Source organism: Nicotiana tomentosiformis, chromosome 9 (assembly GCF_000390325.3).
Source record: "Nicotiana tomentosiformis chromosome 9, ASM39032v3, whole genome shotgun sequence".
Taxonomy (NCBI): Eukaryota; Viridiplantae; Streptophyta; class Magnoliopsida; order Solanales; family Solanaceae; genus Nicotiana; species Nicotiana tomentosiformis.
Window position 1 is genome coordinate 73218908 of NC_090820.1, and position 72089 is coordinate 73290996.

Below are 72089 nucleotides of genomic sequence, written 5' to 3' on the forward strand. Positions count from 1 at the left end.
ATATTTGGAGCATAAGTTACATATTTTGTGCTACGAAGACTTTATCGGAAAAAAATCCGAAAACCTGAAAAAAATCGAAAACCCCAAGAAAAATCGAGATTGAAAAACCCGACTTAGTTGGTTTGGTTTGATTTATAGATTTAAAAATCTGACACCATTAGTTTGGTTTGGTAATTAAAAAATTTGAACCAACCCGACCTATGTACAACCCTACGAACGACATAATAATAAGTTGGCTTTTGCCTCACCAATTTAGTGGGAGAAATTAGTATCTCTATTATTCTCTGAACATAGTAGCATCAACAAAATCACATAATTAAACAAAGGGAAAAAGATTTAAGGGTGTGACATATATGGCAAATGCCACGTTTATAACACTGTTCCTAGGACGTTGTCTTGACAGTTGTAGTTATATATCATTCAATAGAGACTGTCTCTCTAATTCAATAACACTAGTTTAATTGTCCATTTCCAGTGACAGACTCATGATTTTATATAAGTGGATTCAGTCAAAAATTACGGTAGTCAACTGTGCAAGCATACAATAATCAATTATATAAATGAGTCGTTTGGTAGGATGCATTAGAGAAAATAATGCATGCATTAACTTTTGGTATTACTAACTCCTTGTTTGGTACACTTTTTTAACTTATGTATTACTAATGCAAGTATTTATACAACCTATTTAGTATTATCCTATGTATAACTAATACATAGCAAACCATGAGATTAGCAATATCAAGGTTATTAATGCATGCATTAGCATCGTTAAAGATAAAATTGTCCTTAAAGTCCCTTAAAGCTAAAGAATGTGGCGGGTATTTTCGTAAACAACTAATTTTCTTAAAAATTATGCGATGCATTTCAATTTTTAATATATCACACCAAACAGTGGATAAGAAATGCATAACTAATGCTTGCATTACTAACCCATGCATTACTAATACACCTTATTCATTATTATTATTATATACCCTACCAAACGAACCATTAAGTGTACTGGTAAACAGAATTTACGCACGACTCTCTTTTATTCATCATAAAACCTAAAAATGATTTCATTTAATATTTTCTTAAAAAGTTGGGGGGGGGGGGGAATCAAAGAAAAAAAGTCTATTTACTTTTATTTAAAAAAAAATTCTTTCTATAAATTAGCAAATTCAACAAGTTAGCAATTTTAACAAAATATATTAACCAACTTAAAAATCTTATGGTAACTCTAAGAAATTTGACCGACAAAGTTGCTACAAACAAGATACTGAAAAAAGAGAGTATATTAGCTAAACTAATTAATACAAATAATTATACAACAAGCTAAAATTTTCAGTATACAAATTAACAATTTCAACAGTGCAGTTCTCGAATTCATGACTACAGAAAAGCAATATCTGCTGGAGGGTGTAGCAAGTGAGCCACAACCTCATTGAACTAACAAATAAATAGTTTTGTCAAAATATATACTTGATAAATAAAATTACCATCAACTCAAATGCTGAGTCTCAGAAGTGAGCTTCATTGTATCAAAATCGTGTTATTGTATTTGAAATCTGAAACTAAAATATTTGCATCGAAATATCGCTAGGCATAAGGAATTATAAGCTTCAATAGATAAAATATTTGACAAAATAGCCAATGCCAAAAGGCAAATATAATCTACCAAACGACTATTATCAATGTTGAAAATCAATTACTTTATTTCTTGAGGGTGAGTATTTTCTAAAATGTCTTCTATGAGGATCTATGATTTTTACCATCTTGCTTTTCTCACCATTAAAAAATTCCATCTCTAGATCTCCAACAGGGAAGTGCCTAAAGAATGTAGTTTGAAAAACAATTTAAAAAGCTAAGTATAACATCTTTGTCACGACCCAATCTCCCCTATAGGTCGTGATGACGCCCAACGTCGTCGTTAGGCAAACTAACGGTGAACTAGCCAATCATTTATTCTTTTGAATAATTTTTTTATTTATTAAGTAAATGAGAAGTGGAAAATTTAATAAAGTAAAGCGTAAACTAATAAAAGAGCAAATACGATGAAATAAATACTCAAAAGCCATAAAGTGTCTACTATCATGTTTCCAAGACACGGTGTCACAAGTGTATGAGCAACTAGTAAAATATACAAAACACCTATGCTACTGTCTGAAATAGGATAGACAGAAAATAAATACAAAAGAGAGACTACAAGTGCTGCAGAACGGGCTCAGAGAGACTATTCCTCAAGATAACGGGGTGCGCGCCTGAATGGACACCAGATGCACCTGCCTCAGATCCTGCATGATTATTGCAGAAGTATAGCGTGAGTACATAAAAAATATGTACCTAGTAAGTATCTAGTCTAACCTCGAAGAAGTAGTGACGGGGGGTCGACATCGACACTTACTATGGGCCAGCAAATAAAATACAGAAATTCTAAATAGGCATGGAATATGTGAATAATAATAATAACACAATAACAAACAATGAATAAATGATTCTTTAACCGTTAGTAAATTCCAAAGTCTCCAATTAACACTTACTAGTTCCAAATCAATTTCGGTAATTAAATAAATTACAACTTCTCAAGCCATAAAATAATATCAAGTGTAATCGGGCTTCCAGTATTATCACGCATGATTTATGCCGAGGTCGTACGACTCGATCTAAAATACTGTGTGCACTGTCGATGGTCGAACGGCCCGAACCATAGATGCATCTATCATACTACCGAGGCGAACGGCCTGCTCCTATGAGAGTAGAGAAGTTTACCTCGCTCGCGGAAGTACTTGCGACGCGAGAGGACATGAATTTCTCAGAGTTATTATGTATTCCTCAATTCTTCCCCAAAATAAGAAATCTAATTTGAAAATTTACAACTTTAAAATCCCTAGTCTCAGCTCTATTCAAGACAATTAATATGCATAATAAACACAACCGTACAATTAAAGTATTATGTGGATCTAAGACTACTCGAACATCTCATGGAATATAGTTATGCACGGACTCTCGTTACCTAGTGCGTACGTAGCTCTCCACACAAGTAATACACAACAAGATACATATAAGGGGATGAGTTCCCTCTTACAAGATTATGCAAGAGACTTACCTCATTTTCAAGTTCACTTTCGGTCCACAAATCCGCTCTAAATCCTCAACTTGGTGCCAAACAACCCGAAACTAGTCAAATATTATATAAATTATTCAATATACACTCACAAGTTCATAATTTAATAATTTATTGAATAGTGCGAGGCCTAGAGAAGGTTGTCCATCGTAGGTGCGAACGCACAAGAACTGGGGCACCAACACTTCCGAATTTCAAAGTTCCAAATCCGTTTTCGATCCGAATTCCACCCGAGGCCCCCCGAACCCCGTCCGATCATACCAACAAGTTTGTAAACATAATACGGACCTGCTCGAACTCTCGAAACATGAAAAACAAAATCAAAACAAAGAAGAAAACCAAATCGAATCAACTTATGAACTTCAAGTTCTTCCAACTCACTCCGAACGTGCCGAATCATACTTAAACTACTCGGAATGACACCAACTTTTGCGTGCAAGTGATAAATCACCATACAAAACTATTCCCAGGCTCGAAATTCTAATCGGACCTCGATAACACCAAATCCCACTTCAAACCAAATTTAAAGAACTTGAAAACCTTCAATGCGCCAACTTCCAATATTAAGCGCTGAAACGCTCCCGGGTCGTCCGAAACCCGATTCGAACATACGTCCAAGTCCAAATTTATCATACGAACCTATTGGGACCGTCAAATCCCGATTTCGAGATCGTTTACTCAAAACCTTGACTCAAGTCAAATTTAACCAATTTAAGCTAATATTAAGGAATTAAGTGTTTCGATTTCAACCCGAACCCTACCAAACCCGGACTAACCATCCCTGTATGTCATAAAACAGTAAAAGCACATACAGAGAGTCTTAATTATGGGAACAGGGATCTAGAAAGCAAAACGACCGGTCAGATCGTTACATCCTCCACCTCCTAAACAAACGTTCGTCCTCGAACGGGTCTAGAATCGTACCTGGAGTGCCGAATAAGTGTGGATATCTGCTCCGCATATCCTCCTATGTCTCCCAAGTCGCCCCTTCGACTGGTTGACCCCTCCACTGAACCTTTACCGCAGAAATCATTTTGAACCTCAACTGCGAACCTGCATGTCAACAATGGCAACTGGCTCCCCCTCATAACCCAGACTCTCATCTAGCTGAACTGTGCTGTAGTCTAACACATGCGACCTGTCGGCTTGATACTTTCGGAGCATAGACACATGGAAAATCGGATGAACTCTCGATAGACTGGGAGGGAAAGAAAGCTCATAAGAAACCTCCCCAACTTGCCTCAACACCTCAAATGGACCTATAAACCTTGGGCTCAATTTTCCCTTGTTCCCGAACCTCATGATTCCCTTTATCGGCGAGACTTTCAAGAGAACCTTCTCGCCCACCATTAATGATAAATCACGCGCCTTCTGATCCGCGTAACTCTTCTGTCTGGACTGTGCTGTGCGAAGTCGCTCCTAAATCAACTTCACCTTCTCCAAGGCATCCTTCACCAAATCAGTACCATATAACCTAGCCTCGCCGGGGTCGAACCATCCGATGGGCGAACGATATCGCCGACCATACAAAGCCTCAAATGGAGCCATCTCAATGCTGGACTGATAACTGTTGTTATAAGAAAACTCGGCCAAAGGCAAGAATCGATCCCACTACCCTCTGAAGTCAATCACACATGCTCTGAGCATATCCTCCAAGATCTGAACCGTCCGCTCCGACTGCTCGTCGGTGTGCGGATGAAAGGCTGTGTTGAGCTCTACTCGGGTCCCCAACTCACTCTGTAATGCCCTCCAGAAATGCGAAGTAAACTGAGGGCCTCTATTTGATATGATGGAAACATGCACACCATGCAACCGAACAATCTCTTGAATGTAAATTTGGACCAATCTCTCTGAAGAGTACGTAGTCACAACCGGAATGAAGTGTGCTGACTTGATCAACCTATCGACAATGACCCAAACTGCATCAAACTTCCTTAAGGTCTGAGGCAACCCAACAACGAAGTCCATAGTAATGCGCTCCCATTTCCACTCAGGTATAACCATCTGCTGGAGTAGGCCACCTGGCCTCTGATGCTCATACTTAACCTGCTGGCAATTTAGGCACCTCGCTACATACTCAACTATGTCATTCTTCATCTGCCACCACTAATAATGCTGCCTCAGGTCGCGATACATCTTCGTAGCACCTGGATGAATAGAATATCGAGAACTATGTGCCTCCTCTAGAATCTTCTCCCTCAACCCATCAACATTAGGGACACATAGACGACCCTGGAGTTGCAGGACACCATCCTCACCGATAGCAACCTCCTTGGCACCACCCTGTAGTAACGTCTCTCTGAGAACCAATAAGTGCAGATCATCGTACTGACGAGCCTTGATCTTCTCGAACAATGAAGACTGAGCGACGACGCATGCAAGAACTTGGCTAGGCTCTGAAATATCCAACCTCACAAGTCTGTTAGCCAAGGACCGAATGTCCAAAGCTAATGGCCTCTCCTCTGCTGAAATGAATGCCAAACTCCCCATACACTCTGCCTTTCTGCTCAAGGCATCCGCAACCACATTCGCCTTGCCCGGATGATAAAGATGGTAATATCATAATTTTTTAGTAACTCAAGCCACCTACACTGTCTCAAATTGATATCCTTCTGCTTGAACAAATGCTGCAAGCTGCGATGATTGGTGTAAACCTCATAGGACACCCCATAAAGATAATGCCTCCAGATCTTGAGAGCATGAACTATCGCGGCCAACTACAAATCGTGCACATGGTATTTCTTCTCATGTGGCTTTAGCTGACGCGAAGCATATGCAATAACTTGCCCCTCCTGCATCAACACACAACCTAGGCCAACACATGAAGTATCGCAATACACAGTATACATCCTCGAACCGGAAGGCAACACTAGAACTGGTGTCATAGTCAAAGCTGTATTGAGCTTCTGAAAGCTTGCCTCGCAATCATCGGACCACCGGAATGGAGCACCCTTCTGGGTCAATCTAGTCAAAGGTGCTGCAATAGATGATAAGCCCTCCACAAATCGGCGATAATAACCTGCTAACCCCAATAATCTCCTGATCTCGGTTGCTGTGGTAGGACGAGGCCAACTCTGAACTGCCTCGATCTTCCTGGGATCTACCTTAATACCCTCGCCTGATACAACATGCCCCAAGAATGACACAGAATCTAACCAGAACTCAAATGTTGCTCGTGCTCCTCCATGCTACGCGAGTAGATAAAAAAGTCATCAATGAAGACAATGACAAACAAGTCAATATATGGCTTGAACACCCAGTTCATCAAATTTAAATGTCGCTGGGGAGTTAATTAAGCCGAAGGACATCACTAGAAACTCATAGTGGCCATATCTAGTCCGAAAAGTCATCTTCGAAACATCTGAATGGTAACTTTATTCAACTGGAGGTAATCGATGCATATCCGCATAGTCCCATCTTTTTTCTTCACGAACAACACCGGTGCACCCCAAGGCGACACACTTGGTCTGACGAACCCCTTTGCTAGCAACTCCTCAAGCTTTTTCTCCAACTCCTTCAACTCTTTCCGAGCCATGTTGTACGATGGAATAGAGATAAGCTAGGTACCTGGAGCCAAATGAATACAAAAATCGATATCACGATCTGGTGGCATGCCTGGTAGATCAGAAGGAAACATATCGGAGAACTCCCAGACCATGGGCACTGAATCAATCGCTGGAGTCTCTGTAATAGTATCCCGAACATAGCCTAGATAATCCAAACAACCCTTCTCGACCATGTGTCGAGCCTTCAGGAAAGAGATAACCCGACTAGATGCACTAGCAGATAAACCCTTCCACTCCAATCTAGGCAACTCTGGCATCACCAAGGTAACAGTCTTGGCATGGCAATCAAGGACGGCGTGATATGGAGACAACTAGTCCATGCCCAAGATGACCTCAAAGTCGGTCATATCAAGTAACATAAGATCCTCTGTAGTCTCATAACCATAGAAAGTCACGATACAAGACCGACAGATCCGATCCATAATAACAGAATCGCCCACTAGTGTGGACACATATACAAGAGTAACCAAGGACTCGCGATGAACACCTAGAAAGTGAGCAAACAGAGATGAAACATGTGAATATGTAGACCCTGGATCAAATAGTACCGAAGCATCCCTACCGTAGACGGAAATAATACTTGTGATCACGGCATCTGAGGCTACTGCATCTGGTCTGCTGGAAAAGCATAGAACCTAGCTAGAGCGCCACCTGACTGGCCTCCACCTCTAGGAGGACCCCTACCCTACTGCTCTCCACCTCTAGGTGGCCGGACGGCTGGTGCGACAATTGGTGTTGTAATCATAGGCTAATGACCTTGTTGTACTGCCTTGCCTCAAAGTTTGGGACAAAACCTCTTCGTGTGGCCAAGATCCCAGCACTCAAAACAACCCCTCGGAACGGTGGACTGCCAACCTGAAGTCTGACCCTGATGTCATGAATACCCACTGGAGGAACCCTGAATAGCTAGTGGACAGTAAGAGCTCTTTGAAATGACGCTGAAATAGGGCCGCACTAGAGCACCCCAAGAAGGCGACGATGATAGATATGTGGTCCTACTAGACTGACCCCTCACAAACTGACCTCTGCCCCCAGATGGAGCACCACTGAACCCTCCAGAATATCAAAACCATTTGTCCCTCGGCACCTGCTCTCGGATCCGTTGACGAACAACCTTGATCCTCCGAGCTATCTCCACAACCAGCTCGTAAGAAGTCTCCATCTCAACCTCTCGGGCCATAGTGTCATGGATACCGGAGTTCAAACCCGCAACAAACCTTCGCTCTCTCTCTGCATCGGTGGGAAGTATCATAAGTGTATGGCGAGACAACTCAGAGAATTTTGCCTCATAATCGGTTACTGACATCTGCCCCTGCTGAAGTTGCTCGAACTAAAATTGCAACTCTTCCCCGTGAAAGGGTGGAATATATCTATCCACAAAGAGACATGTGAACTGGTCCCAAGTCAAGGGAGGAGAACCCGTTGCCCTGCTGAGAAGATAGGACTGCCACCATCTACGGGCCCTGCCCTCCAGCTGAAAGGTGGTAAAGTCCACCCCGTGGGACTCCAATATCTTCATGTTGTGTAGTTTGTCCCTGCAACGATCAATAAAGTCATGGGGGTCCTCATGTCTCTCACCTCCAAAGACAAGAGGATGTAGCTTGGTCCATCTATCCAATAGCTTCTGCGGCTCACCGCCCGCAGCCGGTTTGGGCTCAGGTATAACTGCACCAACTGACTGAGCTCTGCCCACGGGTAGTGCGCACGGGGTATGATATACGGTAGCTGCATGCCCTGGAGCCTGAGCAGTAGGGGTCTGTGCTCCCCCTTCCGCCTGAGATGTGGTTGGGTCTGCTGGAAATAAACCAGCCTGAGTCATAGAATCCATGAACCATAGCATACAGCCCATGAACTCCTGGAATCCTGACGCGGACATGAAATCTACTAAGGCCGGCTCCGCTGCAGGCATCTCGCCCTGCTCCTCAATAACATGATCCTCCACTAGATCCACTGGTGGCATAACTCGAGCAAATCTAGGACTCCCTCATCCTCTTCCATGAGCTGGAGCCCTCCCTCGGCCTCTAGCAACAAGGTAAGCAACTCCTCCATGGCCGGGTACATCCGTCGCGCGCGTTCTCACCATCTGTGAAGAATAAGAGAAAGATACTTAGCACAACATCAACTGAACGATATGAGATGAAGAAAGAGAAGTTTTCTAATACCCTATAGCCTCTCGAAGATAAGTACGGGTTTTTGCACACCGGTCCGTAAGACTCTATTAGGCATGCTTATAACTTGTGAGACCTACATGAACCTAGTGCTCTGATACCATGTTGTCACGACCCAATCTATCTTATAGGCCGTGATGGCACCCAACGTCGTCGCTAGGCAAGCCAACGGTGAACTAGCCAAGCATTTATTCTTTTGAATGATTTTTTTTACTTATTAAGTAAATGAGAAGTGGAAAATTTAATAAAGTAAAGCGTAAACTAATAAAAGAGCAAATACGATGAAATAAATACTCAAAAGCCATAAAGTGTCTACTAACATGTTCCCAAGACCTGGTGTCACAAGTGTATGAGCAACTAGTAGAATATACAAAACACCTATGCTACTACCTGAAATAAGATAGGCAGAAAATAAATACAAAAGAGAAACTACAGGTGCTGCAGAACGGGCTCAGAGAGCAGCTCACCACTATTCCTCAGGATAATGGGGTGCGCGCCTGAATGGACACCAGATGCACCTGCCTCGGATCCTGTATGATTATTGCAGAAGTGTAGCGTGAGTACATAAAAAATATGTACCTAGTAAGTATCTAGTTTAACCTCGAAGAAGTAGTGACGAGGGGTCGGCATCGATACTTACTATGGGCTAGCAAATAAAATACAAAAATTCTAAATAGGCATGGAATATGTGAATAATAATAATAACACAATAACAAGCAATGAATAAATGATTCTTTAACTGATAGTAAATTCCAATGTCTCCAACTAACACTTACTAGTTCCAAATCAATTTCGGTCATTAAATAAATTATAACTTCTCAAGACATAAAATAATATCAAGTGTAATCGGGCTTCGAGTATTACCACGCATGATTTATGCCGAGGTCGTACGGCCCGATCCAAAATACTGTGTGCACTGCCGATGGTCGAATGGCCCGAACCATAGATGCATCTATCATACTGCCGAGGCGAACGACCCACTCCCATGAGAGTAGAGAAGTTTACCTCGCTCGCGGAAGTACTTGCGATGCGAGAGGACATGGATTTCTCATAGTTATTATGTATTCCTCAATTCTTCCCCAAAATAAGAAATCTGATTTGAAAATTTGCAACTTTAAAATCCCTAGTCTCAGCTCTATTCAAGACAATTAATATGCATAATAAACACAACAGTATAAATAAAGCATTATGTGGATCTAAGACTACCCGAACATCTCATGGAATATAGTTACGCACGGACTCTCATCACCTAGTGCGTACATAGCTCCCCACACAAGTAATACACAACAAGATACACCTAAGGGGATGAGCTCCCTCTTACAAAATTAGACAAGAGACTTACCTCATTTTCAAGCTCACTTCCGACCCACAAATCCGCTCTAAATCCTCAACTTGGTGCCAAACAACCCGAAACTAGCCAAATATTATATACATTATTCAATATACACTCACAAGTTCATAATTTAACTATTAGAGTAATTATCCAACCCAAATTGGAAGATTCCTAAAATTCATCCCTGGGCCCACGTGCCCGGATTCCGGATGTTTTAGAAGATAAATGTTACCCATAACCTCACGAACTCAAATATATAATTTTCACCCAATCCCAATCATTTTCGAGGTTAAATCTTATTTTTATCAAAATCTAGGTTTTTCAACTAAACCCATAATTTCTCCAATTTATATGTTACGAATCTACCCAAAAGTACATGTATTAAACTCATATTGTTTAGAAATTATTTACCTCAAAGTGCTAGGTGAAAACCACTCTTCAAAGAGCTCTAAAATCGCCCAACAAGTGAATGAAAATGAGCCAAAAAGCCTAAGTCCCGACATTAAATGAACCTCACTACCCAACGATTTTCGCTTCTATGGACAATGGGGCGCACCTGCGGCGCCGCACCTGCGGAAAACTCCATCGCAGGTGCGGTCCTCGCCCAGTTTGGCCAAGTCTACTTCTGCAGAGAAGAATGCGCTCCTGCGCTTTCGCTTCTGCAGAGCTGGTCTGCATCTGCGCACACGCGCCTGCAGGATGTCGCCCGCACCTGCGAATCGAGACCTCATTGGCCTAGCCCGCACCTGCGACCATTTTCCTCGCACTTGTGAGCTCGCAGGTGCAGTAAGGTCTCCGCTTCTGTGACCACTGGACAACCTAATCTAGGCTGCTTCTGCGGTCGATCGGCCGCTTCTGTGAGGTCGCACCTGTGGACAAAACCTCGCAAGTGCAAACGCACCCGAACTAGGGCACAAGCACTTCCCAATTTCAAAGTTCCAAATCTATTTTCGATCCGAATTCCACCCGAGGCCCCCCGGAACCCCGTCCGATCATACCAACAAGTTTGTAAACAAATTACGGACCTGCTCGAACTCTCGTAACACGAAAAACAACATCAAAACTAAGACTCACATCCCAAAACCAAATCCAATCAACTTATGAACTTCAAGTTCTTCCAACTTACTCCGAATGTGCCGAATCATACTTAAACCACTCGGAATGACACTAAATTTTGTGTGCAAGTCAAAAATCACCATACAAAACTATTCCGAGGCTCAGAATCCCAATCGGACCTAGATAACACTAAATCCTACTTCAAACCAAATTTAAAGAACTTGAAAACCTTCAATGCGCCAACTTCCAATATTAAGCGCCTAAACACTCTCGAGTCGTCCGAAACCCGATCCGAACATACGCCCAAGGTCCTAAATCATCATACGAACCTATTGGGACCGTCAAATCCCGATTTCAAGGTCGTTTACTCAAAATGTTGACTCAAGTCAAACTTAACCAATTTAAGCCAATATTAAGGAACAAAGTGTTCTGATTTCAAAAAACCTCAGTTGCCGAAAAATGCTCTCTACATAGGCGACTAACAAGAATAGTAACTAAACAGACAAAAATGGTAGCATCTCCTTCATATGGTGGTGAAAAGCCACCGGACCACACCCAACAAACGCATAACAACACTACGCATAAACCCCAGGTAGGCTCCCCTATTATTTCTTCCCCATCTGCTGAAGAAACCAACAATGGCGGAAATGGATGCTCACCAAAAACTCGCCAGGAGATAGCAGAGATACACTGCAATGTCACTGGGTCAAAATTACTGATTGAAAGCCATGGATATTACTCAACACATCATTTACAATCAACCCACAAAGTCTCAGACCACATCACAATAGGAAACTTCGATTCAGAACATGGGAACAATGACGACAAACAACGGCTGGTCTCGAATGAAGCTACAAATGTCCAAGTTAGTCAAAACCAATGCCAATCTGCTATAATTAATCTGAATATTGATCCCAATCCCTCAAACAACAACCACGATGAGCAATTCGTTACAAAATGGTAGAACCCAGTATACGTAGAATCGCATATTCCATCTATTCGACGAAATACCAAGGTCAGTTTTGATATCAATTTTAATGAACAGATGAATGGTTATGCTTCACAAAGTCATGTTGAGCTTAGTCATCATGACTATTCAATAGAACAAACACAAAAATAGGCTGACAAAAAATTGACACCTACAACAGCAACCACATTGCCATCACAGGTTGCCCCTGCTAATACTGATGTGCAAGCTATGATTGAATTGGATGGAAAGGATTCAATGTCAGTTGGTGGAAGTCATCGAAATGTTCAATTTCAATCACATGTTGAGAACCTGATGTTGTGATGTTAAATGACTGTAATGTTCCTGCCTCTTCAATTGGACAAGGATCACTTGAGCAGTCTCCTGATAACAAAGACAAAGCTGTCAAATCAACTCCTACTGATCAGCTACACCAACCTCTTCTTCAACAACATTAATTCATTCATGTAATGTCTCTGCAGCTCATCTGACCAACAGAAACCAGTCTTTCACGGCAAATAGAGCTACTCAAGCACACCCTAAACTTGCTCAGATAACACCTCCATCAACCTTTCCTAAAATATCTACTAACTTTGACAAACTTCCATCTACTCATAACCAAATGTTAGCTACAAGCCAGCACTACAACACCAACAAACCTAACTACCCTTCAAGACAAATCACAAAATCAAGCAATCTCTACAACACCTGCATACAAACACAAGGAAATCAACCAATTTAACTCAACTAAAACACCCTAACACCTATAAACTACCAGCAGCTTTTAACCAAAATACCCAACCTCACCACATTATAACATATTCCAAGCCCAAGCTTATAGCTACAACTGCCTAGCAAAATAAAACTAGTAACTACCGTGCTCTTCCACCACCTACTATCACTCAATCTCTAGCTACAAAGTTAAGAGCTAGGCAAGTTTTAGAGATAACACCAATAGAGTTCACACCTCCCAGAATCACTACCAAACAGGTCCAACCAACTGTTATTTTCACCAGGACAGATTATATGGTCATATTGGCTAACATATGCCAATACACAATTATGGGCAAATTCCTTAACACTATGCCTAGAATGGAACAAATAAGGAGAAGCTTCATAGCACAAACAGAACTCAGAGGAGGAGTTAAAATAGCTCATTTCAATGCAAGAACAGTCTATATTGACTTAGACAATGAGTATGATCACGCTACTGTTTGGACAAAATCATTCATGTTCATCCAAAGTCAAAGAATGGAATTACAAGCTTGGACACCCAATTTCAATCCAAATGAGGATAATCATATTATCCCTGTTTGGATAGTCATTCCAAAACTTCTATGGCATTTCTACTATAGGGAAGTACTGTCAGTACTTTTATCACCTATTGGTAAAGTACTCTATCTAGACTTAGCTTCAATGCAAAAAACAAGGGGAAGTGTTGCAAAAGTCAAGATGTAGGTTGATTTGACTAAGGAAAGGCCTCATCATGTTTGGCTGGGATTTGATGAAGATCAGGATGTGAATGGGGATGGCCAGTGGCTGGAAGTAGTATATGGAGATCTACCATATTACTGCTTACACTGTAGACACTTGGGTCATGAAGAGTACAACTGTACTATTAAAAAAGGGAAGAACAAGAGATGAAGAACGCAGCAGCAACAACAGTAACAACTCACAGTACTAACAATCACCTTACAAATAAGCTAGAGGGAGCAACTATAACACCACAGGAGCAAATGGTACAGGGACAACCAAATGATCAGACTTCCAACCAAAAAATTAAGGAACAATGCAAAATTGAGGAGCAACAAGGAAGAATAAATCACAAAGTGACTGCGCAACAACCAAAAAAGGATAAGCATTCCAACGGTCAATGGCAATCTCAAAAAAAGAAGAATGTCAAGGGAATAAACTAGAAAAACAAGCAACAGAAACAGAAACAGCCACAACAACAAGCTCTTGAGACACAGTTATCCAGACCCTCCCAGCCCTTAGGGGTAATAAACAAATCACAATGTCCTCCACCAAAGCCCCTGGAGATTGTACCAGAAGTCATTCATAATACTGCTGATAGTGTTGATGCTTGTAATAGAGGACAAATGAGTGCACATGAACCACCTAATGAGACATGGCACTTTATTGGAATAGCAACTCCTCAGATAGTTCATGAGACTGCTCAGGTAGGTGGTAACACCAGCATGGAAAACCTACCATCCACTGCTGCAAATTAGGCAAACACATAGAAAAATGAGGATGCTGGAATTGTCAATAATGTGACTTCTGAATCTGATAGTGAAGGCAGGGACAAGCTCAAAGAACAACAACAGAAGCATCAAATTTTGGAATATCCAAATAACCAACATCTAAGAACTGCTGAAAAATCATGGAACTCCTACATACAGGTACAGTAGGAGTAGTAACAAAGTTAGTAACTATACCATTATCATTTTTGGTCTTTATTGATTGATCACTATCAATCCCGACCACATCTTCTTTGAAGATCATATCTCTGCTTCTGATGATCTTTTTTCTTTCTGGGTCCCACAATCTGTAGCCAAACTCTTCATCTCTATAACCTATGAAAATGCAGGGAATAGCTTTGTCATCCAGCTTCGTTCTCTGCTCCTTCGGCACATGTGCAAAAGCTTTACATCCAGACACTTTTAGATGGGAGTAGGACACCTCTTTGTTGGTCCATACTTTCTTTGGGATGTCAAACTCCAATAGAACTGATGGACTTCTGTTAATCAAGTAACAGGCTGTGCGAGCTGCTTCACCCCAAAATGACTTAGGTAGTTTTGCCATTTTGAGCATACTTCTCACTTTTTCGACAATGGTGTGATTCATCCTTTCAGCTACACCATTCTGTTGTGGGGTTCTAGGAGTTGTCTTCTCATGTCTGATTCCATGGCTTGAGCAGTAGTATTCAAACTCCTTTGAAATATACTCTCCTCCATTGTCTGTCCTGAGACACTTTAATTTTTGACCTGTCTCCCTTTCCACCAGAGCATGGAATTTCTGAAATACTTGAAATACTTGGTCTTTGGTTCTCAAGAAATAAACCCATAATTTTTGTGAAGCATCATCAATAAATGTGAGAAAATATTTGTTACCTCCCATTAATTCTACATCCATTGGACCACAAACATCAGAATATACTAAATCAAGTATATTCGATTTTCTTCCATGAGTTGCTTGAAATGATACCCTGTATTGTTTTCCAAATAAACAACAATCACAAGAATTCATAGTTATACCTTTTGTAAATGAGATGAGTGACTTTTTGGATAGGATCTGCAGTCCCTTCTCACTCATATAGCCCAATCTCCGGTGCCATAAATCTGTAGGCGTATCATCTACAGCCGCATGTAATCCATCTTCACATATTTCAACGATTGTCTTGTACAATGTGTAGAGAGCAACTCTTTTAGCAATCACCAATGTTCCGTTGGTGAGTCTCCACTTCCTATTGGCGAAGTGATTCTCGTACCCGTCTCGATTTAGAGCGATCCCTGAAATCAAATTCATTTGAAGATTTGGTACGTGTCGCACATCTTTTAAAACTAATGTGCATCCGATATTTGTCTTGATACAAATGTCGCCAATCCCCATAATCTTTGAGTGGCTGGTATTTCCCATCTTAACCATTCCAAAGTTTCCTGCTTTGTACCTACAGAAGAATTTTCTTACCAGTGTGGCATGGTAGGATACTGCTGTATCAACCACTCATTCTGACTCTTGGCTTTCTAAGTGCATGCATTCCTCCTTCTCGTGAACAAAGAGAACCACCGAATTATCGTTATGCACTGCAACAGTTGTGTTGTCATCATTCTTATGGCCACTACTCTCGCCTTGACCTTTCTTTGGGCAATCACTTTTGAAGTGACCGGGTTTACCGCAACTGTAGCAATTTATACCCTTTGATCGGTTCCTGGACTTTCCACGAGCTTTGAATTTATCACGGCTACTCGATACTCTATAAAAACTTCTTCCTCAGTTTTCCATGATAAGAGCATGCCCCTGATTTTCGGGCTTCTTCCTCATATTATCATTGAGTAAGATGGCTGATGTGACCTCCTTTAAATCGATGGTATCTCTACCATGCAGGATGGTTGTTGCCAAATTATCATAGGAAGATGGCAACGAGTTTAGAAGCATGATAGCCTTATCTACTTCAGTGATTGTTTCTCCAAGGTTTGTCATCTGCGTGATTAATCCATTGAACATATTTAAATGGGACAAGAAATTTGTACCTTCACTCATATGGATGGCATAAAGTTTCTTTCTCAAAAATAACTTGTTTGTTAAGGATTTGGATATGTATAGACTTTCTAGTCTTTTCCAAATACCACATGCACTATTTTCATCCCCGACATTATTGAGTACTTCATCGGACAGGTGCAGTCTGATTGCACTAGCCGCCTTCTTATCCATGTCTGCCCATTCCTCGTCTTTCATGGTTTCCGGCTTTGCCTCTTTTCCATCTAGTGCAATGTCCAATCCTTGTTGGATGAGCAGGTCATTCATCCTTCTTTGCCATATGGAGAAATCGTCATTACCGTTGAATCTTGTTACTTCATACTTTACTCCTGACATTTTTTTTGTCACAGAGTAAAATTGACTGTAAATAATATTTCTGTGAATGAGAAGAACATGTACACATGCTACTAGGGAATGTCGTACCCTATGTTTGCAACAAAAAATGCAACCAGGGGATGTAGTACCATGTGTTGGCAATAAGGTGAGGCTCTTGGCACTGTGGGATGCTACTAGGGAATGTCGTACCCTATGTTTGCAATAAAAAATACAACCAGGGGATGTAGTACCCGGTGTTGGCAATAATATGAGCCTTGTGGCACTCTAGGATGCTACTAGGGAATGTCGTATCCTATTTTGGCAGAAAGTAATGCAACCAGGGGATGTAGTACCATGTGTTAAAGATAGGGTATTGATTCCCTATAATGAAACTAAAAATAAAATGATTACATGTATATTGGAAGAAAATTAAGGATTTGAGAACTTCACTTGGTGGGGTTTGTCTTTTCATGAACTGTTTCCTAAAATTGTTATGTTCCTATTTTGAACAAAGAAAGATTCGTTAGTTTTAAAATGGTGGTCAGTTTGTGGCCTTGATTTCTTGGGCGACTTGACCTTGCGTCCATTACACTTGTTGGAAAAACTGACTCCGTCGATGATTGTACAAATTGCCGGGAGATTCTGTCTTTTCTTTCTGGAGATCTTCTTTCTCAACATCAAAACCTAACAATTTTACGCCTATCACCATTTGTGTTCATGGTGCAAACAACCTTGCTCCCAAAACAACTTTTAACTGAGTAACTTTTGTTGACCCTTGAAACATTGTTTAGTCTTTCAAGCCTTTTGTTCGTAAGGAAAAATCATAGGTTGCTTTATGCCTTTGCCCATACGGTTTATGCCCAGCAATATTTACTTTATATAATGGGGAAATTGTAACCAATTTTGCGGCATTTTCTTTGCTTTGCTTTGACAAAAGTATGCTGAGAAGGACTCAAAAAAGTAATGCGAAAGAAAATAAGAAGGTGAACTAATATGGAATACAACTTAATCAAGAAGTGTCCCTTTAAGAGGAAAGAATAGGAAAGGACTTATCTGGAGGAAATATGCTGACTTCAATTAACATGACATGTTCTTTGGACTGGATGCCCAATCCGTTTGAACCATCTAATTCTCAAAATCTGTTGTAAACTTAACTTTGAAACTGAGTTCTTTGTCTTGACCATGGTTGTGTCAGGATGTACGAAGCCTTAAATCGATCAATGATGCCCTTTGTGGATTTTCACCAATTGACCTCTCTCATTTGTCTTTCTCTCAACTCACCGTTGCCTTATAGTGCCCATGAAAGTTTTCACTAATAAGTTTCTCTCATTTATTTTTTCTCTCTTCAATGGTTGTGGCATTACCCGTAGTATACTGACTTAGCATTCTCGAAAGTTGATCAAAAGGTTTTATAAAATAAAACCATGCCCCAGTTTCTTTGAATACTGGGAAAATGTGGATTTTTGTTATGGTGTGTCCGAACTCCAGAGTGAGGCTGCCTACGTATCCTTTCGGAATAAGGTCGGACATAGTTCAATTAACATGAACTTGTTTTGATGATAATTTTTTTTTGATCAAGTACATTGGTTCCAAAAGAGGAGAAAACAAAAAAATATAAACAAGGCTTCAAAGGGCTAACTAGGGTTGACCAGTGTTTGGGTAGCGAGAATGATAGCCTTTCATCTTCCCAACCTGAGAATGCTAAGTATAAAAATGCCCCAACAGAGGCATGTCAGGCATAGTATCTCTTGATCGCATCTGCATTGACGGATATATCAGTCACCTTTCCTTCTATATCTGCCAAGTGTAGAGCTCCTTTTGACAATACTTTCTTGATGAGGTAAGGACCTTGCCAATTCGGGGCGAACTTTCCTTTTGCTTCTTCCTGGTGTGGAAAGATACGTTTCAAAACAAGTTGTCCTACCTCGAATTGTCTTGGGCGCACTTTCTTATTGTAAGCACGTGGTATAACTGACCAAAACAAACTGCCGCCAAATGCTTTTCATCAATCAAACTCAACTGTTCCAATCGGGACTTCACCCATTCAATGTCCTCAATCCCTGCTTCAACAATGATTCAGAGAGAGGGAATCTCAACTTCAGCATATATGACAGCTTTAGTTCCATAAACTAATAAGTAGGGTGTTGCGCCAACTAATGTACGGACATTTGTCCGGTATCCCAAAAGAGCAAAAGGCAGTTTCTCATGCCATTGTCTAGACCCTTGGATCATCTTCCTAAGAATCTTCTTGATGTTCTTATTCGCAGCTTCAACAAATCCATTAGCCTTGGGACGGTAAGGAGTAGAATTGCGATGCTCAATTTTAAATTGTTCACATACCTCCTTCATCAGATGACTATTCAAATTAGCAGCATTATCTGTGATAATGGTTTTTGGAATACCGAAACGACATATGATGTTGGAGTGAACAAAGTCTACTACTGCTTTCTTGGTAACTACTTTCAATGTAATAGCTTCCACCCATTTGGTGAAATAATCAATTGCAACCAAGATGAAGTTATGCCCATTTGAATATTTTGGCTCATATGGCCCAATGACATCCATTCCCCAAGCAACAAAAGGCCAAGGAGCCGACATATGATACAACTCAAAATGAGGCAAGTGAATCAAGTCACTGTGAATCTGACACTGGTGGCACTTGCGAACAAAATGAAAGCAATCTTGCTCCATAGTAAGCCAATAATATCCTGCCCGAAGGATTTTCTTTGCTAGAACATATCCAATCATGTGCGGACCACAAACTCTCGAATGCATCTCATTCATAATCATTTCAGCTTCTTTGGCATCCACACATCTCAACAAATTCAAATACGGAGTTCTTTTGTATAGGATTTCCCCACTCAAAAAGAAACCATTAGAGAGTCGCCTAATAGTTCTCTTTTGATCCCTATCAGCATGTTCCAGATATTCTCTTATTTTCAAAAACTGTTTAATATCACGGTACCATGGTTCACCATCTGGTTCTGCTTCAATTGTATTGCAATAACCATGTTGATCCTGAATTTGAATTTCTAATGGGTCAATGTGAGTACTACCCGGATATGGAAGCATTGAGGCCAGGGTCGCCAAGGCATCAACTAATTCATTGTGAAACCTAGGAATGTACCTGAACTCGATGGACTTGAACCTTTTGCTAAGATCCTCCACACATTGTCTATATGGAATGAGCTTGATGTCTCGAGTCTCCCAATCACCTTGAGCCTACCGAATAAGTAAATCTGAATCTCACATCACCAACAATTCATGCACATTTAGGTTTATTGCCATGTTCAGACCCATGATGCAAGCTTCATATTCTGCCGTGTTGTTTGTACAGAAAAAACTGTGGCAGGGTAATGTTGCCCAGTAGGTGATACAAGAATTGCCCCAATCCCTACGCCTTTGATGTTGACAGCCCCATCAAAGTATAGTTTCTAAATTTGACTGTCATCTTGGACTACTTCTTCAACTAAATTAACCTCTTCATCTGGGAAATATGTGTTCAAAGATTCATACTCATCATCAACCGGGTTTTCTGCCAGATGATTAGCCAAAGCTTGTGTCTTCATGGCAGTGCAAGTGACATAAACAATATCAAACTCTGTGAGCAAGATTTGCCACTTTGCCAATCTGCCAGTTGGCATCGGCTTCTGAAAGATATACTTCAGGGTATCCATTCGGGATATGAGGTAAGTTGTATAGGCCAAAAGATAATGCCTAAGCTTCTGGGCGACCCAGGTTAAGGCGCAACATGTCCTTTCTAAAAGAGTGTATTCGGCCTCATAAGTGGTGAACTTTTTGCTCAAATAATATATTGCTTGTTCCTTTTTGCATGTGGCATCATGTTGACCCAGAACACAACCAAAAGAACTATCCATTACTGACAGATATAAAAACAGAGGCCTACCAGGTTCCGAAGGGACCAAAACAGGGGGATTTGACAAATATTCCTTGATCGGAACTCATCTGTCCACTTGATAGCGGCATTCTTTTTCAACAAATTGAAAATGGGCTCACATGTGGTTGTAAGTTGCGCGATGAACCTGCTGATGTAGTTCAACCTCCCGAGTAAACTCATAACTCCTATTTTGTTCTTCGGGGGAGGCAACTCTCGAATGATCTTTATCTTGGAGGGATCTAACTCAATGCCTCTTCGACTAACTATAAAACCCAAAAGCTTCCCAGAAGGAACTCCAAATGTGCATTTGGCTGGATTGAGTTTGATATTGTACCTTTGTAGCCTTTCAAAGAACTTTTTCAAGTCTTGCACATGGTCAACTTGTGTTCTGGACTTAATGATCACATCATCAACATATACTTCAATCTCTTTGTGCATCAGGTCATGGAATATGGTAGTCATGACCCTCATGTAAGTTTCCTCTGCGTTCTTCAAACCAAATGGCATGACTCTATAACAATAAGTTCCCCATGGAGTGGTGAAGGTGATCTTTTCTGCATCTTCTTCATCCATCAGAATTTGGTGATACCCAGCATAACAATCCATAAAAGATTGGATCTCATGTTTAGCACAATTATCAACAAGGATATGAATGTTGGGTAAGGGAAAGTTGTCCTTTGGACTTGCTTTGTTTAAATCCCTATAGTCAACACAAACTCTGATTTTCCCATCCTTCTTTGGAACCGGCACAACATTTGCTAACCATGTAGTATATCGGACGACCATGATCACATTTGCACTTAGTTGCTTCGTGATTTCTTCTTTAATCTTATCACTCATGTTTGTCTTAAACTTTCTTTGTTTTTGTTGGATTGGTGGAAAATTAGGGTATGTGGGAAGCTTATGAACCACTAAATCGGCACCCAAACCCGGCATGTCATCATACGACCAAGCAAATACATCTTTGTACTCGAACAAAACTTGAATTATGGCATCTCTAGTCTTTTGTTCAGTATGAATGCTTATTTTTGTTTCTCTGGTTTCTTCAGAACTTCCCAAGTTAATTGCCTCAGTTTCATTTAAGTTAGGCTTAGGCTTATTCTCAAATTGATCCAATTCCCTTTTTTATTTCCTTAAGAGCCTCATCTTCATCATACTCAACTTCTTGATTCATTATTTCAAGATTAGACAGCTTTTTAAGATCTGGGCATGAATTCCGCGTGCATGTCATATTTTAAAACCAACATTAACGAAACTGAAAATGATAAGAAATTAACAAAAATTAGGGAAATGAAAAGACAGAATTTTACTATGAAACTGGAACTTCATTTCAATCGAATTAGAAAAGATAGAAGGGTTAACATCAAAGCAAAGCAATTAAACTAAAATATCTGGATTACAACCCTTAAAATAATTCAAATACAGAAAAAGCAACAAAATAGACTACCAAGACTCCTTCCTGATAGGAAGAGGAGTTGCTTCCCAGTTGTTGAGAGAGGTATCTGGACCAATCAACTGAACACTTGCACGGCTAGGGCCCTCACCAACTTGAGCCATATTGATCTCATAGAACATCTCCTTGAGACCCTGGCAAACTTCATCAATGTCATCCTGAGTAACAGGATTTTGGACTTCTTCAAATTGTGGCTTGGCAAAAGAGTAGGCAATGTGAGGGATTGGTTTGGACAAATTCCAACCATTCTTTTTGCGGGCCTTGGCTTTGTCTATGTCAGCTGATGTTGGTTTAAAACTCAAGCCAAAGGTATCTTTCTTCGGAAAAGGAGAAATAGGGTTCATAATTCCCTGCAGAGAGGATCCTAATCCTTTTCCTGGTTCATAGCCGTTCCTCAACATCAGCGCAACTACCATCATGGATGTGGCTGAAAGACGGGGATGCATAATTGGTTTTCCTTCTTCCACTTGGTCAACCTCAATCACCTCAAAATCTTGATATATGATGGATTCACACCTTTCCTTGGCCTCGATACATGGAAGGGACATGTCTTTATAGACGGGCGAGTCGTCCTCCCCATGAACAATAACTTCTTGCCTATCATACTCGCATTTGACCATTTGATGTAGGGTGGATGGTACAGCTCTGGCCATATGGATCCACGACCTTCCCAGAAGAAAATTATAGGAAGTCTCCATATCCAACACTTGAAACACAATGTTAAAATCAACCGGCCCTATTGTCATGGTGAGTTCGATTTCCCCATCAAAAGCTCTGATGCTGACATTACTAGTCCGAATTCTGTTAGTGTCAATGTTCAGCTGTTGTAAAGTAGAAAAAGGGCATACATCTACACTTGAGCCTCCGTCAATCATGACTCGTTTTACGTAGTGCCCTTCACATTTCACCATAAGATGCAAAGCTCTATTGTGCCCAGCCCCTTCCTCAGGCAAATCATCATCGCTGAAAGTAATTCTATTTACTTCAAAGAATCTTTCACCCATTTTTTCTAACTGATTCACCGTTGTCTTTTCTGAGACATATGCCTCGTTCAGAGTTTTGATCAACACATGGCGATGCTCTTCCGAGTGCAAAAGCAGAGATAACAAAGATATCTGAGCAGGGGTTTTTCTTAGTTGGTCAATGATTGAGTAGTCTTGCATTTTCATCTTCTTAAGGAATTCCTCCGTTTCTTTTTATGCAACGGGTTCTTTCACTGGTAAGTGATTTTCCCTGGCTTGCTTAGATTTTCTCAATTCCTCTGGTGAATAGCACCTTCCAGAGCGGGTCAAGCCCCCCATTTCATCTGTTTCTTCAACTATCTCTTTTCCTTTGTATGTCATGACAGTCTTGTTATAATTCCAGGGAATAGCTTTTGTGTTTGTCACTGGGACTTGTGCAACAAGTCGGATCACAACTGGCTCTGTTATATTTCTCAAACTATTATTCGGAATGATATTTTGAATGCCCCCAGGGATGTAAAGTTTTGACCCACCCAATTGAACCTCAACCTTTTTTATGCTTCGAGGGACATAGAGAATCGTTTTTTCAGAACCTGCCAAGTTCAAACTAGAACTCACACCTTTCACAATCAATGGTGCCAATTGCGGTGGGCTCACTATCACTTTTGGTTCTTGTCCTATGGTTCCAACATCCATCTCTGTCTTTCCAGACTGCTTATAATCCCGATCATCACAAATCATCCCAATAAAATGTGTATTATCATGAGCTGGGAGAAAATTGTTTGTGATATTAGGAGTATCCTCATTGTTTTTTTTACCATAATTTCCTTTGCTTCAATCAAATTTTCAATGGCTTTCTTTAATGTCCAACAATTTTCGGTACTATGACCTTGGGTGTTAGAGTGATACTCACATCTTGCGTTGGAGTCAAAACCTTTTGAATTTGGATTCACATAACGCGGCATGATAGGTTCAATCAACTTCAACTGCATCAACTTTCGAAATAGGCTTGTATACGATTCCCCAATTGGGGTGAACTCTTTCTTTGGCTCCTGTTCTCTCACATATTCCTGTCGGGGACGAGGATTATATGGCACCTGAAAATTCGGCCGGAGTTAACGGGAGCCTTGTGAAATCGATGCCCGCCATTGCTGGTGATTGGGAGGCCTAGCATAAGCCTGAGCATTAAACACCGTGTATTGTTGTGGGGGAACTGAGTACCGGGGACCCTGAGGTGGATAGTAATGTTGAGGAGAATTGGATTGTCCTTGTTGGAATTGCACATAAGAAGGAACTATTCCTCTTTGAACTCCCCCGAACCCAGATGCCATCATGGATCCTTCCTCTTTCTTTTTTCGATTTCCGAAACTGCATGACTCGCTTTGAATTGCTTGCGTGGTCGCCTTAAGGGCTGCCTGAGTCACAATTTTGCCCGACTTCATGCCATTCTCAACTATTTCACCAATCTTAATCACCTCAGCGAAAGATTTACCAATGGCAGCCAACATGTAATGGAGGTAATCAGGATCCTGAGCTTGGAGAAAATAGTCAATCATTTCTGCCTCTTTCATTAGTGGTTTGACCCTAGCAGCATGCTCTCTCCACTTGATTGCATATTCTCTGAAGCTTTCTGTTGGTTTTTTCTTTATGTTGACGAGAGAGGAGTGGTCTGAAACTATATCAATATTGTACTGAAACTGTTGGACAAAATCTTGAGCCATGTCGTTCCAAACGTGCCAGTGAGATATGTCTTGATCTATGAACCACTCTAAAGCAATTCCTGTCAAACTTTTCCCAAAATAAGCCATGAGTAATTCTTCTTTGCCTCTTTCTCCCCTTAATTGGTTACAATACCTCTTCAAATGGGCAACGGGATCACCATGCCTATCATACTTGTCAAACTTAGGGGTCTTGAAGCCGGGTGGCAAATGAACATGGGGGAATATGCATAGATCGTTAAACGAAACACTCTTGTGGCCTCCCAAACCCTGTATGTTTCTCATGGTTTGTTCCAAGCTTTTCATTTTTTTGGTCATTTCCTTTTGTTCCATATTCTTGTCAGGCTTTTCGATCTCGATTGGGAACACGTTCTGAGGAGTATGCTTGTATGAATCTAGAACCTTGAAAACCAGTTTTGGAGAGTAATGTTGGGCATCATGAACATTCAGTTGTGGATCATTGTTGGACTTTTGAGCAAGAGTTGGTTGAGGAACAGTGAAAGTAAGGACAATGGGTACATTAGGTGGGTCATTTCTGAGGGGTGCGGTTGGAGGACGTGGAATGGAGGTACTGGGGATAGTGGGAAGGTTAATGCTCGGACTAAATCTAGGTTGGTACAATGGGTGACTTGTTATGGAGATGGGAACTTGATTTGCAACTGATACATTATGAAGATTATCCGAAGGCCCTATGGTTAGTGGGGGCGGTGTCTGTCCATTCACCCAAGCTTGGTACATCTCTGCCAATTGTTGTTTCAACACTCTTACTTCTTCAACCAGTCTCGTACCTTGTTCGACCAATTGTCCATGGACATCATCATTATCTGACTCATTCTCACTGTTGTTTGTCATTCTACTTTTTCCTTTTGATCTCGTGTTGTAAGGGTGAGTCGCCAGTTTAAACCACAAACCAACCACCTTTGTTTAACTCTATCTGTAAAATGACAAACAACAAACGTGTTAGAGTTAGGCATTTTACAAATATTAATCATACATTGTATGTCATGCACCTAATGCCATTTTCATTTCTAAAATGATCTTGGAAGGATTCATGCTTCATCCCGGCTTATTGGTTTATTTCCATTGAATTTAACGCTCTTTTTTTTCTTTCCTATTTTTTCCTCAAATATATATATATTTTTTCTTCTTTTCTTTTGCTCAGATTTATTATGGATATGATCGCATCCGATGAGGATTGCCTACGTATAATGACGGCGCATGAATCAGACCATTACGTAGTTCAGGGGGGAAATAACAACAATTTTGTTTTTTTTTATAAAAATAAAATAAAACAAACTAAAATATTTTTCATTCATTTTCAATCAATTTTTTTATATACAGTGAGAGAAAAGGAAATATATAGAAATTGACTCTACTGACTCTAAAGACATGAACATGATTGGAATAAAACAAACATTGATAAGAATAAAGGACTCCAAATATAAAATAAAATGCGACAAACGAAAATGAAACTAAAAGCTAATTGACTACACTAAAACTTTAGTCTTCAATGGTATTCTTGCTTAAATTGATATCATCAATGATCTGCATCTCTTGACCTCCATTCTCCCCCCAAAGTCTCGTACAAATATTGAAACACCGCTGGTAATTTGGGATGAGGGCACGTGCATGTTGACCAACTTTCTCATTGTTTAGATGGCGATGATCATCATGAATATATGTTGCTTTTTCTGCCAATCGAAGTACTTGCTCTCTGGCTTCCCCCATATTCACGTGACAATTCTGCAACCACATCTAGGTAGTGTTAAGGGCGTGCCCCATCTGAGCCTCCCGTCCCTCATATTCTTCAATGCGACGGTTTAACACACCTCTCTCAATCATCCACTGACTCCGCTCTGCCTCAAAATCTGCATGTTGATGACCCCTCTTATGCCTTTTTATTTCTTCTAATTATGCATGAAGTTGACCCTTTGAGCGTATCCAGTGGGCCCTTTCTCTTTCAAACTGCTCTTTTTGCTGATCAAACTCCAATTGTTGTTGGTGCGCATCCTCTTCAATGATACTCAAGTCTTCTTGCAGCTTATGTATTTCAGCATTTTTGTTCGCCTCTACTCTTCTGACTAAACCAATCGTGTTTGCCAGTTCTTTCTTCTACGCGGGCCGCCTCATTTTTAGCATGCTTTAGATATTTATCCATGACCCGTAAGGCAAATTGATAATCTTTCTCAATATTCAAACGAATCTGAGCGACTCCGGCTTGCTGCTGGGCTTGTTGTTTGGCTATGGTCATCTGAACATGCTCCAATTCCTCTTTCAGCTTTTTTATAGTTCTTTGATAATTTCTCCTCTTGTTCGACCCCTCAGGCCTATCTCCAAACGACGAAGGATCATTAAACCAGGTTAATATATTCAGGGATCACCTTTCCACGATCTCAGTTTTCTATCATCTCATTCAACTTTGAGACTTTACTTGCATACCAAAATTTCATAATTTCTTCTTCGTTATGAGGTTGATCTTTACCAAAATTATAACAGAACTTGCTCATATCTCATGTTGGTGGCACCTCTTGTAGTCGTGCAAACTGGCGCATTACCCGAAGTGGAGCATAGGGCTGAACACCATCCAATCCTATGAGTACCAAATAAGAATGGTATGCAGACTCACAGATGAACTCTTTAGAGGAAAACCAATTGTAGTTCCAAGTGATCCGTTTGGCGGACATAGTAAGAAGTAGTTCTTTCTAGGCATCTATCCTTTCTGGTAAGTCACATTCGTCTATTCTTTTCTAGTGATCATAAGTATGATTGGGCCATAGCTCCCTAAAATCAGTGATCGTAGGATGACGATAAAAATGCTCCAAAAACCATATTTGTAGCAAAATATTGCAGCCATCAAAGTTTCGCGCGCCCAATTTACATCTAGTTAAAGCACGAAAAATGCAAGAAAGAATCATAGGGACAAAAGTATAATCATCCCCTTCTGAAGTCAGAGCCTCAACTACACCTGTCAAGCGGATGTCAATGCGTCCTTCCCTTTCCGGAAAAACTACACGCCCCAGAAAAGCAACCATAAATGCAAACCTTTTGTGAACCTTCCATGTTTTTTTTATTTTCCTTTGATTTCAATTTTCAACATTTCTTTCGAAACTTCATTCTAGGCCATACAAATGAAACAAAAATCCCAACTTAACCCACTTGCCTCCTAAACCTTCATATTGTCCGTAATTTATGTTCAAGAGCTTCAAAAACTTACCCTCATTCATAGTTTTTGGTACTATGGGCCTTTGGCGGCAAAGATTGCGGCCCCACCCCTAGAAATGGGCGATTGCCTCCAAGGTCGGAGTCATTTCACAGTCGGTAAAATGGAACGCATTGTTTTCAGGATCCCAATGAGGAATCAAAGCTTCTATCACATACCTCCTAGGCTTGATCGTCATCATGTGAACCAAATGTCTCAAGTACTTCTTTATTTGGTTTCGCTCATATTCCTTAAAGTCTCTCCACCAATCCCACAACAACTGTGGTATCTGATCGACAATCAGAAAATCCGGTATCCCTTCTGATCTGGGCCTCTTTTCAGATTTACCTCCTTCCCCACTCATGGTGTACCTGTTTACCCAGACACGAGGTTAGGCTTTAATCAAATATATTGTTGATACAAAAAATCTGATTTCTTGGGTTTCTTTAGCATGTCCTCACCTACTTAATGATTTAACTCATGTTATTAGTTTGCCATGTTGAAATTGAGTCTATTTCATGCTCCTTACTTAATAAAATCTATCACTCTTACTTCTAAATGATCATGTATTCATGGATTTTGCTAAATGTCACACAATCATGTCTCTATGAGGTGTTACTTTAAAAAAACTGTTTAGTTGATTTCCATGTGTGGTCCACTAATTTGTTTAGTAGAGTGGTCAATATTGTCATTATTGGGCTGGAAATGAGTCCATGCGTGGCTTTGGGTTATGCAAATGGACATACTCTCCTATTTTGGGAAGTGTTTGGATTTGGGCCTGCTAGTCGAGTAAAAGAAAGTTTGTTGAAGGCCCAGATAGTGCTGGGTTAGCTCCTCTTGAGTCTGCTCTATTTATTGGGCATGTAATCCTCTCGATTCTGTAATATTATGTATGTTTCTTCTCTTGTCATTGAGCATGTAATAATTTGTAATAGCGAATAATGGGGAGATTAATGAAAAAGGGGTTTAGGCATCCTAATATTTGCATGAAAGGGTAGAAAATATGCCTATAGGGTCTCTATGTAATATTTGTTATTCCATTTAGCATGCCTTGTTTATTATTCCGTTTGGTATGTTGTACACTAATAGAAATCATGACTTATAGGAATCATGCACACCTCACTTGTACACTGTTCAAACATGTTAGTCTAAGTATCTACCATACTCATTTCTATGCCTACAGGGTATCCGTACATTTAGACAACATGCATATAGGATGTATATGCTTTTGTTAATCTAAATATCATGTCCATAGGACTTCAAATAATTAATTGGTCAATTGCTTCTATTACTTTAGTGTATTGCCCATCTAGATATCATAACTATAGGATTCTAATCTTTAATCGACTATTTTCGTTGTTTTCATTACGCTGCCCCACCTAGATGATATGTCTATAGGAATAAAGTGTTATAAAATCTAGCCTAATTGTCAATTGTTAGAAATCCTGCCTATAGGATGTTATTGCACGCATAAGAACTTGTTTATGGGATCAACGTTGTTAGTACTAGACTCTCAAATTTGTCTCATTGCCTAATTATGTAACTGTTAGAAACCATGCCTATAGTACATTAGCGCCTGCCTAAGGAATGCGCTTATAAAAGAAACATTGGTAACCTGGTAACTCTCATCGCTTTATTGCCTCACCAACAATTAGAAATCATGCCTATAGGACTTGCAATATTTTAACCTGACTATACGTTGTTTATATAATACTGGAACCAAGAATCACCTAGAAACCATGCCTATAGGACTTTAAATTTTGATTCTGAAATTATACATTGCCTGAACTGCCCGCGTGCATTTGTTGTTTATGTGTGGAGTCTAACTTGGGCTTTTAATTGTCTTTACGTGAAGTCCTATCTGTTTTGAATGTCGCCTAGTTTTATCATTTTGAGCAACCTAAGATGAGTCTAGAACCGCCTAATAGTAGGTCCAAAGCCTCCTGGACCATATGTATGGGATGGTTAGTGCACGCATAAGGTACGATTTAGAATTGAATTTGAGTGCCTTTAAGTAACAACCTCAACATAGTAACTGGGTAGCGGGAGATGATAGTCTGTGCCCGCTGAATAATATGAGCAACCCCTACCTCAAGGGAGTTGCAAAATGTTATTTATGTTGCACGGGGTGATCCTTTAGGCTAAAAAAACTTAGGACCCCCTTTCTTTATGTACTTGTTATATACACTTAGTCACTTAACATGGATCAATGTGGTTGCATCTTTGTAGGCATTAAGATTTGTACCGATTCTCATGTGTTATAATAAGACTCTTCGACTTCTAAATTTCTCTTTATTTATTTGATCACCTTGCCTAATTACATAATCCACATAGTTTAAAGTTCAGCCGAGACCCACAGTTGTGGACCTCGAAGAGTGCCTAACACCTTTTCTTTGAGGTAATTTGAGCCCTTACCCGATCTTTGGTGGCGTTGACTAGTCAAACAAAGTTATTTACAAATAGGTGCCCTAACGCACCTTAAAATCGTTAGGTGGCGACTCTTCTCTTTTAATACCTCCTTTAAAAGAGTTGTCACATGTCGAAACCCGCCTTTGCGAGAAAACGGTACGTGACAGTAAGTATAACAAATAACATACCAGTGCCTCATGCCTCCCGGCGTATGGAATGTACCGACCACAAGCGCGATAAACGAGATTCCCGAGGAGAAGTCAGGTAACGCTGTGATACCAACCCATGTACTCATGCTCACCCTCAGTACGATCAATTGGAGGGTATGGCGGAATTCGGCCATACCTATGGTCCCAATCATCAATCTGTGCCTCTAGCTAGGCCAAGTATGTCTGGTTGACCCTGCATCGATCATCACGCTGGTAATGTGTCATGTGCCAAGTGGGCGGCATAGATACAAACTGGGGTCGACCAAACTGGCGAAGGACTCGCTCGGTGGCATGATGCTCAACTATATCGAGACATATCAGTGGGACAGAAGAGCTCCACATAGCTCGATCGCGGGAGCAATAATCTGGCAATCCAGCTATGAGCGAGTCATTGTATTTTTTATATGAATAATTATTGATAAAATAATCAGCTGACGTTACAAATGAGATGCTGCCGGGAAATCAATTGACGTTTGTATGGAGGCCATATAAATGAGATATAAATCATAAAATAATCAGTTGACGTTACAAATGAGATGCTGCCGGGAAATTGAGCAAAATATGACAGTTAACAAACAAACTTATATTACGAATGAAATAAATTCAATATTTTTTACTATTAAGTTTGTAGTATTTTTTATATGAATAATTATTGAATATATCTTGATTACTTATGAAATTTTAATATTTAATTCTGTTATAATTCAAAAATAACTTTAAAAAGATGATAGCTCAAACAAAACCACGTAGAATTTTAGTATAAAAATATAGGAAACTAACATATGAAATATTAATATAGGAAATTTATCAACCTAAGTATTTGTTATATGATTAATTACTAAAATATATTTTTAGTTATTGAAATTAATTATTTATTTCTCTGTTAACCCCAAAAATATCTGGAAAAAGATGATAGTTCAAACAAAAACCCTCTCGCATTTTAGTAAAAAAATGTAAGAAAATAACATATAAAAAAACAATATAGAAAATTTGTCAAACTACGTATTTTTATATGAATACTTATTAATTATATAATGTATAGTTTTGAAAATTAATTAATTAATTCTAGTATACCCAAAAATAGTTGAAAAAGATGATAGTTCAAACAAAATCCTGCCGAATTTTAGTCAAAAAATGTAAGAAACTAACATATAAATTAATAATATAGAAAATGTATCAACCTAAGTAATAATATAGAAAACATTTCGATTAAATATTAATATAAAAAATATTGCAATATATTTAAAGATGTTAAATAATTAAACAGAAAAATACTTTAATTAATATTGTTTAATTTACAGACATCGTCATGGAGCTTCCCTATGTGCATCTCGAACCTGCATCTCGAGAGCTACTGTTGCTATAGGGCAACCATAGGTTTTCACACGTCTGGGATGGGCAGTGTCTGTCCTAGACATTCCACCCCAGACGTATAGACGATATGTGAGAGTTCATTAGGGACCACCCACTGCATCCTTGTATAGTTAGACGCCTTCAGGGTACAGGTTTTTATAGAATCATAGAGATCGATCGGTTGCAGTTCGACTAGGCGTTGATCATGGCTATGATAGAGCGGTGGCGACCAGAGACGCGCACGTTTCATCTACCCATCAGCGAGGCTACCATCACGCTTGTGGAGATGGAGGTTCTTTTCGAGCTGCCTGTTGATGGTATACCTATAGCTTACATGCATGCTCTTTGAGACTATACGGGAGAGGATTACCTTCATATGTTGCAGCGGCTCACCGGTTTTCAGCCTGCGGAGCCGACTGCATTGAGTAGGGCTAATCGATTGCAGCTTACACCTATTCGGCAGCATCTGGTGGTGATGGACGCGGAGATTACTGATGATTCACCGCCAGAAGATATCGACCTGCACACGAGGTTGTTGCTGCTGATGATGTTTGGTGGTATATTATTTTCAAACACTTCGGGAAACCTAGTCAGCTTGCGATTTCTACATCATCTAGAGCGGCTAGATGATTTATCTGGCTACAGTTGGGGTGCAACTGTTCTAGCTTACCTGTATAGGCAGATGTGTCGGGCGTGCATGGGCAGCCAGAGAGACGTTGCCGGTTTTTTACCGCTGCTGCAGGTGAAAACACAATCAATTATTTTCATGATTATAACATACATAGTAAAAAATGCCTTAAATTTTACGTCCACAATCTATATTAGGTTTGGACCTGGGAGCGGTTCCTACAGTTCCAGCCACCTCTGCCACCAATAGCTCCGGATGCAACACCTCCACCATTTCTCCCGCTAGCTTGGAGGCTGGTTGATAGGCGAGGCCACACCCGCGAGGTCGAGGCTTGACATTATCTCCCTTATTATAGGGATTTGTTGGATTTACTAGAAGGCCCTCAGGTACATATATACTTAAGTTTACTTAGCCTTGCTTGATATGTGTTGCGTTTACCCACGATTCTTGTGTTTAATAAATTGTTCGTATGGAGGCCATATTTGATAATTAACTACTAATACATTAAATTCATAATTAAGTACTCTATCTGAGTTTGTTAAGGAGAGCACGTACTTTTTATTCTACACAATGGAATCATAAAGAGCACTAAAGTAAAACTACTCTAAATGGTCATAAACAAAGTCAACTACCATAAGCTAAAATTTATTATCAGTTTTACTACGCTAAAGGGCACTACATAACAATTAAGGGCACAACATAACACTAAAGGGGACTAAACAACAATAAAATCACGTATTAATATACGTAAAACAATAAAATCACATATAACAATAATTATTCATAAATTAACAATGTATATTTTTACTAATTTTTTAGCACATAAATAAACTAATTCGGATAAAAAAAATTAATTAAATCCCAAAACGATCACAACAAAAACATACAACACAGTAAATAACAACTAATGAGGATTTTATATACATGAGTTTTACCAAAAAGTAAGTCGGAATACCTCGATTTAAAATTTTTTGAAATATAAAAATTTGATGATTTGGAAGCCGAAACGAGCAATAGACGAGATCCACTACACGACAATGCCTTGGATCCAGTGTTAGCTTGCTAAAATACGAAGAAGACATAATTTTTGGGGGACGGGTGAGCTCCGATTGAGTTTGTTGGTTAAGAAATGGGGGGGCATTTTTCACCTTCTGCTTCTGTGTGGTCGGGGAAGGAGACGGGCCCGATATTTTATATAGGTATAGCGCATATATAGGATGGGCTATATATATATATATTTTGCCCGCCAATTTAAAATTCAAATTTAGCGCATGTAACCCATGCGCTATATCTTAACGGACAAACGTGTCATTAAGGTATAGCGCAGTGAAGAAATGCGTTATATATAAAATGGTACTCAGTTGTTTTTTCCGCCTATTTTTGTCGTTTGAGTCCAAATAGACAACACTTTTGTTTCGGCCTCGTAAGGAGAGTGGTAAATTTAATTATTTTTACTGTTGAGACCACAAAGCAGGCTAAAATTGAATTTTTAGAAACCACTATTGTTTAGTGGCTATTAACTTCCTATAGCTGCCATATACATAATTACTTCCTATAGCTACTAAGTTATTACGGTAGTGTATTCGCTGTATTTGCGTTGCTGTATTCATGAATACAACAGCAAAAAGCGCCTAAAAATCAGGGCAGTCCAGCTATACGCACATGTATTCACATGTATTCACGCCATGTATCCATGAATACAGCAGCAAAAAGCGCCTAAAATCAGGGCAGTCCAGTTGTACGTGCATGTATTCACATATATTCGCGATGGTGTATTCATGAATACTGTAACAAAAAGGGCCTAAAATTAGGGGCAATCCAGTTGTACGCGCATGTATTCACATGTATTCGCACTATGTATTCATGAATATAGTAACGACAATCACCTTAAAAATAGGTATGTCCAACTGTCTAATAACGAAAATAATATCAATTAGCGTGATACACTCGTAATATAACTCAACAAAATCAATTCTAACATGTCTCATTATCAACCCAATTAATTAGAATGATTTTTCAGTTATATACTCTATAACTTTTGTATTTAGTGTGTTTTAATTTTTTTTTACTTTTGCATTCATTAGATTCAATGTTTGTATTTATTGTATTCACTATTTTATATACAGTGTATTCAAATATATTTGTATTAACAATATTTTAGTTATTCATAATACATGTTATTATTGATGTATTCAGTATATTTCATTGGTTGTATTCACTATATTTCTATTTGTATTCAGTGTATTTTACTATATTTCACTGTATTTTAAAATTAAATGTATTCACTGTTTATATTTGTTCTATTTTAATATTTGTATTCAGTGTATTTCAATATTTATATCATGCATTCATGCATGAATACAGATGTATTTAGTTATATTGAAAAAACACAATTCTTCGAAATACATCAATACAAGCAAAAAAATATATTTATGCAAAAATATAATGTATTTGAGTGAATTTGTATAAAATACAATGTATTTGTATCATTATATATGACTAAACAGCATAGAAGAGCAGAAAGTTCGCCGGAGATGGCGTTTTCCGGTCAAACAAAATATTATATACATTGTATTAAAACTAAAAATGGATACGAACAAAAACCTCGGCCATCGAATCTTCTCTGGCATAAAAAATATTGCAGTATCCGTGTGGAGGAATCCATTGCAATATCCGGCATAGAAGAAAGTCGTAGTGGCCCTCTTGTTTTAAAGTTGTTGAATCAGCCATTGAAGAGGAAATTTAAAGTTTTCTGCTGAAAATCTAACAATGGTGAAGATTTTAAAAAAAAATGAAGAGATAAAGAAGAAGCTTGAACCGACCAAAAACCCAAAAACTTTAACACTTATCACGAATTTTTGGAGCAAAAACGTTGAAAGTGAGAGAGAGAATCGTGTTTCAAAAGTCGCGAATACAATCTTGTTGTGACTTTGAGAGAGAGATCGTAGAGAGAGAAAAAAGGAATATTTTGCTGTGATTTTAGGAGAGAATAACCGAAAGAATGAAAGAGAAAAATGGTACATAACTTATTTAATGCTTTAATGGTAGTGTATATCATAAATACCTATTTTGTTATAAAAAAATAAAATATAGCTATAGAAAATAATATTTTAAAAGCACTTTTGATTTATAACTTTGATATAGGAGTTAAAATTTCCTACTTTTAACTATAGCGGGCCTCATCCAAAGTTGGATAAAAACCAAAGGAGCAAGCAAAACAATAAAACCGCGGGTCAGGACTCAGGACACGAGTCACGCAAAAACCGTTTGAGTGCTACCATTTTTCAGAATCATTTCTGATTTCAGCATTTCTTTTTTCTTAAAAAAATTATATATAGCTGTATGTAGTCTCTGTTTATCTTCTTGAGCAAGAAATTGTTACTCTTTAGCCTTTCCTTCTTCACGCTTTTGCTCACTTCACAGGTAACCGACCTAAATATGTGTATTTTTGCATGTACGTATGCAAAGAGTTTGAATTTCCGCTATATTTTTTGACGATTTTGTGATGCATTGAGGTTATTCGGAGGATTTTGACGGTGTATGCGTGTGATTCTTATATTAACATATGCGCTTATTATATTGATTTTCGTTTAATATAGTGTGAATTGTTGTTAGTTCGTACAATTTCGAGAACTAGGTTTTTTCTTGTGAATTTGAATAATTCGAATTTCTGGCGGCGTTAAGTTTTCTTTGTGTTTGAAGTTTGGCTATTTTATTTGATAATTCTTTGGTGAAATGAGGTTATTCGGAGGATTTTAACTGTATACACGTGTGATTCTTAATATAAGCGTATGCTCTTAGATCGAGTTCGCTTTAAATATTGTGAATTGTTCTTAGTTCGTACAATTTCTTAGAACTAGGTTCTATCTTGTGAATTTGAATAATTCGAATTTCAGGGGGCGTTAATTTATCATCGTGTTTGAATTTTGACTGTTTTTTATTTGTTTAATTCTGCAGTGAAATGAGGTTTGTGGTTAAGAATTTGAGGTTTTTCAAAATATTTGACAGTGTATATGTGTGATCCCGTGTATGCGCTTATATCAATTTTGTTTGATATATTATGAATTGTTGTTAGTTCATACAATTTTAAAAACTAGGTTTTTCTCTTTAGCTTTTTGCTTCTTCTCGCATTTGAACACTTCACAGGTTTTTTCCTTTAACCGACCTAAATATGTGTAGTTTTTGCATTTAAGCGAAGAATTTATCGTGTGCTTGAATTTCGGCTATTTTATTTGATGATCTATGATGAATTGAGGTTTGTGATTAAAAATTTGAAGTTATTTCCAGGTACTTGATGGTGTATGTGTGTGATTATATAGTTTTGCATGTATGTGAAGAATTTTCGTTGTGTTTGTAGTTCGGATGTTTTATTTGATCATCCTGTGAGGAATTGAGGCTTTTGGTTAAGAGTTGAGGTTTGTCAAAGTATTTTGACAGTGTATGCGTGATTCTTTTCTAAGTGTATGCACTTACGTCAATTTCGTTTGATATATTTGTGATTGGTGTTAGTTCATTCAATTTTGAGAACTAGGTTTTCTCGAGTGAGTTAGATTATTTCGATTTTCAGGCGGCTTTTTATGCTGATAGGTGGATAAACTTTTGGGATGTCTGCATGGTCAGTTTACTGATACTTCATTTCTGATGAATTTCCTTGATCTGTCATAGCTTTCATTGTGTCCTGCATTTTCTGTTTTATGTGTATGTAGGTGATTAAGTTAATTCGAATTTTGCACGTAATTGCCTTTTGGTGTCATGAAACCCAGGGGCGGATATTGTTTTAGTTATGTGTTCATCAGAACCCGGTGATTTGGCTCAAACCCTTGATGTGTTAAAAAATCCACTTAATAAATACAAATAATAGATTTCGAATCCAGTAAATCAAATGGGTTGTGGTAGAATTCTCAACTCGAACTGTAAAATCCTGAACCTGCCTTGCTGAAATCTTTGCATGCTTGAGGTATTTGTTTGAGAACTCTAACTGATTTCGTCGAACATTCCTAAGTTTGAGCATAATCCTACTATTAAACCTTTTCAATTATCAATTGTACTAGCAAGCTAGCCTAGACACCACCGTCATAAAAAGAAGAAGTAATTGACTAGTTTTTCTTCTGGAACACGTCAATAAGATGCTAATTTTTTGTGTTGATTAACTGTTTTTGTTATAAGATTCTTCCACATGTAACTTTTTCTTTGACTTGTAACTAACGATCAGCGTTCAGAAATGTTAGATTATATATGATAACTAAATGAAGACGTTGAATTTTAAGTAATATATTATGTATGTGCAACTTGATAATTTGTAGTTTCTAATTTGCAATTCACGCTTATTAACATGATGCTTGTAGATTTGAACTATGGGTCAAGCGCTCGGTTGCATTCAAGTAGATCAGTCAACTGTTGCTGTGAAAGAACACTTCGGTAAGTTTGACGAAGTGCTGGAGCCAGGGTGTCACTGCTTGCCTTGGTGTCTTGGGTATCAGGTCCCTGGTTATCTCTCATTGCGAGTACAGCAGCTTGATGTTCGTTGTGAGACAAAAACAAAGGTACTTCTGCATTGCACTATTTCGAATATCTAACTCGTTCTGATTTATTGCTTTTTATGACAGTTAAAACTCATTGATGGTCTTCCTATTTGAAAATTGTGTTCATGGATCTATCACCAAATCCCAACAGAAAAAATCTTGATCTAATTTTTGTCCTTTTGTGAGGTTATATTAGTTTCTCCTTCCCCTGAACCTTGTATCCTTTTAGTTCTAGTGAATGTCTCCTTTCTGCATCTTACCAGTTTGATCATCACAAGACTAAGCATTGCTCTTGTTGTTCCAGGACAATGTTTTTGTGACTGTTGTAGCATCCATTCAGTACAGAGCGTTAGCAGAAAATGCAGCTGATGCATTTTACAAGCTCTCTAACACCAAAGGACAGATCCAGTCCTATGTTTTTGATGGTATGTTTTGAGATCTATGTTCTGTAATTGTTGCCATGGAAAGATGAGGAGCTTGTGGACGAAGTAGTATAAGCTTGACTTCATTTTTTCCCTTCCTCTTCCTCTAATCTACCCGCAACATAAGAAGTACGAAAGGGCGGAAAAGGGGGAGGGGGTTGAAAAAGTGTCATAGACTTGGAGAACAATGGGGTGGAAATCTGTGTAGTGATTGGCAAGCTGTCTTTTTGCTTAACCTAATCTATCGACGCATCTTTACAGGCTTTTCTCAGTATCAGTATTTGTGTTCCTGCTAATGTTGATATTATATGCCATGTCATTTTTTTTTTTGGGGGGGGAGGAGGGTTGGATATTAATTGTTCGAAATGGTAAGTAGCTGTGGTGGCTTCTCTGGTGGTCATCTTGGGCTTCGTGACTGTCATATATACATATATATATATATATATATATATATATATATATATATATATATATATATATATATATATCTTTTTTCTGTTTATGTTCGAGATATTTGTATCCAAGTAATGTTTTCTTGCTATGTAGCGCAATGACTTTTTTATACTGAGATTGAGGTATAACGTCTGTCAAATCTCCTTTTTAGTTATAAGGGCCAGTGTGCCACGATTGGGGTTGGATGCTGCATTTGAGCAGAAGAACGAAATTGCTAAAGCGGTAGAGGAAGAACTTGAAAAGGTTATATGATTCTTGCCTTAAAGACCAATTCACTGTTTCGCTCTCTTTTCATTTTAATTATGCTAAAATTCTTTTCCTTTTTCCTTAAAAATTGCAGGCTATGTCTGCTTATGGGTATGAGATTGTGCAGACCCTCATTGTGGATATAGAGCCAGATCCCCATGTCAAGAGGGCAATGAATGAGATTAATGCTGGTAAGGGCGAATTACATCTGAAGATAATTTGTTCATCAATTGGATATCTAAATTTTAAGTGCTTGCGACAACATTGAGCTAATCATGTTCTTCTTGTTTCTTGTTCCTTTTTCACGAAAGGTGGTTGCTTTGCCTAGACAATGACTGCATGCGATATTCTTTTCAGAAATCTTAACTATTTTTTTGTTATCTATTGCCTAGTGGTGCATGTGATTGTTCTGATACACCTTTGCTGGTGACAACAGCTGCAAGACTACGTGTTGCTGCGAATGAGAAGGCCGAAGCAGAGAAAATATTGCAGATCAAGAGAGCTGAAGGAGAAGCTGAATCCAAGTATTTATCAGGGCTTGGCATTGCTCGACAGCGTCAAGCCATTGTGGATGGTCTTCGAGACAGTGTGCTTGCTTTCTCAGAGAACGTGCCTGGAACAACAGCGAAAGATGTGATGGACATGGTTCTTGTTACTCAATATTTTGATACGATGAAGGAGATTGGAGCTACTTCCAAGTCATCTGCTGTGTTTATTCCCCATGGACCAGGTGCGGTCAAAGACGTTGCTTCTCAAATCCGCGAGGGTCTTCTTCAGGCTGAAAGTATTCAGCATTAGTTTAAAAAAGACTTAAGGATAGTTGATAGTCATGTGTGATTTGTTGCCTTTAGTTCAGTGTTGATACGGTTGCTTTACGTGTGTTCGTGCTTATAGAATCCATAGATTGATACATGCCCCCTTTGGTTTTACCATCTGGTTTATAGGTTGTTTATCAACTATGCTGACAAACGAAGTTTTGCAGTTGATTATATTGCTATAAGATGTGTCTCCAGGCATTTTTAGGTATTTCCTTACGGAGAGTAAATATATCATTTACCTAGCCTATATTAGCTGCTAGTAATTGAATTACTCAAAAGTTCCCTCCTATTCCGCCTTCCTTCTTATTTTGTATTGTACATTTTTCGCCTTTGTTTTGGTAGACATCTAACTTTCAACTATTCCATGGTTCTTACATATAACTTCTTAATTTATTTAGAAGTAATTTACGACACCTTTCTCTCCTAGTTATAACGAAAGAGGATACAACTGGTTGGTCCAGCATATTCTTGAAATAAATTCGAAACGAAAGATGGTTACATTTTTCACATAATCTCCTCTTATAAGTAGGCTAAAAAATCGAACAGAGTTCTTTTTGTAGCACTTGGCTCCTCTTCTTATTTATTCTTATATTTTTTCTAATTTATTTCTTGTAATGATTGAGTTAACCAATTCAAGCACAATCAATAATCCTTCTAGCTTCTGTTTCATTCTTTCTTCCCAAGCGTTGGAATTCTGATTTGTATATTTTGTGGCAATATATAAGCAAAGCAAGAGAGGAAGTTTGTTGAAGCTTGAGTGAGGAGATAAGTACAGTAATGATCATGATTTTATCATGTCTAGGTTCGATCCCTCCAACAAAAGAACAAATTAGCTATTTGAATAAATTAAAAGGTAAATCTTGTCAGAGTAAATTGAACATGACATATTTCCCAGAAAGATTTGGCTTTTCCAATGGAGTGAGAAGGAGAGGAGGCCTCTCCATTTGTGTAGTGCAGCCTAATGAATGACGCTTGAAGTGGTACTCTAATAATTTGCTGTTTTCACAAGAATTAGGTGTTGGGAGAAGAAATGATGATGATCAATATTCAAGTGGTATTCCTACTAATAATTTGCTGTTTTCACAAGAATTGGGTGTTGGCATAAGAATTAATGAAGATCAATTTTGTATTTTCTTTATTCACAGAAAGAGTCCGGCTCCTCCTTGAGATGCTCAATATATTTCTCAAACCCTTAGACCGTTCACTCCATCTGCAATCAGTAACAAACCCTCAATAAGCCTAAAAATCTCTTTAAACAGGCTAGCTAATGAGAATTGAGAAACAACAAAAATTGCAGGAGTAGCGAAAAGAATAAGCCGTCCCTAACTCGAGGCATCACACCTTTACATACATTTCAGAAGTCAATTCATATAGGAAACCGAGATATCACCGCTATAAAGTCAGGTAGACTAGCTAGATTTTCCCATTCCAACTACAACATTAAAGAGATGGAGGCATACCAATCCAATGAATAACAATATAGCCTCAGAAATTCTCAAGCAAGAAAAAATGACATGGATGATGATCTTCAAAAATTGATGCTTTTAATTGGACTAAAATCTCGAGCAGAAACCTCTCAAGTGTTTAGGGATAAGGGACACCCATCATCAGTTTCAAAAAAGGGGGAATAAGAATGTACGAACTCAAAATGACAAGACGTTGGTTGAAGCAACCACCCTAGAATTATTTTTACAGTCCAGAACCACCAAATAAATTGCCACAAACAAGTCTTCTAACTAGAACCCCGTGTCTATAGGTCATTGTCCTATGGCTTGAGAGCCAAGGCCAGTCCAAACTTGGCACTTTTGTCAACAGCTTTGGTGTCCACTTCTCCTGAGATGGTGAAGAGTGACTTTGGACGCCACTCATGTTGGATCAGAGCATTTGCCTTGCCAAGGTTGTTAACCCTTGCCTTCACAGTGGTCAAAGGATCCAATTGATGCTGAGTTCCGACAGAGATGGTGTTCTCATTGGTAGAGAAGCTATGTGTCACCTCAGCGCCAACAGCAGTCATGGTCAGGGGACTGACTATGTGGTAGTATGATGCACTCAAAGAGTCTCCCTTGTCATTCCTAATACAAAAACATATGGAAAAGTAAGCCAATCAGCACTGAATTACAAATTTGTAACACATCTTAAATGCTCGAGCAGAGCATAGAGACCAGGTTGACATGTTAAATACAACCCAACTTGAGAAATATACAGTCAATTCTCAAGAGAGATATCCTACATTAGCAAAAACTACTCACAGATTCAAAGAAGCAATGAGGTCGGTATTTGTGAAGCTCAAGCCTGCATTACACTTGGTGATAGCTCCCACCTTGGTGTCAAAGGATACATCAGTTCCCAGAGAGAGCAGATTAGTTCCCACAACACCAGAGAAGTTGACAATGGGGTTAGCTGTCAACCCAAGACTGGTGCTAATCCCAGCATAGTCATGCAAATATTGAACTTCCAGCTGTCACGACCAAAACAAATAACAAAATAAGCAGCAGCAATACAAATCGACTCTTTCTTATTTCTATCATAACATTTGATAGCAAACAGAGCTTAAAGGAAATAGCTGTTTACCTTTGCAGAACTATGATCAGGAATTCTGAAGCTAAGAATTGTCTTCAACCCAGGGGCAGCTTCATCAACCGTAACAGTTGCCAAAAGCTAGTGTTGAAGACAAAATCAAGTCAGATTACGATATGTGTGATGGCAGATATCTCAAGAAGAAAAAGACAAATAAATTCGTGGTATATACATTAGAAAACCAATCTATAATTGATCAAAGAAAGTTTTTAACGCTTGCAGTATCTGTCTCTGTTTGGGTTGTTGAAGGCACTTGTTGACTCATAGCTAAAGGCCAGATGTACAAGGATCATTGTCAGTAAAAACGATTGTCCCAAGACCAAGACTAGAAGAACAGACCACAACAGTAAGAGGCATATATATCAACTTAAAAGGGAGTAAGCAGAAGTGCTCACATTTGAGTTTGTGTCTACTTTTATATCTGTTGTAACATTCTTGTTCTTCAATTGAGTGTTAACATCAGCCAGAAATAGATCACCTTTCTTCAGTCCTGATGATGTAATAGCCTACAAAAGATGAAGAGGTTTAAGTTGCAGAACAAATTGTAAGAAAATAGGATAACAAAGTACACAGATAAATATCTCCACATATTTCAGTGAGTTTATAAGCACTAGTGCACGAGAAATTTGCAACTAGAATCAAACTAAAGCACGGTTTTGTTGCAAAATGGACGGTAGCAATCAGCTTGAAGCTAGAGGTTACTATCATTTCCTTCATATCAGGACATAGGATGAGAAAACACCAAAATTCCAAAGTTCAGCAAGCACAAAAGATAGCAAGTGTATCAGATAAGATATCACTACTCGAGTAACTATGAGAACAGAAAAAAGTGCTTTGAATTTCTACACATTAACCATCCACGTTATCCTTTGGTTCGCAGGAAGTTACACACAAATTATAGTGTGGGGAGATGATGTTTATTGTTAAATTGGACAGAAGTTTGTTTCATTGGCATGTCCATTAATTCAATATGGTTTCTCTATGTGATTAAAAATAACTAGTAATATTTAAAATCATCAATTTAAATTATCTCAAATAAAGAATAATTTCAAGACAAAATTTAATATTTTAAAATTTTCTTTATAATTCGAAAACCGGTATACAAAGGCTAGTTGAAACAAATGAGAGCAAGAGTTGGTTAGCTAAAAGTAACAGTCTAAACGACTTTTTTTAACATGATATGCTCTAATACAAGTATTGTAATACGCTTATTGTTGTCCACAACTGAATTTGGAATTGAATTCAGTATAAACATCAATTACCACATAACTAATGCAAATACTATCAACATGGAAACCAATAATGACAACAAACACCTACAATATGGACAATATGTAGAAAACAATGCTCCGTAATGTCGAATATTATACTGCATGTCGGTGAATAATTCAAAACCATACATGGATACAGGTGTCTATGTGAATTCACTCATGAAAAAAAAAGTAAATGTCAGCGAATTTATATTTAGTTAATACACAGAAAGAAAATCAACAGAGTCAAATTTTCCTATCATTGAACAGCCGCTGTCCAATGTGATGAATCACACAATAACATACGGATATATAGAAAAGAACTCTAGCTGAATCAGGATAAAGAACAGATCCTCATCAAACTAAAGAGAACTCACAACTCCAGTAGGTGAGTAGGTAGTAATTGCGAATTTGTGGTCAGTCTGGTAGTCCCTGTACAGAAGATCTGTTCAACACAATACACAAAGACAACATCACCAAAAGAAACAACAAATCACAAACCAAATAAATGAAATCAATACAGCATTTCATTTATCGAGCAGAAAAACTTAATTAAAAAAACTATATACAACTGCCACTACCTAGGACATGTATATACCTACATACCTGAAACTTGCACCCAATCATACTAACATATATGTAAAAACTTCATCAAAATATTTAGAGATACCTATACATATTAAAACACACACTCACTGGTTGCATATTCTAGATCCTATCTCCTCGCTGAATTAGCTTGAACTTGTACTCTCTCTCTCTCTCTCTATATATATATATATACACACACACACACACACACAGAGACACACATATATATATTAAAATGTACAACCACTAGTTTCAAATTCCAGATCGGCCTCTCAACCAATTATCTCCAACTGGAACTATACACACACAGAAAATGTGTGCAAACTAATTTCAAATTCTAGATCCACTTGACTGTAAAATTTTCATAAGAGGATAAAGCAAAGAGGAGGAAATAGAAACGAACCTCGGGCCCTCTTGCCGATATCGGAGTAAAGTCCAGGTCCCTTGCCCATGTTTCAATCTAAAATCGAAGAAGAAAAGAAAATAAAGCTCTGTAGCTATGGAGAAGCAGAGTGAAAATGTGGGGAGGTGGGATTATATATAATCGCAACAAGCCCTAATTTGTATGACCCTTTTGAAACGGTGTGTTACCACGTGTACTTCGAGTGATCTGGACCGTTGATATGAAGGCTATGTAGTGTTGGCGTTTTGTTGAACGGTGGATTGTGGCGTTGAGTTGTGGAATGGTGAGGACACGTGGCATGTAATAGTTTAAGTGTAGTGCTGGCTTGGAAGAGGGGTAGGATTTTTTATTTCTTTGGCAACAAGATAATGGAGGACATGTATTGCTCATCACGAAAGGGGTTTTACAAGATTTGCTTATTCAAATCTGTGTTCAGTTTTAAATTAATTTACAAATTATAAAACAATGACAATTACAAAAAAAAAAACATATCGTAACATATAAAGTTTACTTTATAAAGACAAATAATATTAGTATTTTATAGATATTCATTTTATACAACACACTTCGTTTTTCAATATTTCCCAAAAAAATAATATATTTAAAATAATTTAACTTAAATATTTCCCTCAAATATAATTCATTCCTGATAAATTCATTTTGTCACCTTTTTTCTACCGGAATCATTGAGGAAAATTACGAACGAGTTTACAAATTTTTCTAAAGCTAAAATAATTTAGAACTTCAACCAAACAACTTTATGAAGTTATTTTACCATCCTATTTTCTATCTATAAAACTAATTCTTAGTTAAATCATTCTTTTTTTTTTTGCTAATTAGTAATATCATTCCGTCTGCCCCTCTTTGGCAATGATTTTATTGAATTGACCAAACACTCTCTTCCTATTGACATTTTCAGCTCAACTCTTTCTGTCTCTTTTTTCTTTTTTAAGAGAAAAAAGACATTAATAGCCACTTTTAAAAAATTTATAATCAAAATGCTCCATTAAATAAAAAAACAGAATATGTCCCCTTCCCTCCCTATGTCCAACCTCCACCTAAGGCGCCACCCTTTCTTTCTTTCCTTATTTATTTTGTTTTTTAATCTTCTTTTTTCTTTTGTATTTTTCAGTTTCATTTATTTTTTCCCCATTTTGATGTTAAAATTTCACTTTGTTTTTCTTTCTAATAAAATTTGCACTCTTTTTCATTTTCTTTTCCTTTTTTCTGGAGTAATTATGTATTTTATTTTTTTGTTATTTCAAGTAACAATCCCTCATGCCTTTTCCTTTATTTTTTTGTCTTAATTTTTTAATGATTTATGTTACATCTTTTTACTTTATTTTTGTACTTTCTTTTATATTTTATTTTATTGTTATTTTTTAATTTTATTTTTTATTCTTAATAAAATTATGCACTCTTTTTAAATTTTTCTTTATAGTTTTTTTTCTTCTTTTTCACTTTATTTTTTTTCTTTTCTTAACTTATTATTTTCGTTGTATTTCTATATTTTTCTTAATTTTATTCTTTCCAATAAAATCTGTCGTCCAAAAAAATTGTCACTTTTTTCCCTTTATATTATTATTTTTTATCTTAGTTTTTTTGTTATTTTTTAAGTAAAATTCCTCTGCCAAACTTTTTGTCACTTTCCTCCACTTTTGTTTTTATTTTTGTTCTTTCAAGATAAATAACTAAGTTCAAAAATTTATATTAAGACACTTTTTACACAATCACTAATTAACTATGAGTTATCATGTTATTATTTTTTAATTTTATTTAATATTTATTGATGACTTTTTTTACAATTTTCTAAGAAATTTTAGGCTTTTTTAAAAACAGAATTCACTCTTTGCAACTTTTTTTGTTTATTTTCCTTAAATCGGTAATCTAAATTTTGGTATACTATGCTAATCATGGTATACTAATGTCTAGTATACTAAGAATACTGTGAATATCATTTAATATACCAATAATATCATGGTATATCAATGTGTATTATAACAAGAATATTGATAATACCATCACTCAACAATAACCCTGGTATATGTCGATGTGTAGTATACTAAGAATATTGGGTATACTATTCAATATACTAGTAATATCATGGTATACCAATAATGTATAGTTTACCAAGAATATTAGGCTTACCATTTAACATACTCAAACAAAGTATACCATAATTTAAAACGAATCATGGTATACCAATGTATAATATACCAAAAATATTAAAAATAATATTTAACATAGATAAAGTATATCATAATTCAACTGTTGGTGTACCATATAGTATGTTGGTGTACCATATAGTATACCATGATTCAACAGTAATCATAGTATGCCATGGTTCAACTGTAATCATGGTATACCATGATTGAACTATAATCATGGCATACTACACAATTATCAAGAATATTATGAGTACTATTTAACATAGGAATTTTTACAAATCTATACTACTTTTAAAACTTATTTACCATTAATATTAAAGTTTTAACTTAATTATAAGTTGATATATAATTTATCAATTATATACAAAATAATGTCTGAGAATCTAATTTGCCCTATTTATCTTCCTCTTCTTCCTCATCCAACCTAGAAGTAGGGATTCATGTAATCCCATGTTTTCTTTCACAATTTATTTTGATAAAGTAGTCTCCTAAATTCTCCAACTCTTTTGTAATGACCTGATCGGTCGTTTTGAGCTCTAACACGTTGTTCGATGGTTTGAGACCTTGATCAGCTTCACTTCATGTATTATGACTTGTACGTGTAATCAATTTTGATTTCCGGGAAGTTCAGGGTTGATTGGAGGAACAATTCTCAATTCGGAAGTTTTAAGTTGGAAGAGTAACCAAGATTTGACTTTTGAGTAAACGATTTTAGAATTAGAATTTGGAGGTTCCAATAGGTTTGTATGATAATTTCGGACTTGGACGTAGGTTCGGGTTGGGTATCGGGTGGTCCGGGAGCATTTCAGCGCTTATTGTGGAAAGTTGGCATTTAAAGGTTTGGAATTTTTTTAAGTTTGACCACGGTTTGACTTTAAGGCAATCGGGCTCGAATTTTGATTTCGGGACTTGGAATAGGTCCGTTTTGTCATTTGAAACTTGTCTGCAAAATTTGGTTTCATTTGGAGTTGATTTGAAGTGGTTCAGACACTTGATTGTAATTTTAGAAATTCTCGAAGTTCATTGCGATTTTCATGCGTTTTGGCGTCCGATTTGTGATTCTAGAGGTTATTTTGGTGGTTTGATCATGCGAGCGAGTTTGTGTTATGTTTTTAGAATGGTTTGTGTGATTGGACAGGGTCTCGGGGGCCACGAGTGTATTTCGGATATGTTTGGGTTGTGTCGCGCTCTTATTTGATGTTTCGACGTCGTTTTCTTGGATATAAAAGATACTATATTGAGAAAATGACCTTTGATTTGTGATTTTATTGAACCATTAGATCTGTATCGTAATTATGGATTCATAGCAATAAGAATTATCGAATTCCGATGTCGTATGAGAGAGTCATGCCCATTTTCGTGTCGAAAATGATTGTTGATGTTACTGGTGCTCAAGTATCGCAATTGCGAAATTCTCTTCACAATTGCGAAGATTGTAGATTTTTGCCTTGGTTCGCAATTGCGAACAAATGTTTGCAATTGCGAAGCCTGTAGATTTTTGCCTTGGCTACTTGTCCGCAATTGCGAGGGTTCGCAAATGCGAACCCTGTGTCGCAAATACGACATTTGCACATGGTAAAAGAGCTGGAAGACGGGATTTTGGAGACATTCTCTCATTTTTGAAACCCTAGGCTCGGTAGGGGCGATTCTAAATAGGAATTTTCATCTACAATCTTTGGGTAAGTGATTTTGTTCAATTTCCAACTATTTTACATGATTATTACATGGGATTTAACATCAAAATTAGGAGAATCAAAGTGAAATTTTAAGAAACTTTAGCTATGTTTTGAGAAATGAGAATTTGAGTGTTGAGAGTCGATTTGAACTCGGAGTTTTAAACAAAATACATGTATTGACTCGTGAGGTTATGGGTAACATTTATTTACAAAAAAATTTGGAATCCGGGCACGTGGGCCCGAGGGTTGACTTTGTTGACTTTTCGAGCGGAGATGGGGATTTTTACAAATTGTTAAATTATAAGTATTGGAGTATATTTTGATTGATTTGCATGTTGTTTGACTAGTTTCGAGTTGATGGGCATCGATTTGAGGTGTTAGAGAGGGAAGTCTCTTGTCTAACCTTGTGAGGGGAAAATTACCCCGTAAGTGTTATTCCTATTGTATGCTACATGTTGTGGAAGCTACACACGCATAAGGTGACGAGTGTCCATGCGTATGCTATGATTCATGGTTATGTTCGGGTAGACTTAGATTCACGTCATGCTTTAACTGTACTATTTGAGTTATCCTTGCATGTTTAATTACTTTATTTAGCATTATGACATGAGACTAGACTCACGCAGAGTAAAGGGCTCGTTATTTTTAGATATTCGACGAGCTACTTTATTAGACGCAGAAAGTTATGCTTCCCTTACAAATTTCTCCCGCGTTGTGCGTATTCATCGAAAAGTTTTCTTAAATTTCATAACTCATACGTATATTCGTGAGTGGGGTCAAAGACCTGTTAAAGATTCTTATTCTAATGGGACTTGGTCATTCACCTCGACAGGATTACGTATCACACTCTTATGGGATCGAGTCATTCGCCTCGTCAGGATTATGTATCACACTCTTATGGGATCGGGCCATTCACATCGGCAACTTCGTGAAATACTCTTATGGGATCGGGTCGTTCGCCTTGGCAGAATCGTGCATAATATTTGACAAAAAAGCCAGTGTATCCGTGAGTTTTCCTAACTTGAGTTGTGATGACCTACCTGGTGGGGACCATATTATATACTCCATTTGAGGAGGTAACCGATATTTGAGGACTTGTGTTTATTGTTCAGATAAGGATCGTATCATGTACCTATATTTATTTTCACTGTTTAATTACCATGCTTATACTTGTTTACTTTCTATTGTACTTGAGCTTTTGGACCACTAGTAAGTGTCGATGTCGACCCCTCGTCACTACTTCTCCGCGGTTAGGCTAGATACTTACTGGGTACACATTGGTTTACGTACTCATGCTACACTTCTGCAGTTATTGTGCATGTATATATTTCTGGTGGTCTTTTGGGCGCAAAGGCGCAGCTATTGCAGGGACTTCACGGTGAGCTGCATCCCATGTTACGATCCGCAGCATACGGAGTCTCCATCATAATTATTTACATTATCCTGTCTATCTTGTGTTCTAGATAGATGTTGTATTGTTATTGTACTTCCTAGTAGATGCTCATGCACTTGTGACACCGGTTTTTGGGGTGTTCTAGAATTTGTTTATGATTTTGCTTACCATTGAGACACTTTTATTTTATATTTTACTTAAATCATGCGTATCTATGATTTTTGATGCATCGATCTCTCTATCTAATAAGATTCATGATTTCAAAAATAATAAAATGAACAACTAAATTGCCAGTTCACCTTTGGCTTGCCTAATGGCGACGTTGGGCGCCATTACAACCTATAGTGGGTTTTGGGTCGTGACAGCTTGGTATCAGAGCACTAGGTTCACTTAGGTCTCACGAGTCTTGAGCGAGTCTAGTAGAGTCTTGTGGATCGGTACGGAGACGTCTGTACTTATCTTCGAGAGGCTACATGGCTGTTAGGAGCACTTCACTTCTTGATTCCTCATCGTGCTATTTGATTCTATTGAAGCTTATGTTTTCATTTCCTTCCTACTCATTCTTATACGATGTTGAGCGCTTGTTATTAATTGGGCATCGAGGAGTTGTAATGGTACTGCAGATATGGTGCAGGATATCTCTCCTTGCGTATTCAAGTAGGCTATTATCATTGCCTTGTGGAGGGGTGTTATGTCATTTCAGCCCAGTGTTGGTGTTGCCTACGGTCGAGATTTGATATATTTCGAATTTGGTGGATTTCTTGTTAACATTGTAGTGTCACCATCTTTGATTGAACACACTGAGGCTCAACGGCATGTTGGTCTTCATTTGTTTGCCTCTCGGCATGGTGTTGTGAGATAGAACCTACGAGGAAGTCATCAGATATGGCGGTGTGTTGTGACTTCAGGATCGAATCAGCATTTTCAGTGTTGATGGTTCGAATGAGATGATCCCTGAGGTGGTATCCGTGCTTAGGAATTTTGGACTTGACGTTGAGGGATTGATTCGAATGTAGGAAAATATGAGTATTCGATTATCGTTTTGGATGCAATACAACTTCGAGTTTCAACCATATTGTTGGACCTTCGGGTGATGTTAATGAATAAAAGGGTTCTTACGGCCGGCGGATCAGTGTGGACCCAGGGAGATTAATTGATTTCATGATGGATGCAGCTATAAAAATAATGTTGGAGGAGGTTGATATGAGGTTACACAAGGGGGTTATCTCTTGTGAGAAGGTTAGGGATTGCATGACTCCTGATGAAGTTCCTATAAAGAGTCCTGCCTTCTATCCAATAGGATGCATGTAAGAGTATTTTCAGCTTGGGTCGCTTAAAGTTGTATTCCTATGCATGTAAAAGCCTTCTATCCAATAGGATGCATGTAAGAGCCTTCTATCTAATAGGATGCATGTATTGCGATGTCAGCTTGGGTCGCTTAAAGAGGATGGTACAACTGTTAGGAGGTTGGGCGTACGATGGTGGCTGATAATTCGAGATGTGTTATGATTGGTGCAGCAAGAGCTCGTAAGAAGTTGGCCGAGTAATGGAGTGGGATCATGGTAACTGGGAAGAATAAGTCGTTGTAGGGTCTGGATCTATGTGATTGCAGTGTAAAGCTAAGTGAGGGAGCCACCATCTATGATTGGGTCACGTGGTTGTATGCCTGTACAGTTTCTGGTGGTCGGGCATTGGTAGATTAATTATAACTAAGAAAAGGAAACATTAGGGGTAATTCGGACCAAGGACTTGAGGAATGTGTGCTACATCTCGCCTTATTGATTCATGTGTAGGTGTTGGGATGACTCAGAGTTTATGCTTCTGGTGGATGTGATGTACAAGGAAAAGCATTCATCTGGTTGCTTCTTTGGAAGTGTCCATGTTCTAACGGAGCACCAGTGTTTGGTTATGTACTCGGGACCAGGTTAGAGTGGGTGACTCTTAACAATGGTTCTAGTGGGTTCAAGAAGTAAAGTGCGGTATCTAAGGATTTTCGAGTTCGTCGTGTGGCTAAGGAATTAGTTTTGCAGCGAAGTGTGAAAGAGACTTGGATTATTTCTATGAATGTCACCGGGTCTATGATGTGATGTTCGAGAGATGGAGGAAACAACTTCGGATTCGCAGAAGATCTAATCAACACAAGTGTATCAGTTGGAGTTACTATAGACAACATGGGGAGGGTATGAAATGGCTTATGGGTATTGAAACAACATGGTCTCGCGATTTGTGCCACTCGAAATTGAATAGGGGTATTGATTTTGAAGGCAAGTCAAGAAGAAATTGGGAGAAGGCGAGTCATCCTAGTAGTGGATTGGATCGGCATAGTTAAAGGAATGATCGATTCCTTCGGTGTGATAAGGCAATACAAGTATTTCATGGCTATACGTGCGGGCTTAACAACCTCCGCAATTTGATTGAATTGGAGGTATTTGATTCTGATGGTTTTGATTATGTGTAAATGGGTCCCGGAAGAGTTATGGCGGATTAGGGCACGACTTGAGTCCTATGTTTTTCACGGTTATAGGAATTCGGTTGCGTGTTGCAATTGTTCTTCTGAAATAAGTGGAGTGAGAGGGTTCTAGCCGATGAAGTGTTTATTCTACTGGTGGTTCAGGGTTTATGATGAAATCCTTGGACTCTCGCGTAGCGGCATGAAAGATGTAGTGAGCAGTATGGAAATTGGAATTTGAGGATCAAGGTTGCGATTCAGATTTGATAAGAATGTCATGAGATCGGAGGAGGGGGGAGGATTTTAGATGTTCAGAGTATGCGGGCAATATTTTCAAACAACCTGAGGATGGTCTGTTATGTGGAAGAAGCGTTGGATATTGAAATGCAAATGCTTGACTAGCACTATGGAAATAGCATGGTCGATGGCCAATAAAATTCAGATTTTACTACCTTCTACGGAAGGTTGTGGGAGTATATCCCACGGGGAAGACCGTACAAGTGTGACGTATTAGTTATTCGATTGTTAGAGCTTGAAATCTGGTATGGAGATTTTGGTGATGTCGCCAATGAGAGAGGTTATGACTGAGAGACGCTCTATTCCTTTGGTGGTGCACTGTGGAAGTTGTTCCCGATTTGACGATTGATCGTATGTGTCATGAAAAGTTCATTATGGATATTTGGATGGTTATTGACCTATTTGGGGACGATCAATATAAGCTTGAGGTCCTCTAGTAGATCTACATCAGGTCGGATGTGTTCTTTCAGCATAGCATTGCTTATGGAGGAGTCTTCGAGTGTTGGATATTATTCCTGTCGTCGGCTATTCTCTGTAATACTCTATTATGCCATGTGGGTTGTGATACAGCTTGATTATTCGCACGTGTGTTGTGGTCCTGTGTAGCTTGTGTTTATTATACCTTAGTCGAGCTCAAGCTTTGTAGCGCATGGCGCTATCCGTCTCCCTAGGGTTGTAATTTTGCACTTGACGTACTTGTGGTCGATATTCGGGCATTTCGTGGGTTTGGGCATTATGGCTTGATGGGTATTTTTTCTATTGATTGTTATCTATTGATCGGGTAGCACGCGCGCCACGGGTATCATGTTTGGATCGGGTTGCACGCTGCAATGGTATCATGTATGGGTTCCTTATACTTATTTTGTGTGCCTCATTTCTCATCTCTGAGATAGGTTCATAGCATTTGTTCGGGCGTTTTATTCGCTACGCGGGCTGGGTAGTTCTTTGCTAGAGTTCGTTCTTCCTTATGTGTCATATTCGAGTTGTAGCTTGTTGGCGCATTGATGGCGTCATATGAGATTTTATTCAATGTTTGAGGTGGCTTATTGCCTAAGCAGCTTGTACTGGGTGAGACGAGGTTATTGGACCTGAAATCTGTACGATCAGATTTATGTAAGGTATATTAAAGATAAAACGTCACTATTCAGTTTAGAATGAGGTAACAGTTCTTGTTAAGCGGAGAAACTCCACGAGTTATTGATTTGACGAGGGGTTATGAGTTCCTGCATATCTCTTTCATTGTTACAGTATTATGAGGGTTGGGACCGGGCTTATATGTGTTATGAGGTATACTACGGGTATCAGGTTAGTGAATTTGCAGCTTTTATGGTTGGAAGATGCTATTACGGGTATACAAATTTTGCGGTGTATGGTATGGTTTCAGCATGGGTGCATGATCATATTTGGTACAACAGGTTGAGATTGATACGATGTTCGTATGTTAGAATCGGATCACATAGGGAATTCTGGATGTTGGAATTTGGTTCTAAGGCATGTGGGCCAAGGAAAAAGGAAGGATCCTTAGTCCGGCTCGAGCTAATGTGCTTACATCGGTCATGGTGGCGCATGCATGTGCACGAGGTGTAAAACAGTGGTTTGGGACAATTCCGGAGCGGTTCTTGGCACGTTCGAGAATGAATGTATGTTTAAGTGGGGGAGAATGTAAAGACCCGACCGGTCTTTTTGAGCTCTAGCGCATCGTTCAACAAGTTGAGGCCTTGATCAGCTTCACTTCATGTATTATGACTTGTACGTGTGGTCGGATTCTATTTTCGAAAAGTTTGGGGTTGATTGGAAGAATAATTCTCAATTCGGAAGCTTTAAGTTGGAAGAGTTGACCAAGATTTGACTTTTGGGTAAACGATCTTAGAATCGGGATTTGGAGGTTCCAATATGTTCGTATGATAATTTTGGACTTGGGCATAGGTTCGGGTTAAGTATCGGGTGGTCCGGGAGCATTTCGGTGCTTATTATGGAAAGTTGGCATTTAAAGGTTTCGAATTTTTCTAAGTTTGACCATGGTTTGACTTTAAGGCTATCGGACTCAGATTTTGGTTTCGGAACTTGGAATAGGTCTGTTTTGTCATTTGGAATTTGTCTGCAAAATTTGGTTTCATTTGAGTTGATTTGATGCGGTTCGGACACTTGGTTGAAATTCTAGAAATATTTGAAGTTCATTGCGATTTTCATGCGTTTTGACGTCTGATTTGTGATTCTAGAGGTTATTTTGGTATTTTGATCATGCTAGAGAGTTCGTGTTATGTGTTTAGATTGGTTTGTGTGATTGGACAAGGACTCGAGGGCCTCGGGTGTGTTTCAGCTATGTTTGGGTTGTGTCGCGCTCATATTTGATGTTTCAACGACATTTTCTTGGGTATAAAGGATACTATATTGTGCAAACGACCTTTTATTTGTGATTTGATTAAACCATTAGATTCGTATCGTAATTATGGAGTCATAGCAACAAGAATCATCAAATTACGATGTCGTATGAAAAAATTATGCTCATTTCCGTGTCGGGAAAGATTGATGGTGTTGCTGGTGCTCAGGTATTGCAATTACGAAATTGCCTTCGCAATTGCGAAGATTGTAGATTTTTGCCTGGGTTTGTAATTGAGAACATTTGTTCGCAATTGCGAAGCTTGTGTATTTTTGCCTTGGTTCGCAATTGCGAACACTTGTCTTCAATTGCGAAGGTTCGCAAATGCGAACCCTGTGTCACAAATGCGGCATCTGCACCTGGTAAAAGGGCTGGGAGACGGGATTGTGGAGATATTCTCTCATTTTTGGAACCCTAGGCTCGGTAGGGGGCGAATTTGAAGAGGGACTTTTATCTACAATCTTTGGGTAAGTGATTTTGTTCAATTTTTAACTATTTTACATGATTATACATGGGATTTAACATCAAAATTAGGAGAATCAAAGTGAAATTTTAAGAAACTTTAGCTATGTTTTAAGAAATGAGAATTTGAGTGTTGAGAGTCGATTTGAACTCGGACTTTTAGACAAAATGCATGTATGGACTTGTGAGGTTATGGGTAACATTTATTTACAAAACTTTTCGGAATTCGGGCATGTGGGCCCGAGAGTTGACTTTGTTGACTTTCCGAGTGGAGATGGGGATTTTTACAAACTGTTAAATTACAAGTATTGGAATATATTTTTATTGATTTGCATGTTGTTTGACTAGTTTCGGGTCGATGGGCATCGGTTTGAGGTGTTAGAGAGGCGTTGGAGCCGGTTATGGAACTTCGGAGCGAGGTAAGTCTCTTGTCTAACCTTGTGAGAGGAAAATTACCCCGTAGGTGTTATTCCTGTTATATGCTACATGTTGCGGGAGTTACGCACATATGAGGTGACGAGTATCCGTGCGTATGCTAGAATTCCTGGTTATGTCGGGGTAGACTTAGATTCACGCCATGCTTTAACTGTACTATTTGAGTTATCCTTGCATGTTTAATTACTTTATTTTGCATTATGACCTGAGACTAGACTCGTTATTTTTAGATATTCGATGAGCTACTTGATTAACCGCGGAAAATTATGCTTCCCTTACGAATTTCTTCCACGTTGTGCGTATTCATGGAAAAGTTTTTTTTAATTTCATAACTCACACGTATATTCGTGAGTGGGGTCAAGGACTCGTTAAAGCTTCTTATTCTAATGGGATCGGGTCGTTCGCCTCGGTAGGATTATGTATCACACTCTTATGGGATCAGGTCGTTCGCCTCGGTAGGATTATGTACCACACTCTTATGGGATCGGGCCGTTCGCCTTGGAAGGATATTAATGTAACACTCTCTTATGGGATCAGGTTGTTTGCCTCGACATGATATTATTGTAACACACTCTTATAGGATCGGGTCGTTCATCTCGGCAAAATCGTGCGTAATATTTGACAAAAAAGCCAGTGTATCCGTGAGTTTTTCTGACTTAAGTTGTGATGACCTATCTGGTGGGGACCATATTATATACTCCATTTGAGGAGGTAACCGATATTTGAGGACTTGTGTTTACTGTTCAAATGAGGATCATATCATGTTCCTATATTTGCTTTCACTGTTTAATTACCATGCTTCATACTTGTTTACTTTCTACTGTACTTGATTTATTGGACCACTAGTAAGTGTCAATGTCGACTCCTCGTCACTACTTCTCTGTGGTGTGGCTAGATACTTACTAGGTACGTGTTGATTTAAGTACTCACGTTACACTTCTGCACTTATTGTGCATGCATATATTTCTGGTGGTCTTTTGGGCACAAAGGCGCATCTATTGCGGGGACTTCACGGTGAGTTGCATCCCATGTTACGATCCGCAGCATACGGAGTCTCCATCATAATTATTTACATTATCTTGTCTATCTTGTGTCTAGACAGATGTTGTATTATTGTTATTGTACTTCCTAGTAGATGCTCATGCACTTATGACACCGGGTTTTGGGGTGTTCTAGAATTTGTTTATGATTTTGCTTACCATTGAGACACTTTTACTTTATATTTTACTTAAATCATGCGTATCTACGATTTTTGATGCATAGATCTCTCTATATAATAAGATTCATGATTTTAAAAATAATAAAATAAATAATTAAGTTGGTAGTTCACCTTTGGCTTGCCTAACGGCGGCGTTAGGCGCCATTACAACCTATAGTGAGTTTTAGGTCTTGACATCTTTTCTCGTTGATCGGCTACCTTCAATGATTTGAAATATAAAACAAAGACACATATTTGCTTTTAATCTAATGGTTTTTCAATTGTTTCTAGGTTTATGTTTCAAGAGCATCTTGCGGAGCTGAGCAACATCTATTTCATAGGCAAAGCCCTCTGGCATGTAGTAACGATCAGTGGATTTGGCACCCATGATGTTTTCGTTGACTGCTCTCCACTTTTATTCATCACCATATTGCTTCTTGGCACCTCTCCTTTTGCACCACCTGCGACCGTTCTTTTGATCCCGTTGTGTATCTACACCTACTGAGTTAGAACATAATTGATATTGCGAAACTCCATTAACAACCATTAAAATTCTTCGAATCTTGAATTCGAAAATCGAATTTTGAAAAATTATTATTTGTTTGGATTGGGTGTTGTTGCAAATGATTGGAAATATCCTTTGGAGTTTATATCTCAATTTTGAGAGAATTTGGTGAAGATTCGAGGTGGTTTTGCTTGGAATTTCAGATTGAAACTCGAAAAAGAAGACATAAAAAATTGTATATATTTTGCATGCCGGGTGTAGAAACGGCATACAAAATATATACAACTAACATAATTGTATATGAATTGTATGTAAATTATATTTTTTGACCGAATTCTATACAAAAAAATATATTTAAGTTGTAGATAAATTGTAGATATATTATAGATTTTGACCGAATTTTTATATATTTTGTAAACAACTTTGGTTACTTCACGTAAATAGCAACAAAATCAGGTATATAAGTTTAAAATTTTATATATACACGAAAAAGTCTCTTTAACATACCAGTAATTCACAGTATACCGTAATTTTATTGAATCATGATATACTATTCCCTTCATTTTAATTTATGTGAACCTATTTCCTTTTTAGTCCGCGCCAAAAAAATGACCCACTTCCTTATTTTGAAATAATTTACCTTTATGCAATGATCTATAGCCACGCAAAAATATATGTGTCTCATTTTATACCACAAGTTAAAAAGTCTTCTCTCTTTTCTTAAATTTCGTGCCCAGTTAAATTGGTTCACATAAATTGAAATGGAGAGAGTATATAGTATATCAAAAATATTAGAAATACTCATTTAACATACTCAAATAAAGTATATGTAATGACCCGGCCGGTCGTTTCGAGAGTTATAACCCCATTTTCCCCATTCCTACTTCTTTTTGTATTATTCAACTATATTATGTTATATCGGGTTAGTTGGTTCGAGTCCGGAAGGAACTCATAGTGAAATGAGATACTTAGTCTCATAATTAAAAATTTTAAGTTAGAAAAGTGGACCGGATATGAATCTATGTGTAAACGACCTCGGATTTGAATTTTGATGATTCCAATAGCTCCGTATGGTGATTTTGGGCTTAGGAGCGTGTCCGGAATATTATTTGGAAGTCCGTAGAGGAATTAGGCTTGAAATGCCGAAAGTTTTATTTTTGAGAAGTTTGACCGGGGGGTTGACTTTTTGATATCGGGGTCGGAATCCGATTCTAAAAATTGGAATACCTCTGTTATGTCATTTAGGACTTGTGTGCAAAATTTGAGGTCAATCGGACGTGATTTGATAGGTTTCGGAGTTGTTTGTAAAAATTAGAAATTTTAAAGTTCATTAGGCTTGATTTGGGGTATAATTCATGGTTTTAGCGTTGTTTGAGGTGATTTAAGGATTCGACTAAGTTCGTATGATGTTTTAGGACTTGTTCGTATATTTGATTGAGGTCCCGAGGGCCTCGGATGAGTTTCGGATGGTTAACGGATCAAAAATTGAACTAGAATAACTGATGCAATTTCCTTATGTTGGAAATTGCTTCTGCCTAGAAATCGAGCCCAGATCGAGCTCAGGGTCGAGGGCCACGATCAAAGCCCAGATCGAGCTCAGGGTCGAGGGCCACGATCGAAGGCATGATCGAGCCCAGAGTCGAGGGCCACGATCGAAGGCATGATCAAGCCCAGGGTCGAGGGTCACGGTTGTAGGCCGGGTCGAAGACATAATCGAGGGTCAGAATCGAGGACCAGGATCGAGGACCTCGATCGAAGGCCAAAATCGAGGCAGAACCGAGGATGTTTGGGTAGAATTATAAAAATAGGGATTTCGTCCCATTTCACATTTTTGACAAATTGGAGCTTGAGGAGAGGCGATTTTTGATATATTTTCAAGAAAAACTTGAGGTAAGTCCCTTGTGATTATTTCTACTCCATAATATTGAATTATCATCGAATAATCCGACTAGATTACATGATTTTGAGGTGTAAATAGGAGATTGGAACTTAGAAATTTGGAAATAAGATTTGTAGATTTGAGGGTCGAGTTGAGGTCGGATTTTGGTAAAATTGGTATGGGTAGACTCGTAGATGAATGGGCTTTCGGATTTTGTAACTTTTGTCGGGTTCCGAGATGTGGGCCCCACAGGCAATTTTTGAGCCAATTTCGGGTTTGGTCTAATTTTGAAGATTTTCTTGTGAAATTCATTCCATTAATGTATATTGATGGTAATATATTGATTGTGAATAGATTTGGAGCATTTGGATACCGAGTCCAGAGGCAAGATCATTGCGGGTTAGAGATTTGACCGGTTCGAGGTAAGTAACGATTGTAAATCTAGTCCTGAGGGTATGAAACCCCGGATTTTTGTATCATTCTACTATTTTTTTAGTGACGCACATGCTAGGTGACGGGTGTGTGGGCGTGCACTATTGGGGATTTGTGACTTGGTCCATCCCGTAGCAACTGTAAAGTTGCATACTTTGTTGAAACCATTGATACTTATATGTTTTAGAAAGATTTTCTGTAAATTGGGTTGAATGCCATGTTTGGGGCTTGCGCCAATGCTGTTCAGACCCTTAGGGGTTGTTTCTTACCATCCTCTCACTATTTTCGATTGAAAATCTATACTCAGTCATGTTTATACTTGTTTACCGCATAACTCAGTTTTATGACTCTATTTTGATGCATATAAATGTTTTGGGCCGAATGCCCTGTTTTACTGAAATGCTCGAGTGGCCTGATTTGTGAGGATGAGTGTGGATCGGGATTGCCCACCTGCAACATACTTTATGATTGAGTAAGGCCGAGGGCCTGATTTGTGAGGGTGAGTGTGGATCGGGGCTGCCCGCCTGCAACATACTTTATTATTATTGCACGTGAGTTGTCAGTGCAGATTATATCGCTTGGGCTGAAGGAGCCTCTTCGCAGTCTGTACACACCCCCAGTGAGCGTAGGTACCTACTGAGTGCGAGTGTCGAGTGCCGAATGTCGAGTGCTGAGTGACTGGGAGACATGAGTGATTGTGAGGTATGCTCGAGTGGCAAGAGTGATTGTGAGGTATGACCGAGTGGCACGAGTGACTGTGAGGTTTTCCCGAGGGGCTGTATATGAGTGATGTTTTGCCCGAGGGGATGTTTATGATTTCATCATTTTTGCTCACCTTTGCATTGAGCCTTTGTTGGAAAAACTGTTGGAAAAATATCTTTAAATGATTTTTTACTGGAACTGGGTTTAAACGAGATGTTTGATTCAAATCCTGATTTTAAAAGCATGTGGTATTTTACTGAGATTTCCTGATATGAACATTATATGCTTTATTGCTCGTCACTACTGCTCAGTCTTTATTTATTGTTGTTACTTACTGAGTTGGCGTACTCACGTTACTCCCTGTATCTTGTGTGCAGATTCAGGTGTAGCTGGATACGGTAGCGGTTATTGAGTGTTCTGGTAGCAGATTTTTCTTGGAGATAGCAAGGTAGCTGTTTGGTGATCGCAGCCCCTGCCCTTCTCCCTCTTTTCTTCCTCTAGTTGTATTTAGCTATTTTTCAATCTGAGTTAGCCTTGATATTGTTAGACAGATTGTAGAAGATGCTCATGACTAGTGACACCTCGATGTCGGTCTTTTCTTTTCTGCACTTCAGTTTTTCTTTGATTTGAACTCTTAAAATGGAGGTTTTATGTTAAATAACCTTGAAATTATCTTTGAAATGAAAATATCAGTTGTTTTGGAAATGAGTCGGCTTGCCAAGTTCCACGATAGGCGCCATCACGATAGAGGTTAGTTTGGGTCGTGATAGATTGGTATCAGAGCCTAGGTTACATAGGTCTCACGAGTCATGAGCGGGTTTAGTAGAGTCTTGCGGATCGGTACAGAGACTTCTGTACTTATCTTCAAGAGGCTACAAAACCTTTAGGAAACTTCACATTCTTGGATTCTCGTCATGAGAATTTGTTGATTCTAGTAATTAAACATTTGTTGTTTCATTCTTTCACAGATGGTGAGGACTTGTACTACCGGTCAGGAGAGCCAGCTACCAGTACCACCAGCCAGAGCCGCGAGAGGCCAAGGCTGCGGTAGAGGCCGTGGTAGGGGCAGAGGTGCAGCCCGTATAACAATTGGGGCAGTACCTACAGATCCATCGGTTTTCCCAAATCAGGACCAAGTTCCAGTTGTTGATACACCAGCTCAGGCACCACCTGTGCCTATTGTGATTCTAGGCCTTCAGGAGGCCCTAGCTCAGATTCTGACAGCGTGTACTGGCCTTGCTCAGGCGGTCTCTATTTTGATGGCCGCAACCACTTCTCAGGCCAGGGGAGGCACTCCGACTCCCGTCGCTCGCACACACGAGCAGGTTATTCAGGGACTTCAGACACCAAAGCTACCACCAGCCCAGCCGGTTACTGTTGCTCAGGATTATGTGGTTCCTGCTATGCTTGAGGATGATCAGCGTAGGTTGGAGAGGTTTGGGAAACTTCAGCCACCACCTTTCAGTGGCACAGAGAGAGAGGATGCTTAGAACTTTTTGGACAGGTGTCAGAGGATACTCCGTACTGCTGGTATCTTGGAGCCTTGTGGGGTCTCATTCACTACCTTTTAGTTTTCTGGGGCTGCACTTAGATGGTGGGAGACTTACGAGAGGCGTAGGCCTATTGGCGCTGCACCCCTTACTTGGCAGCAGTTCTCCGTGGTGTTTTTGGAGAAGTTTGTGCCTCGATCTCGCAGAGAGGAGCTGTGTAGACAATTTGAGCGGCTCCGCCATGCGGTTATCCGAGTTGGCCCGTTATGCTATCTGGTTGGTTCCCACGGATAGAGAGAGGATCATGAGGTTTATTGATGGCCTCACTTATCACCTACAGTTGGTCATGACCAGGGAGCGGGTTTCGGGTGCTACCTTTGATGAGGTTGTCGACATTGCTAGGCAGATTGAGATGGTTCGCGGTCAAGAGAGGGTTGAGCGGGAGGCCAAGAGGCCTCGTGGTCAGGGTGGATTCAGCGGTTCTCCTTTTGGGGGTCAGATCCAGCACGGTAGAGGTCATCATTTCAGACATGCTCAGTCAGCTCGGCCATTTCATCGGGGTGCATCATCTGGCCATAGTCTCACAGTTCTTATCAGGGCCACTCATTACTTAGTGCCCTTCCAGTTCAGAGTTCGTCCCGTGCTCCACCTGTTTAGGGCTCTTCCATGCCAGGTTCTTCTACCAGTTATCCCGGTGCTAGGGGTTCCCTTCAGTTTCCGCCGCCAGCACCAGGGAGTTATTTTGAGTGTAGGGAGATTGGGAATATATAGAGGCAGTGTCCTCATCATCATGGAGGTCTATCTCAGCAGAGGAGTCAGCCTCCGACCAACACCAGCTACCTTACCACCCGCCCAGTCAGCTCGGGGTGTAGGTTAGTTAGCTAGGGGTCGCCCTAGAGGGGGAGGCAGATCAGGGGGTGGTCAGGCCCGTTTCTATTCTCTCCCTACCAAACCAGATGCTATTGCTTCAGATGCTGTGATTATAGGTATTGTCTCAGTTTGCCACAGAGATGCGTCAGTATTATTTGACCCTGGTTCCACGTATTCATATGTTTCCTCGTATTTCGCCCATTTTCTGGATATGCCCCGTGAGTCCTTAGTTTCATCTGTACATGTATCTACTCCTATGGGCGATACTATTATTGTGGACCGCGTATATCGGTCATGTGGTGTGACTATTGGGGGTATGGAGACCCGAGTAGATCTATTGTTGCTCAGTATGGTTGACTTTGATATGATATTGGGTATGGATTGGTTATCTCCATGTCATGTTGTTCTAGATTGTCACGCTAAGATGGTGACGTTGGCTATGCCGGGAATTCTGAGGGTTGAGTGGATCGGTTCTGTAGATTATGTACCAAGTAGGGTGATTGCATATTTGAAGGCTCAGTGCATGGTTGAGAAGGGTTGCCTATCTTATTTGGCTTTTGTGAGGGATGTTAGTGCAGAAACTCCTATCATTGATTCTATTCCGGTGGTACATGATTTTTCGGATGTGTTTCCTGTAGACCTGCCGGGCATGCCGCCTGACAGGGATATTGACTTTGGTATTGATTTGGTGCTGGGCACTCAACCCATTTCTATTCCACCATATCGTATGGCACCGGTGGAGTTGAAGGAATTGAAAGAAAAGCTTCAAGAACTCCTTGATAAGGGGTTTATTCGGCCTAGTGTGTCACCTTGGGGTGCACCGGTTCTATTTGTGAAAAAGAAGGATGGTTCCATGAGAATGTGTATTGATTACAGGCAGTTGAACAAGGTCACAGTCAAGAACAAGTATCCTTTACCTTATATTGATGATTTATTCGACCAGCTTCAGGGAGCGAGGGTGTTCTCCAAGATTGATTTGAGGTACGATTATCACCAGCTGAAGATTCAGGATTCAGATATTCTCAAGACAGCTTTCAGGACCCGATATGGCCATTATGAGTTCTTGGTGATGTCTTTTGGGCTGACCAATGCCCCAGCAACATTCATGCATATGATGAACAGTGTATTCTAGCCCTATTTGGACTCATTCGTCATTGTATTCATTGACGACATCCTGGTGTACTCTCGTAGCCAGAAAGAGCACGCTCAGCATTTGAGGGTTGTATTGCAGTGATTGAGCGAGGAGAAGCTTTATGCAAAGTTCTCTAAGTACGAGTTTTGGCTCAGTTCAGTAGCATTCCTGGGGCACGTGGTGTCCAGTGAGGGTATTCAGGTGGATCTGAAGAAGATAGAGGCGGTGCAGAGTTGGCCCAGACCATCCTCAGCCACGGAGATTAGGAGCTTTCTTGGTTTGTCGGGTTACTACCGTCACTTTGTGGAGGGATTTTCATCTATAGCATCGCCCTTGACCAAATTGACCCAAAAGTGTGCTCCATTCAGGTGGTCGGATGAATGTGTGGAGAGCTTTCAAAAGCTCAAGACTGCTTTGACCACAACTCCAGTGTTAGTTCTGCTATCAGCTTTAGGTTCTTACACCGTGTATTGTGATGCCTCGAGGATATACATTGGTTGTGTTTTGATGCAGGAGGGTAGGGTGATTGCCTATGCCTCGCGCCAGTTGAAAACCCATGAGAATAACTATCCTGTTCATGATCTTGAGCTAGCAGCCATTGTTCACGCCTTGAAGATTTGGCGTCATTATTTGTATGGGGTTCATTGTGAGATCTATATTGATCACCGGAGTCTGCAGTATTTGTTAAAGCAGAAGGATCTTAATTTGCGTCAGCGGAGATGGTTGGAGCTTCTTAAGGACTATGATATTACTATTTTGTATCATCCGAGGAAGGCCAATGTGGTGGCCGATGCTTTGAATCGTCGGGCAGAGAGTTTGGGGAGTTTAGCATATCTTCCAGCAGCAGAGAGACCTTTGGTATTAGATGTTCAGACCTTAGCAGGCCAACTTGTCAGATTGGATATTTTGGAGCCTAGTCGGGTATTGGCTTGTGTGGTCTCCAGGTCTTCTCTTTATGACCATATCAGGGAGCGTAAGTATGATGACCCTCACTTGCTCGTTCTTCAGGACATGGTTCGGAGAGGTGATGCTAGGGATGTGACTATTGGTGATGACGGCATGCTGAGAATACAGGGCCGGATATGTGTGCCTAATGTAGATGGGCTTCGAGAGCTGATTCTTGAGGAGGCTCACAGCTCGCGGTATTCCATTCATCCGAGTGCCGCGAAGATGTACCTGGATTTGAGGCAACACTATTGGTGGAGGCGGATGAAGAAGGATATAGTTGGGTTTGTGGCTCGGTGTCTAAACTGTCAGCAGGTTAAGTATGAGCATTAGAGACAGGGTGGCTTGCTTCAGAGATTAGAGATCCCAGAGTGGAAGTGGGAGAGGATCACTATGGACTTTGTAGTTGGGCTTCCACAGACTTCGAGGAAGTTCGATGCTATTTGGGTTATTGTGGATCGGCTTACCAAGTCCGCGCACTTCATTCTAGTTGGTACTACTTACTCTTCAGAGCAGTTGGCTGAAATTTACATCCGAGAGATCGTTCGATCATTTCAGATAGGGGTACTCAGTTCACATCACAGTTTTGGAGGGCCATGTAGAGAGATTTGGGTACTCAGGTTGAGTTAAGCACAACTTTTCACCCTCAGACAGACGGGCGGTCCGAGCGCACTATTCAGATATTGGAGGACATGTTGCGTGCATGTGTCATTGACTTTGGGGGTTCATGGGACCAGTTTCTGCCACTCGCAGAGTTTGCATATAACAACAGTTATCAGTCGAGCATTCAGATGGCTCCGTACGAGGCTTTGTATGGGAGGAGGTGTAGATCTCCGGTTGGATGGTTAGTTCCGAGTGAGGCTAGGCTCTTAGGTACAGACTTGGTCCAGGATGCATTAGATAAGGTGAAATTGATTCAGGAGCGGCTTCGCACGGCGCAGTCTAGGAAGAAGAGCTACACGGATAGGAAGGTCCGTGATGTGTCTTTTATGGTTGGGGAGAAGGTTTTGCTGAAGGTATCACCCGTGAAGGGTGTTATGAGGTTTGGGAAGAGGGGTAAGTTGAGCCACCGATTCATTGAGCCTTTTGAGGTGCTTCAGAGGATAAGAGAGGTGGCTTATAAGCTTGCCTTTCCACCCAGCTTGTCGAGTGTGCATCCAGTGTTTCATGTTTCCATGCTCTGTAAGTATATTGGAGATCCGTCCCATGTTTTGGATTTCAGCATGGTTCAGTTGGAGGGTGATATGACTTATGATGTGGAGCCGATGGCTATTTTGGATCGACAGGTTCGAAGGTTGAGGTCAAAGGATATAGCTTCAGTGAAGGTGCAATGGAGAGGTCAGCCTGTGGAGGAGGCCACTTGGGAGACCAAGCGGGAGATGCGGAGCAGATATCCATGCCTATTCGAGACTCCAGGTATGTTTCTAGACTCGTTCGAGGACGAACGGATGTTTAAGAGGGGGAGGATGTAACGACCCGGACGGTCGTTTCGAGAGTTATAACCCCGTTTTTCCCATTCCTACTTCTTTTTGTGTTATTCAGCTATATTATGTTATATCGGGTTAGTTGGTTCGAGTCCGGAAGGAACTCAGAGTGAAATGAGACACTTAGTCTTATAATTAAAAATTTTAAGTTAGAAAAGTGGACCGGATATGGACCTATGTGTAAACGACCTCGGATTTGAATTTTGATGATTCCAATAGCTCCGTATGGTGATTTTGGGCTTAGGAGCGTGTCCGGAATATTATTTGGAAGTCCGTAGAGGAATTAGGTTTGAAATGCCGAAAGTTTTATTTTTGAGAAGTTTGACCGGGGGGTTGACTTTTTGATATCGGGGTCAAAATCCGATTCTTAAAATTGGAATACCTCTGTTATGTCATTTAGGACTTGTGTGCAAAATTTGAGGTCAATTGGACGTGATTTGATAGGTTCCGGAGTTGTTTGTAAAAATTAGAAATTTTAAAGTTCATTAGGCTTGAATTGGGGTGTAATTCATGGTTTTAGCATTTTTTGAGGTGATTTAAGGATTCGACTAAGTTCGTATGATGTTTTAGGACTTGTTCTTATATTTGATTGAGGTCCCGAGGGCCTCAGGTGAGTTTTGGATGGTTAACGGATCAAAAATTGAACTAGAACAACTGATGCAATTTCCTTATGTTGGAAATTGCTTCTGCCTAGAAATCGAGCCCAGATCGAGCTCAGGGTCGAGGGCCACGATCAAAGCCCAGATCGAGCTCAGGGTCAAGGGCCACGATCGAAGGCATGATCGAGCCCAGAGTCGAGGGCCACGATCGAAGGCATGATCGAGCCCAGGGTCGAGGGTCACGGTCGTAGGCCAGGTCGAAGACATAATCGAGGGTCAGGATCGAGAACCAGGATCGAGGGGCAGGACCGAGGACCAGGATCAAGGACCTCGATCAAAGGCCAAGATCGAGGCAGAACCGAGGATGTCTGGGCAGAATTATAAAAACAGGGACTTCGTCCCATTTGCCATTTTTGACAAATTGGAGCTTGAGGAGAGGCGATTTTTGATATATTTTCAAGGAAAACTTGAGGTTAGTCCCTTGTGATCATTTCTACTCCATAATATTGAATTATCATCGAATAATCCGACTAGATTACATAATTTTGAGGTGTAAATCGGAGATTGGAACTTAGAAATTTGGAAATAAGATTTGTAGATTTGAGGGTCGAGTTGAGGTCAGATTTTGGTAAAATTGGTATGGGTAGACTCGTGGTTGAATGGGCTTTCGGATTTTGTAACTTTTGTTGATTTTTGAGCCAATTTCGGGTTTGGTCTAATTTTGAAGCTTTTCTTGTGGAATTCATTCCATTAACGTATATTGATGGTATTATACTGATTTTGAATTAGATTTGGAGCATTTGGAGGCCGAGTCCAGAGTCAAGATCATTGTGGATTAGAGATTTGACCGGTTTGAGGTAAGTAACGATTGTAAATCTAGTCATGAGGGTATGAAACCCCGGATTTTTGTATCATTCTACTATTTTTTTAGGTGACGCACATGCTAGGTGACGGGCGTGTGGGCGTGCACTGTTGGGGATTTGTGACTTGGTCCGTCCCGTAGCAACTGTAAAGTTGCATACTTTGTTGAAACCATTGATACTTATATGTTTTAGAAAGATTTTCTTTAAATTGGGCTGAATGCCATGTTTGGGCCTTGCGCCAATGCTGTTCGGACCCTTAGGGGCTGTTTCTTACCATCCTCTCACTGTTTTCGATTGAAAATCTATACTCAGTCATGTTTATACTTGCTTACCGCATAACTTAGTTTTATGACTCTATTTTGATGCATATAAATGTTTTGGACCGAATGCCTTATTTTACTGAAATGCCCGAGTGGCCTGATTTGTGAGGATGAGTGTGGATCGGGGCTGCCCGCCTACAGCATACTTTATGACTGAGTGAGGCCGAGGGCCTGATTTATGAGGATGAGTGTGGATCGGGGCTTCCCGCCTGCAGCATACTTTATTATTATCGCACGTGAGTTGTCTGTGCAGATTATAGCGCTTGGGCTGAAGGAGCCCCTCCGGAGTTTATACACACCCCAGTGAGCGCATGTACCTACTGAGTGCGAGTGCCGAGTGCCTGGGAGGCATGAGTGATTTTGAGTTATGCCTGAGTGGCAAGAGTGATTGTGAGGTATGCCCGAGTGGCACGAGTGACTGTGAGGTTTGCCCGAGGAGCTGTATATGAGTGACGTTTTGCCCGAGGGGCTGTTTATGATTTCATCATTTTTGCTCACCTTTGCATTGAGCCTTTGTTGGAAAAACTATTGGAAAAATATCTTTAAATGATTTTTTTACTGGAACTGGGTTTAAACGAGATGTTTGATTCAAATCCTGATTTTAAAAGCATGTGGTATTTTACTGAGATTTCCTAATATGAACGTTATATGCTTTATTGCTCGTCACTACTGCTCAGTCTTTATTTTAGTTGGCGTACTCACGTTACTCCCTGCACCTTGTGTGCAGATTCAGGTGTAGCTGGATACGGTAGCGGTTATTGAGTGTTATGGTTGCAGATTTTTCTTGGAGATAGCAAGGTAGTTGTTTGGCGATCGCAGCCCCTGCCCTTCTCCCTCCTATCTTCCTCTTGTTGTATTTAGCTATTTTCCAGGCTGAGTTAGCCTTGATATTGTTAGACAGATTGTAGAAGATGCTCATGACTAGTGACACCTCGATGTCGGGTTTTTCTTTTCCGCACTTCTATTTTTCTTTGATTTGAACTCTTAAAATGGAGGTTTTATGTTAAATAACCTTGAAATTATCGGTTGTTTTAGAAATGAGTCGGCTTGCCTAGTTCCACGATAGGCGCCATCACGATAGAGGTTAGTTTGGGTCGTGACATTATACCATGATTCAACAATAATCATGGTTGTCATGGCCCTAGTTTCCACACCTTAGGATGTCATGATGATACCTTGTCTCTTAGATTAGGCGAGCCTAACATATGCCGATTATTGCCAAAATTTAGCTATTTAACTGCAATACATTAGATAATAACTGATACTACATAGCTGAGCCAACGTCGATCATAAAATCCCAAAATCGGTAGTAAAACTCATAGGCTTTTCTAAGAGTCACTAGAAATAACAATACATCACTGTCCCGGGATAATAGGAAACAATGGAAATAAAATACAACAGAAGTGACTTCGGAGCCTGCGAACATCAAGCAGGTATACCTTGAAGTCTCCAGCCGTGCAGACATAAGTCTCAAACCAACTCGATCATAAGTACCTGGATCTACACAAAAATGTGGAGAATCATAGCATGAGTACACCATAGCGGTACCCAGTAAGTATCAAGCCTAAAATCGGTAGAGTAGTGACGAGGCCAGGTCAAGTCACCTACCAGACATGTAAACTTGTACATGATATAACTTAAAACTAACAATGGAAAGAACGTCAATGCAAGGCCAATAGCAGAAGGATCACAAATTACAATCAATAGTGAAAATAATGGGAACACGAATGACAATGAGAAACAACCAAGTAATTAAGCAATAATATAGTCGGCGTACATATGAAATATGAATGAATTCAAGTAAGGGAAACCGATAACAACTCAATCAATCAAATCATTCCTAATGCATGATTTTCAATAAGAATTACCCCGGGTACCACTCCTCGTAATCTCAAATCACAAGTCACAACTTCCGAACCTTACACACATGGCACCTTGTGCCCACATTTTCCAAATCACTTTCACACGGCAAAATCCACTTGCTACGAGGTACATAGTATCCATGTCAAATGCTAATAAAAAATGTTCGAGGGATCTATTTATATACAATAAAATATAATTATAGTTATTGAATCAAGTAGGAAATCAATGAGAACATGAGTTTATTTTAGAAATTATTTGGGTGAAGAAAATAACATTTTCAAATAAAATAAAGCATCAGATAAGCTACTAAGTTTAATATAGAATTTATTAAATTAAAATAATTTTTAAGTAAAGTATAAGCATCAGACATATTCAGAAGTTTAAGTTGAGAAATCAATTAAGGTGAAATATGACGACTACTAAGAATAGTAAAGTACCGAATGAAATGACGAGTTTAACTTAAGAGTCACATAAGGAAAGCATGTCCAAATTCTTTTATTTAAAACCGTTATGTTACTAACAATTCAACAGAGTATGAGATAATGACTCGGCGTAGTAAATTCATCTTGAAAAGCAATTCACCAAAATAATAATACTAGAGAAGAAAAATAGGAAATGACGACAAAGCAGTAAACTAATGAAAACAACTCAATCCTCGAAATCAGTAAATCCAAAGATATCAGTCCTCAGAATCTCATATGATAAATGCTGAAAGCTAACACAATACAACAATGAATACAACACACACAATTCGTTGCGGCGCGCAACCCGGTCCCACCGTACAAACACAATCTTCCCTTATTTTACCAAATCAATATCAAGAATAACACATAAAATTCGTTGCGGCATTTAAGCTGATCCCATCGAAACCTCCCTTATTTCACCATATCACATAATCCTCCCTTATTCCACCCGTTGCGCCGTGCAACCTGATCACACTGTATCATCATATATCAATATCATAGTCCTCCTTTATTTCACCCGTTGCGGCGTGCAACCCGATCCACAAGCAATTTAAATTAACAATAACAATCCAATAACTCAATTTATAAAAATTTCTAGAATCAAAGAGTATGAGTACACGACAATAAAGGAACCACGTAATAATCAAAAGAATGCAACAAATATTACAAAAATAACAGGACAAGTAAAGCACGTAACAACTAAGGTGTGCAAGTAAAACAGTTAAGACAAGTATAAAATAGGCACAAAGTCATGGAAGGGACTCAAAATTAAGAGGTAACAAGACAATAAGGAAGGCAATAACTTCAATAAAAGTATATAAAGGCAAAATAACAAGAAATAGGTACAATAAGTGCTAACAACGTCAAATAGAGCATGTAAGAGTGGATTAACAATGAGAAATATAACACATCATGACAATTCAATTAAAGACATGTAAAGAGTCTAGATAACCTACATCGGTCAAATACCACATATAGCCCGCGTACCCACTCGTCACCTTGCGTACACGTCTTTCACATAATACAAATAGCACAATCAACTCGAATCTTAAGGGGTATTTCCCCCCACACAAATTTAGACAAGATACTTACCTCAATTTGGCCAAATCAATACTCAAATTAGCTTCTCCTTTACAAATTCACCTCCACTCAGCTCAATCTAGCCAAAGACGACTTAAATACATCAAACAAGGCAAGAAAAAATAAT

General features: G+C 39.3%; 2 protein-coding genes across 4 annotated transcripts; one reads left to right on the forward strand and one right to left on the reverse strand.

The window, feature by feature from the left end:
- Positions 1-35880: 35880 nt before the first annotated feature.
- On the forward strand, positions 35881-40266 carry LOC104092540 (hypersensitive-induced response protein 1). Of its 3 annotated transcripts, XM_009598159.4 has the most exons (7): positions 35881-36020; positions 37165-37212; positions 37943-38140; positions 38424-38544; positions 39146-39237; positions 39335-39431; positions 39677-40266. In XM_009598159.4, the coding sequence occupies exons 3-7, from the start codon at positions 37952-37954 to the stop codon at positions 40036-40038; spliced, it is 861 nt and encodes a 286-aa protein (XP_009596454.1). In that variant the 5' UTR covers positions 35881-36020; positions 37165-37212; positions 37943-37951; the 3' UTR covers positions 40039-40266. The 3 variants fall into 3 exon arrangements, with proteins under 3 accessions (XP_009596454.1, XP_009596453.1, XP_070041732.1); XM_009598158.4 differs by lacking the exon at positions 37165-37212; XM_070185631.1 differs by lacking the exon at positions 37165-37212 and having other exon boundaries at positions 35892-36029; positions 37951-38140.
- Positions 40267-41580: 1314 nt separating this feature from the next.
- On the reverse strand, positions 41581-45033 carry LOC104092541 (mitochondrial outer membrane protein porin of 34 kDa-like). Its single transcript, XM_009598160.4, has 6 exons — positions 44877-45033; positions 44263-44330; positions 43031-43141; positions 42630-42716; positions 42308-42516; positions 41581-42130 (listed from the first exon to the last, which is right to left on the reverse strand). The coding sequence occupies exons 1-6, from the start codon at positions 44923-44925 to the stop codon at positions 41824-41826; spliced, it is 831 nt and encodes a 276-aa protein (XP_009596455.1). The 5' UTR covers positions 44926-45033; the 3' UTR covers positions 41581-41823.
- Positions 45034-72089: the final 27056 nt, after the last annotated feature.

Bases quoted from the DNA above. Each gene is read 5' to 3' on its own strand.
- LOC104092540 (XM_009598159.4), top strand. From the start codon at position 37,952: ATGGGTCAAGCGCTCGGTTGCATTCAAGTAGATCAGTCAACTGTTGCT. The intron at 38,545-39,145 runs GTATGTTTTGAG...TCTCCTTTTTAG, and splicing joins CCAGTCCTATGTTTTTGATG to TTATAAGGGCCAGTGTGCCA. The intron at 39,432-39,676 runs GTAAGGGCGAAT...TGGTGACAACAG, and splicing joins AATGAATGAGATTAATGCTG to CTGCAAGACTACGTGTTGCT.
- LOC104092541 (XM_009598160.4), bottom strand. From the start codon at position 44,925: ATGGGCAAGGGACCTGGACTTTACTCCGATATCGGCAAGAGGGCCCGA. The intron at 43,142-44,262 runs GTGAGTTCTCTT...CATCTTTTGTAG, and splicing joins CCTACTCACCTACTGGAGTT to GCTATTACATCATCAGGACT. The intron at 42,131-42,307 runs GTGAGTAGTTTT...TTTTTGTATTAG, and splicing joins CTCATTGCTTCTTTGAATCT to GAATGACAAGGGAGACTCTT.